This window comes from Chelonia mydas, chromosome 24 (assembly GCF_015237465.2).
Source record: "Chelonia mydas isolate rCheMyd1 chromosome 24, rCheMyd1.pri.v2, whole genome shotgun sequence".
In the NCBI taxonomy this organism is placed as follows: domain Eukaryota; kingdom Metazoa; phylum Chordata; order Testudines; family Cheloniidae; genus Chelonia; species Chelonia mydas.
Window position 1 is genome coordinate 3,741,269 of NC_051264.2, and position 53,394 is coordinate 3,794,662.

The 53,394-nt window shown below is 52.2% G+C and overlaps 2 protein-coding genes across 6 annotated transcripts; both read left to right on the forward strand.

Annotated features, from left to right (window-relative positions):
- Positions 1–4,346: 4,346 nt before the first annotated feature.
- Positions 4,347–22,462, forward strand: LOC102941278 (hepatocyte cell adhesion molecule). 5 transcript variants are annotated; one of them, XM_043535315.1, is made up of 7 exons: positions 4,347–4,672; positions 13,119–13,460; positions 14,621–14,914; positions 15,664–15,726; positions 16,331–16,419; positions 18,583–18,707; positions 20,147–22,462. In XM_043535315.1, exons 1-6 carry the CDS (start codon positions 4,606–4,608, stop codon positions 18,697–18,699), a joined length of 972 nt encoding a protein of 323 aa, XP_043391250.1. In that variant the 5' UTR covers positions 4,347–4,605; the 3' UTR covers positions 18,700–18,707; positions 20,147–22,462. The 5 variants fall into 5 exon arrangements, 4 of the variants coding, with proteins under 4 accessions (XP_043391250.1, XP_037739015.1, XP_043391251.1 ...); XR_006287371.1 differs by having other exon boundaries at positions 4,350–4,672; positions 15,607–15,726; positions 16,331–16,408; XM_037883087.2 differs by having other exon boundaries at positions 4,362–4,672; positions 15,607–15,726.
- Positions 22,463–23,637: 1,175 nt separating this feature from the next.
- LOC102941054 (T-lymphocyte surface antigen Ly-9) lies at positions 23,638–42,451 on the forward strand. Its single transcript, XM_037883088.2, has 8 exons — positions 23,638–23,793; positions 27,461–27,541; positions 33,059–33,400; positions 35,903–36,199; positions 37,087–37,206; positions 38,636–38,727; positions 39,862–39,959; positions 41,884–42,451. Exons 1-7 carry the CDS (start codon positions 23,679–23,681, stop codon positions 39,952–39,954), a joined length of 1,140 nt encoding a protein of 379 aa, XP_037739016.2. The 5' UTR covers positions 23,638–23,678; the 3' UTR covers positions 39,955–39,959; positions 41,884–42,451.
- Positions 42,452–53,394: the final 10,943 nt, after the last annotated feature.

Below are 53,394 nucleotides of genomic sequence, written 5' to 3' on the forward strand. Positions count from 1 at the left end.
CTTGTTGTTTGGAACATGTTTTTCATTTCCTCTGAGCCGAATCCTGCTCCCCTGGAACCTGATGGGATCGAGATCTGCTCCTCCACTTGCAAATGCAGAGTGAGGGGCACAGTGGCTGCCCCTCGGCCTCGAGAGGCTGGCAGAGGCAAAACCACTGAGCTTGGAGCAAGGCGGGAAGAGCACATTCCCGTACAAGGGCAGGGTTCGCACTGGATCTCATTCCCCTGCCCCTCCTCTCCACTGTTTGGGGCCCTCTAGGCCCTATTCACGCCTTACCCATTCGGTTTTGTTTTAACCCATTGTGTGCTGCAACTGTGGGTGAAATCAGGACCCCAGGCATATCAACGGTGAAACTCCCACAGGCTCGCTAGGGGTGGGATTTCACCCAGGGAGGGCTCAGGTCCTGTAGGACAAGCTGCCTTCTGCATGAGACTCACTGATGGCTATTGCAGCCGGTGGAGGAGCTGGAGAGCTCGGGGGGCTGGCAACGGGCCGCAGAGCTTTTCACGGGTAGGTTGCTGGTTCCAGACCAGGCAGCAGAGCCTCCCAACTGTTAGGATCTGAGGCACTCATGCCCAGATTGTAAAAGGTATTTCGGTGTCTACCTCCCATTGAAATCAATGGAAGTTAAGAACCTAAACACCCGAGACCTAACCGCCGATTCCTACTAGATACGCGTCTTTACAAGGGTAACTGACCCTTGGAACAATTTACTTAGAGATGTGGTGCTGTGTTTGAAGTCATTAAATTGAGACTGGCTGCATTTGTCCAAGACCCACTCTAGCTCACTCAAGTTGGTCTCAGTGCAGGAACTACTGGGTGAAACCCTCTGGTTTTGCTACGCCGGAAGTCAGATTAGATGGCCACAGTCGTCCCTTTTGGCTGTACTGTCTAGGGTTCTGGATAGCTAGGCAATGATGGACACCCATCTTATTGGTGCTGTGTTTGTTTGTTTGTCTGTAAATTATGTATCACTATGAACTACCCCAGCTGCCCTCCTCCTGGGTCCAGCTTACTTGTTGGCATCACTGTAGGGGCAGGTGTTAGGGAGTGACTGCACTGACATGGGAATAGAAGCCCCGTGGACCAGGTCAGGATGGGCGGTTTGGTCCAAACATGCACACGCCGAGATCTAACGACCCCAAAGAGAATTGTGTCCGCGTCAGCTGCCAGAAGGATGCCAGCCCTCCCTTGATTGGTTTCACTTCCTTCTAGAACAGTGCATTACCTTTCTGAAGAATCAGGGGACATTTACTAAATGCCATCCAGCCTCTCTATAAACTGCATTCCCCAGCTGTTTTGGAAGATGGTGGTTTCCACCCATTGGCTTCTAGCTTCATATCAGAAGCTTTCAGTTCCTCCTTCTCATAAGTGGGTAAGGGCAAACTCTGCACAATTTAGTCCCCAGATGTTCCATCCAGGAACCAGCCCCAGACAAATCAGAGTTTCTGTGAATTTGCTCAAGGTTCACGGCGGCCTCATGTGAAGCCACTGGGTTGTCCTGGATTCTTTGCTGTGAATATTTGGGCAGCTGCACAAGCTTATTTGGTGCCTAGATTTTATGCCAGCCCTCTGCTCCTGGGTGAATTTCACCCTAGGATTTGTAAGGTGCTTTGAGATTCTCCGGTGGAAGGTGCTCCAGCTGGGGAAGGGCTTAATTAGTCTTTTGGGAACAGGTGAATCATTTTCCTTGAATTTCCAGAACCGCTGAGAGCAGAACAGGAAACACCTGACATTTCCCCTCCCCCCACTTTGTCCTTCTGAAACAAAACAGCCTATTATGTCAACGCTCTTCCTTTGTTTTTTTGCCTTGAGCGATTTTTTTAAATCAAAAAATAATCTTTCCTTCTTGTTAGCAACACTTCCCTTCTTTCAGCCAGCTCTTTGCAACCGAGGGCCAGGATTATTATTAGCTGGTTTCTCCCCTCCTGGAAAATGTCATTGGAAAGGGGGCGGGAATCCTTTTCAGCAGAAAACGGAGACATTTTTTGTTGGAGCCTGAAATACGTGTGGTCCTGGACTGGGAAAATATTTGTTCTTTGAGTTTCTCGGGGCTCTGATGAAAAACGTTTCTAGGACGGCAGATGCTTTCTGCCAAAATTTACATGGAGTCGAAAACCCAAATTCCAGCAAAAAAAGAGGAGTAGAAGGAAACTTTCAACCAGCCCTGTTTAGTGTCCCCCTTTCATAGAGAGGGAAAATGAGGCAGAGCAACTGGCTCACAAATCATTGGCAGAATCAGGATTCAAACCCAGGAGCCCTGACTCAGGGTCAGATCCTCCAAGGTACGTAGGCACCTAACTCCTGTTGATTTTAAGGAGCTGGGTCTCATTGCCTACTGCCTTATCCATTGGACACTCTTCCCCCCCAACCTCTTGTTAATACTGATGGTTCTATCTAGTCCAGTGTTTGGTCGTGCTGTGACCCCCTCCTTTTCATTATCGTCCTATTTACTGGCAGCGTTGTTGGATCACATCAGACCAGTGGGCCCGTTCATCCAGTATGTTCCATAGGTCTGAATATCATCTGGGTGATGCCCGCATGTGGCCATCCTGTTTTTGGTGCTTGCCTCCCTCCATGGCTTCAGCAGCCAGCAACCTCCTTTGGTAAAAGCTGGGCCCGATGCTTTGTCTAAGCAGGAGAGTTGCTCCTTGCAGATACAAATTTGCAACGCTCCTAAGAGTTAATGGGAATGGCATCCTCCGTGTAGAGAAGACAAAGGGCTAGTCTGTGATGAATATAAAGGAGATTCTGACCCAGACAGAACCTGTGGTTCCCTCTGGCCCCCCAGCTCACAGTGTGTCCTGCCGATTGTGGCCCCACTGAGTCTTGGCCTGGACTGCACAGGGTTGCTGGCTGGACTACATGTCTGTAGGCAGAATTTGGCTCCCTGAACAAGTCTATAATAAAAGCGCTGGTTGCAAATACTTCTCTGTTCTCAAAGTAGCTCGTCTGCCCTCTACTTCCCCACAGACGAGGCGGTTGGAAACCTAGCGTTTCAGTTCCAGTCCGGTGCAGGCATCTCGAGCACATCCCACCGACCATAGCTTGGGAGAGGCGTTGGGCCGGATCCACAGCTCGTGTAAATCGGCCTGGGTGCACGGAGGTCAATGGAGACGCTGATCGTTCACATGAGACACCCGGCTCTCAGAGACGGCAGCTCCCAAGCACATCAGGGAACGGGGGTTTGGGGCCTGGCCACAGGTGCATGCATACCCTGGGATCGCTAGGAGCTGAAAACTGGCTAAGTTAAGTGCCTCAGCCCATGGAAAGACTCCCATTGATTGAAGGGAGCCGACTCTCAGGGAAAGACCCTCTACTGACTTCCCTGGGAGTCGAATAAGCCAGCCCAGATTGCCAGCCAGATGGCAAAGCAGCCAGATGGCTTCAGTGGAAGGGGCTGATCCAAACCCCAGTGACTCTCGCACCTGTCGTGGGGAGCATTTCCATCGGCTGCCCTGGGCCAGGCCCTACTTCCATTGTCTGTGGCTCAAGACCCCTTTTTGTTGCTGATGATGATACTTGGTAACAGGCGTCCCAGCCACCTCCCTCTCGAGGATTTCGGATGTCCCCATTCTGTGCCTCAGAACAGCAAGCCAGGTACATAGACGAGCCCAGCAGGGGGATATTTCCCTTCTCTGGCACGTGATTCTCTTCACAGGACCACCCTGTTCTCTCCCGCAGCTGCCCAGAGGGCTTTTTCAGCCCCCAGTGGAATTGATTTAGTCAGTCGCACTCAATCAGCGTGGAGATCTCTTGGCTCCCCTCAGGCTTGGAGGCTGCGGGGCCTCGGTGGGCCCGGTTCTCTGCCGCCCTGTGTCTTCTGCCCTTCTTTACGCCTCTGTAAAGTGGGTGTAAAGCGCCACCAGCTCAGAAGGGTGGTGAGACCATTGCGCTGCGGTAAATGACTTCACAGCGACAACGGCCCTGGAGCTTTGGCCTTTGTCTTCAGTCATCCCAGGATCCTGCAGGATTGTCCGTTCTTCCTACAAAGTCCTTTCGTCCAGCTCCTCCCAGGTCCCAGGGGAGATCGGGGGCGAGACCCCTTTCGGGATCAGAGTCTTTCGCTCCCATGACGTCAATGTGAGTTGAAGGTTCTCAGCACTGCCCAGGATCAAGCCCTGGGTTCCTTCATTCTTGGTGTTTCCCTGTGGATCCTTGTTTAGGGCTGATCGACACACAGACGTAGTTAAACCAGTGCACAGGCCAGACCTTAGATTTGGAGACAATGTCCTAAAAATGCCCCTAGCCCAAGGGGGATTTGAATCTGGGGAGGTGACGATTTAATTGTCCTGATGTAAGATTCCGTAACGAGCCAGGACATCAATACTTGGGTATAAGCAAGCACTCAACAGCCTGGCAGAAGGGCCATGTTGCAAATCCAGCCGTCAGAGAAGCAGTTATGATTTTTTGTACACACTGACCTGTGCCCTGCATACTCTCTCGTGTACCAATGGATAATCAGTTAATTAATGATGGTGCTAAGCTCCTGGATGCACAGAACCCTAGAGGGTGTGCCATGATGCACTGTTGCTCCTCCCCATCTCCCAGCATCTGCTTCTGCTATCAGGATCAGCGCAGAGACACACAGAGAGCGGTGAAGACATGGAGGTGTCCAGCAAAAAACCCTCTCTCCCTTTATTGCTAGTGACACTGATCAGCCTCTCTCCAGGTAGGTGAACCAGAACTGGTTTAAATTCTACCCACACAGGGCAGAGTCTGGCACGAGGACAAAGGAATACTGTAATGTCAGAATATATAGCAAAGAGCAGGAGACTGAAGGGAGAACCAGCTGGTATATTTTTCCCCATAGTAAATTGTTTTCAGTGCATTTATGGCAGCTTTCTATGTATTTTTTCAGATTGGATAGTTATTGCATGTTAAATTAATGTGAGTGGAATATCAAAGATATATTAATAGAGGTGTAACAGTTCTCTAGACCAATTTATTTTCACCCACTGCAGATTTGTTGCTAGATACTTTCCAGAGTGTTATCTAATCCAGTTGATTGTGTGGTGTTGGTTTTTTTAAAGAATTTATAACTGTATCACCGAAGAAATAAAAGATGCTGACAATCGGGATTTCTTCCTTAGGTTGTTCATTTTCAGGTGTCTGAAGAAAGGAGACTAGTCTCTGCAAATTTATCATCTGATTTTTATCAACAGCTCATGAACGTTACGGGCCAGGTGCCCAGCTGGTGTAAACTGCTGTAGACCCACTGAACCCAGTGCAGCTTTGCCATTTTATACCAGCTGAGAGCTTGGGCTCTTATGTAGAACAAGACAGAAGAACCTCCGTTAATTCTCACTTTGCTAATCCACAGATCTAATAATTCTCACCAAAGCCGCAGTTCTAGAGAAACCATTTAATAGCAGAGACAGAGCAGAAGAGATATCTTGTTCCTAAAACTTGCTGTTTTTACAAAATATGCTGTTGCAAAACATAATGTCACCATTTTTTTAAAGAAAGGACGCTTGTCTCAACCCCCAGGTTCATGATTCTGCCGTGCAGATGAGGAAGATGAAAGGACATTTCTGATGATGTAGCACTTTCCGATTGCTCTCTTTGTTCTCTTCTGTCTGCACAATTGTGTAGGACATAGGTCTGGTGTAACGGTGAGCTGCCACCAAAAATGGGTTAGCACTGAACAAACGCAGATCCAAAAAATCTCTCAACTGCACGTCTCTGCTGGGATTTCATTAGACCGAAATTAGACTGATCCACGTACAAAATACACCATGATCACTTGGTTCAAATCAGTGATAATTCTTAACTACATCTGTCATAAAGGGAAGGGTAAATCCCTTTAAAATCCCTCCTGGCCAGAGGAAAAACCCTTTCACCTGTAAAGGGTTAAGAAGCTAGGATAACCTCCCTGGCACCTGACCAAAATGACCAATGAGGAGACAAGATACTTTCAAAGCTGCGGGGGGGAACAATGATTCTTTCTGTCTGTGTGATGTTTTGCGGGGAACAGAACAGGAATAGAGTCTTAGAATTTAGTAAGTAATCTAGCTAGAGATGCGTTATATTCTGTTTTGTTTAAATGACTGTTTTGTTAAAATAAGCTGTGCTGAATGGAATGTAGATTCCTGGTTTTGTGTCTTTTTGTAACTTAAGGTTTTGCCTAGAGGGATTCTCTATGTTTTGAATCTAATTACCCCGTAAGGTATTTACCATCCTGATTTTACAGAGGTGATTCTTTTTACTTTTTCTTCTATTAAAATTCTTCTTTTAAGAAACTGAATGCTTTTTCATTGCTCTTAAGATCCAAGGGTTTGGGTCTGTGTTCACCTATGCAAATTGGTGAGGATTTTTATCAAGCCTTCCCTAGGAAAGGGGGTGTAGGGTTTGGGGAGGATTTTGTGGGGAAAGACGTCTCCAAGCGGGCTCTTTCCCTGTTATATATTTGTTAGATGCTTGGTGCTGGCAGCAATAAAGTCGAAGGGCAAAAGGTAAAATAGTTTGTACCTTGGGGAAGTTTTAACCTAAGCTGGGAAAAATAAGCTTAGGGGGTTTTTCATGCAGGTCGCCACATCTGTACCCTAGAGTTCAGAGTGGGGAAGGAACCTTGACAACATCCTACATCTATCTCTATCTCTCATCATTACTCAATGGTCTTTCCCATCTATTTATCTATCCTGCCATCTGATCTATCTATCTATCTTAAAGTTTCCTGCAGCACCATAGCATTTATGCTTCTCCTCTTCAACTCGTAGATCTTTCTGTTATGATCCACTCTTCCCCCACGAGCAGCCAGCTTTTCCCAGTTTGAGACCAGGGATTTACCAAGATTGATCTGTTCCAAACAACTTCTGGGTAAACAGGATAAAAATCGCACCACGCTGACAAACTCAGGAAATTATTTCATTGTAGCAAAGTCACCCAGCCACGGTGGCTTTCCAACCCATCATTTCCTTAAACTACCCTGAACAATGGTGCAGAAGCAGCAAACGGAAACAGAGCAGCTGAGACCAAATATGTGGCTATGGAACGGTTGCCTTTTCTAAAGCACAAGCCAGGATCATGGCAAGCCCCACGCATCAGCCGAGCTACTGGCCTCTGGTAAACTGGCCTGACAACGGATGAGGACAATGGGAAGAATTTTGGGTGGTTCTGCGCCAAGCTGCTGATGTATGTGGCTGTACTGGTTGCTAGTATGTGCAGTGTTTTGCAGAGATCTTGATGAACATCCCTAAAATTAAATACAGTTGGAAGCATTAATAAAGCCAAGTATTCCAGAGATGAGGAAGGATGGTCCAGTGGTTAGCACCCTAGCCTGAAACTTTCATTCATATATTTTAAGGCCAAAAAGGTGCATTTTGATCATCTAGTCTGGCCTCCTGTGTAACACAAGACAGAGGATTTCACCCAATTTTCCCCAGTCAAATTGTGTTTGACCTCGGAGAGCCAATTCCTTGCTCGGCCACAAACTTCCTGTGTGAGGCTTAGTCTATCCGTGCCTCAGTTTCCCCATATGTAAAACAGGGGTACCAACCCTCCCCTACCTCAGAGGGATGTTGTGAGAATAAATAAATTAAAAATTTGAGACACTCAGGTGCTACCGTCGCAGGGGCTGCTGCATCCAGGAATAGAGTAGTATCCTACTACATAGTTTGCAAGCCTTCGAGTAAAGCCACCAAGTAAAGCATGGTGTTTACTGAGCTCTGCGTTGTAGAAGCCAGCCAGAGAAGTAGCATGCATGTAGCTAGGCCTGGTGCGTTCATGTGTGTTGGCTAAACACGGTTAGTTGAGCCCCAGCTGGGCCTAGGTGGTTAATACATGTTTTTTTGTTTGTTTGTTGTGGAAACATCAAAGGAAACACACCTGGGGCCACAGAAGTACCTGATACAGGCAGGTGCAGGTCGGCTGTCAGAGCTTTCAAGTTGTGGAACTGTCCCAAGAGTCTGGAAATGCTGATGAGGCAAATTAACTTGATATAGGATTTTGGGGCCTCGTCTACCTTCCTGGGTGGGGGTTCATGGCAAATGGCCCCCAGCCAAAGCCAACTCGCTTTGTGCTGCCTGTTGACCACTGACAAAGGCCCCCGTTCCGGGAAGTGCCGTGAGTGAAACCCAGGTCCCCGTTCAAGTCAATGGGAGCTGTGTGTGGGACTTGGATTTTATCCAGAGACCAGGATTTTCAAAAGGGCTCAGCACCCACAAATCAAGCTAGATGGTCAGTTACGTACCTTGGCTCTCCAGGGCGCGCTGTGCCCTCCGGAGAGTCCAGCCCCAGTTGTAAGTGCTGAGTGCTGGGACATCTGGCCCTGAGCTCTGGAGAAAATCTGACCCTTTAACACGTGCTTAGCGACTTTCCTGAGTCAGGACCAGACATTACAGGTTAGCACCCTAACCACCAGGCGCTGTACAATTACTGTAAACCTGCTAGCCTGACACAGGTGACATGCAAGAGGAGCTAAATCACAGGAAAGCCACAAGAGTTTTAAAGCACAGATTTAAAAAAAAGAAAATCAAAGGACGCCTCAGACAAATAGGATCAGCATAACAAAAGCCCCACGGATGCTGAGCTCTTCTTATGCAGAGCTGTGTACAAAGCAATGCAAAGAGGCAGCTTGTAATGTGGGCTGCGGGAAGGTTTATACGAAGTAAACTCTCTGATGTTGGTATTTAATCTTCTTTAATACACAGGCACAGCTGTTTCTTCTCCACATCCACTCTGGCGACGGGAGAAGGGAAATCATGGCTTGTGGGACTAGGTTTAAATTCAATAACATGGCACCTTTCATCCCAAAGATTTAACACGTTAAAGCCAGAGAGCATTTCGCCCACCTCTGGGGTGGGGTAGGGCAGCTGTTTAACAGCACCCAGCAACATTATACAAGAGGATGTGAAACAAGACTAGCCAAGCTGGAATTTAGTCAGGGTACCAGGGTTAAAACTGTAAATCATAGGTACTTTCCTGGCCCCCCATCACCTTAATATCTGGGCACCTCAAAATCATTAATGGATTTGTCCTCACCAAACCCCTGTGAAGCAGGTCAGCGCTACTATCCTCATTTTACAGATGGGGAAACTGAGGCACAGAGCAATGAAGGCCCATGTTGTCAAAGGTATTTAGACACCTGTGATTTGAGTGAGAGTTAGGCACCTAAATACCTCTGAAGATCTGAGCCTAAATGTGAGCTGTAGCTTACGAAAGCTTCTGCTCAAATAAATTGGTTAGTCTCTAAGGTGCCACGAGTACTCCTTTTCTTTCTGCGAATACAGACTAACACGGCTGCTACTCTGAAACAGGAAGCCTGGCATCCCGTGTCATAGCTGCTTCCCTAACCACTGGGGCGACCCTTGCAATGAATGCCACATCCCATTGCACCCCCCTTCCCCTGGGTCTTCCCCCCTCCCTGTTTCCCCTTCCCCTTTTCCCTTGATTCTTGGTAACAGGCGTTGGGCCTGGGGGTCGGCATGATCGCCCCCAGCTGGGAAGGGGCCAGGTGACTACCTGATGTGCACCTGATGCCTATAAAGGCTGAAAGAGCAGAGGGCTCTGGTTCTGGTGGGAGCCTTTCCTGAGCTGGGGCGATAGGCCAACAGCCTACAGCACCTTCCCTTCCAGCCAGGACTGGATGAGAACAGACCTGGTCAGCTTTTAAAATCAGATTGGAGGTGTGGTATTAAACAGCTGCCCTCTTCTACCCCAGAGGTGGCTGCATTTTGGTGGTGGGTGAAATGATCCCTTTCTATAGATGGTTTTTGTTAACCCCATAAGGGACCATTCTGACATGGAGTCTGACCTGCAGAGCACAGCCTGGGAACCTCACCCAGTGCCTTCTGCCTCCATCTTATAACTCCTGGCTGAGCTAGAGTATAGCTTGGAGGAGCTAATCAATCCAGTTTGCAAACCCCTTTGGGATCCTAAAGGGTGAAAGGTGTCAGCTATTGTTTACCCAGGGCCAAATTCGCTGCTGTGGTAAATCAGACTATACCCATAGCAATCAATGGAGCAATGCTGATGGATATCCGCTGGGTATTGGGGGCTCCTATTCACTTCAATAAAGTGAAGCTAATCTACACCATGTGGACATATGCCCCAGCTGAGTCCAAGGAAGGCTTTGCCTCCACAAAGACATCTGAGCTGGCCCGCTATCATTCTTCACCCAGGGCGAAACTCCCCTGCACTGCACACACGTGCCTGCGTCAACACAGTTTGCAAATGCACCAGATGGTGTGCGGGGGGGGGGGATCCCATGGCCTAATCCCAAAGAAATATCAGATTTCTCAGCAGGCTTTAGTTGGCTTTTAATGAGGCTGGCATTTGTTGTTATAGAAACAAAATATAGAACATTCATTTCCCCTCCCTCCAAGGTGCTTTCAGGGCTAGGCTTTCGCAGAGGATCACGCAACCAGACCAGCATGAACTAAAATGTATCTGAATGGTGCATGATGGCCGTGTAGACACACTCCCTGAGCTATTATTCAGCAGGGGGTCTCAGTTTACCAGCTGCTTCGCTGCTGTCAATCTACTGGGAAAAGGAAGAAAGCGAGGTGACATGGCCATGTTTATGTGGAACCCTTCCCAAAATCTCAGGGGCTGTTGTTCTGATGAGATTCCTGCTTCAATTCTTGTCGACCAAAGTGGTTCTGATGAACGTGGGCTAAAGAGAAACAGCTGAGCTCAGAATCTTCGCCGGTTTCCTTGTCAACAGGAACGTCTTCCTGCAAACGGGAGGCTGGATCTGGGGAAATGCATTACCCTGACCAAATGGTCTCCACTTGCGGCTCTAGCCCTGCAAGCCCTTGACCTCAATGGGGCTGTAATTATTATCTGGCAGCTCCACTCCTGGACCAGGATTCTGCTGTGTTAGGGGCCGGACAAATGCAGAACGAAGACAGTCCGTGCCCCAAGGAGCTCACAGTCTAAGTTCTACGGTCTAGATCATAGAAGTCTAAATGCCATCAAACTTCTATAGGGCAGTCAGGAGCTTAAATATCTTTGTGGCCTATGTGTCTATTCACCTGAGTAACGATTTGCAGGCTCAGGCAAAACTCGTGAAGGGTGAATGTACCCCCATGCAAAGGGCCACTACAGAAGGCATAAGCGCCACTTAGCACCCTCTGAAACCCTATGCTGAGAACTCAAGTGGTGCAGCATGCCTTGTGCAAGCCCTCTGCACAGCGAGGCGTTTCCCTTCCTTCTCAGCGTGTGTCTACGCTGCCCTCAGGGTGTGTGATTGTGACAGGGGTCCTGTGGGGGGGCCAGCTGTGGTCCCTCAATTAGGGTGAACTGCAAAGAATGGGGCAGACAACCCCCCTAAAGCTGGTGGATAATCCAATACTTAGATTCACCAAGCCAGCATAAAACAGCTTCTTTATTACCTCACTGGTTACTCAGAAGTCCAAACAACACAGTTCCCTTCAAGTGATCCGGCCTCAGGCTGCCATCCAGGTACCCACATCAAATATGATGAAAAATTCTGACAATCTTATTTCATCATTTAAAAGAAAAGGTTCTCCCAATCCCGAAGGATCGGACACGTCACCTCCCAGGTTAACGAATGTTCCAGATCTTACCCAAATACACACTACAGCCAGTTCTTATTAACGAAACTAAAATTTATTAAAAAAAAGAGAGAGGATATGGTTAAAAGATCAATATTTACAAAGACATGAGTTCGATTCACTGAGGTTTAGATTCAGAGCAGAGCTGGTGAGCTCTGTAGTTGCAAAGAGTTCCTTCAGAAATAGGCCATAGGTCATCGTTCAATGTCCAAATCTCATATTCCGGGTGTACCAGCATAACTGGGACCTCACTCTTGCAACTCAGACTTTCCCTGAGGAGACGCCCAAGCAGATCTGAGATGACAGAATCAGGACCCAAAGATCTTTTATACAATTTCATGTCTTTTGACAAGTTGGAATTCCTCAGGGAACAAAAGGGAATTAGGATGACTTTGAAGGAGGTCTATCACCGGTACTTAGCTATACGAATTAACGTAAGGCCATTTGCTTGTTCATCCACCATTCACAGTACATTTCAAAGAGAGATGAACACTGAGATATCCCTTGTTTACAATTCATTTACATGACAGGATGATCTTTTGATCTCTGAATTATCAGAATACAGTGTAGACAGGAACTGCTGATTAAACCCTCCCCCCGCCCCCCCGCCCTTCAGACGTTCTTGTTAAACCCTGGATTTGTGCTGGAAATGGCCCACCTTGATTATCATACACGTTGTAAGGAGAGTGGTCACTTTAGATAAGCTATTAGCAGCAGGAGAGTGGGTTTGTGGGGGGGTGGGTGAGAAAACCTGGATTTGTGCTGGAAATGGCCCAACTTGATTATCATACACATTGTAAGGAGAGCGATCACTTCAGATGAGCTATTAGGAGCAGGAGAGTTGGGTGGGAGGAGGTATTTTTTCATGCTTTGTGTGTATATAAAAAGATCTTCTACACTTTCCACAGTATGCATCCGATGAAGTGAGCTGTAGCTCACGAAAGCTTATGCTCAAATAAATTGGTTAGTCTCTAAGGTGCCACAAGTCCTCCTTTTCTTTTTGCGAATACAGACTAACACGGCTGTTACTCTGAAACCTGATTAACGTTGTCCACCCTACTCGTACATATGTAAATACACAAAACCACTAACATTATCTCCCCACATATCTTATGACGGTTATTTATTTGGCCGGATGTTTAACCCTTTCTAGCCATGTGTCACAGAGGCGTTTCTCTTCCCTCTCAGCTTGTGTCTATGCTGCCCTCAGGGTGTGTGATTGTGGCAGGTGTAGACGGACCCGCTTTAATCTCGCTCGCTCACACACCAATAGCAGGGAAGCCGCAGCACCGTAGGCTGTGCAAGCCCCCCTGGGACACTGAGTACGCAGGTAGCTAGCCAGTACCTGAGCTAGCTAGATTAGAGCCAGGGTGGGCATGTCTGTCTGCTGCAAACGCGCCCCTGAGCTGCAGCCTAGACATAACCTGATGCGCTACCGAGAGCACACAGAGTGGGGGTATTTTTAAAAGAGATGCAGCCTGGAAGGGAAATTTAGCAAACTAAAAACCTTGCTTCGATTTGCCTCCTTTCTGCTGCTTTTCTGTTTATCTTGTGACACGCTAGAAGGCTGTAACGTTTCTGCCTTGCCCTCTTTCTTAGATATCCTGGTTGCCCAAGCACCGACTCCCCGCCACCTGGTGAATGGGACTCTGGGAGGATCGGTCGTGCTGTCTGTGGATCTATCCCCCGGGAAAAAGATGAAAAAAATCGAATGGAGCTTTAAGGCTGGGACAGGTGTGACGATCCAGCTGGCTGAGTTCAATGGGGAGAAGTTTGAGCGACCGGATCCCAGCGACAGATTTCAGCAGAGGCTAGAAATGTACAACGAGACCTCGCTGAGGATCAAGGCTCTGGAGCTGGGCGATAGCGGAGTTTATGAGGCCCGGGTTAAGATCCTACCAGCAACTGTGGAGGATCAGGCCTTTCTCCTCGCGGTCTATGGTAGGTGCCGACAAATCGCTATTTAACGGCGTTTCCAGGAGTACACAGTGCCTGAAGCTCTGATAGTAACAGTAATCCCTCACTCTTTTCATTTGTAGATCTCAAAGCAATTTACAATAGAGGTCAGTAGTATTACCCCCATTTTGCAGATGGGGAAACTGAGGCGCGGGGCAGGGACACACCTTAGGTCACCCAGCACGAGAGGGGCAGAGTCAGGAATAGACCCCAAGTCTTCTGAGCCCCAGTTCAGTGCTCGATCCACTAGGTCACACTGCCAAATGATTTTGTGCACGTGGGGTGAAATTCTCCCCTTTGCAGAGGGGCCAGCACAGGGTCTATGCACCTATTAAGGTTCAACAAAGGTTTTAAGCAGCATATAACCCCAGCCCTAGCTCCCTGCATGTGCCTTAATTTTATCCAGGATGCTCAAAGTCAAAGCTTCAGCCACACCCACCACTTCCAGCCTCTCCCCTCCCCCCGCAGCTACCATCCCCCTCCAACGACTCCCCCTCCCAACGTTGAGCACAGGAAAGCCAGTGCTGTCAAACAATGTTACCGCAACTCTCACCCTAGCTGGCATGGCTCTTAAAGCCCCAGCTGCTGGAATCAAGAGACTGCATGAGAATCTCAGCTTTCCTTTACAAAAAATATTTCTCATCCTGGTTGCAGAGAGGAGCTAGAAATGGTGACGGGAGTGACGCCAAAGGCAAGGAAAGTGTGTGGTTTGGCTTCAAAACCCTCTGGCTTAAAAATCATCTTTCTTGATTGGGGGCTTGACTCGTGATTTTTTTTTCAAGGTTGGGGGCTGGTAATACAGAGTCCTGCAGAGAGATTCAGCTCCAACATTATGGCGTGTGCCTGGTGGGGGTTTTGCTGTGTGGATAAAACAGGGTCAACCTCACCTTCTCCTGTAGACCAGCTCTAAGGTTGCCCGTCTCCTGGACCGTGCCGTTTAGCTACACTCAGAACTCCTGCTTTCCGAGGAATTTCTGCCTCACTAAGGGTGCGCTCAGTCACGTTCTTCCCTTCTGGAACTTCCAACCTGCCCTGGGTCGGGGTCGGGGTGAATGGGGTGTCGGGACTCCGAGCAGCAGGGACCAGCTGTCACGGTGACCGGAGCGGATCCGATTCCTCTGAGTGTCGCTTGTCTTTGAACACAGAGCCAGTGCCACAGCCCCGGATCCGGAGTCAGCTGCTCGCCAGCACGCTGGAAGGGTGCAACGTCACACTGCAATGCCAGGGCTCGGGGAAGGGAAATGTGAGCATCTCCTGGGGGAAAGGGAACCCGGTCCAAGAGCTGGATCCGGCTCGGCACCAGCTCTCCCCTGATGGCAGGACACTCCAGCTGTCTGTGCTGCCCAGCTCCTGGAATGCCACCTACACCTGCACGGTCAGCAACCCCGTGGATCAGAAGATCGTCTCCTTCGACCTGCAGAGCATCTGCCGCAGTGGAGGTGAGGGGCTTGTGGCCTGTCTCTGTGTTGATGGCAACACTTGATGCTTTGGTTCAGGGAGAGAGTGCGGTCTAGTGGTTAGGTCACCAGCTTGGGACTCGAGAGACCTCACTTTCATTCCCAGCTCGGCCACTAACCTGCTAGGTGGCCTTGGTCCAGCCACTTCCCCCCCATGCCTCAGTTTCCCTGTCTGTAGAAATGAGAGACGATCCCGTCGCTCTACCTCACTGCGGGGTCCCGATGCTACGTTCTCTCATGCTGCCCAGAGGCTATGGGGATGGGAGACGCAGATCTAATGAGGGGCATGAGGAGTTGCCTAAGAAACACTGCCCCGTTTGCTACATAGCGTAGAAAGGGACTGCGTTCCTCAGGGGATTTGGGTATCGAACGGGTCGTTGGTTTGCATCCAGCTCAGTCATCGCTGGGTCTGGTTACTCTTCAGAGGGGCCCCATGTGACCAAATGACACCCCATGACTGGGAGCAAATGGCCTTGCTGGGCGTAGAGTCTGAAGTCCCCTTCTCACCATGGGTCTGTCCCACAGCCACTGAAGGTTCCCCTTCAGCCCAGGCCCCATGAGCGGCGGCGTCTCTTTCAGCCGCGGCCTGATGGCTAGGGGACGTTAAGCCCTGGCTCTTCATTACCCACAAGCCCTGGCGGGATGCCGCTAACCTCCAGCCTCTGCCATTCCAGATGCAGACGCATCCTTCTCGAAGCCAGGGTACATTGTGCTGACTTTCTTCCTGTTAGTGCTAAGCCTTGGGACTGCGGTCTGGTGTTGGCGGATGAACAACGAGAAGTCAGCTGACCCGGGTGAGGAAAGCCCTTTCCAGCCCATCGCTTGCACCAGGGCTGGACTCTGCTGTGATGTCTGAACTAGAGCCCTGCAGCAGGACTGGGATCCCGCAGGATGCGCTGCCGTAATAGCGGGATTAAATAATAGTCCTGTGCAGGGCTCGGATCTGAACTCTCTTCTGTAAAGGAGGCTAGAATCTGGCTTTTTTTTTTTTTTTGAATGAGCGCAGAGACTCTCCCGTAATCACATGACTCCGGGAGCTGCGGCTTAAAGAAACATACCAACTACCATGAGGCTCATGATAAACTCATGAGAGTTGGCCACGGGGAGAATAGGCCCAATGCCCATCATATTCAAGGCCTTAACTCCTTTTTCATTATGATCCAAATGTACCCAGGATTCAGCATCTTAGCATCAAACATGCCTGATTGTGTCTTCTCTGGAGAAAGACTCGCATGATTCCCTGCCCGTGATTTTGTGGGGGTGGCTCTGTGGATTTGGATCTGTGCAGGGCTCAGCTCACGAGAGACGTGAGGCGCGAGTGGCAAAGATCCCGACGCTCCGGGCTGCTTGGAACTTGGTTTTTCTCGCTTCTCTCTTAACCTCATGCTCTTTCCTTAGCTGCCACCCCCACGGGCCCAGTGGAAGAAAGTCCGTCCGACCCACAGTACAGTGAGATCTTGAGGAGTCCCCCAGAAGGTAATGACCAGGTGAGTGCTCTGAGTTGAGGATATCCAGCAGCCTTCCCCGCCAAGCACTGCCTTGTGCAGGGGGATGGCCGGGACTCTTTCATTAGACATTAGCAATAAGTGATGCAGCAGGCAGGGCTGTAGGAAAGAGATCCTCCCTCTAGATGTCTCGCCCTTTCTGTGTTTGGACTGTGATCTCTCTAGGGGAAGGGATTCTGACGTCCTCTTTAAACATCCTTCTTGCGGCAGCTCCAGGAAGTTACATCCTCTTGCTACGGCCACCAGGTGCTGCTGTTTTGCCCAGCAGAAATGATCACTTCTGTCAATCACGAGCTGCCTGGCCCAAGGAGGAGAGGGAGTAGCGGGTGGGCTCTTTCTCTGTTTGGCGCGTGCATTGCTCCTTTCTGTCTATTGTGTCACTCTTCTGTCTGGGTGTGGCTGCTCTTTGCTGTGTGTGTGTGTGTGTGTGTGCGCGCGCGCGCACATCTCCTCTGGGGAACGTCAGGCTTTGCTCCGGGGGAGGCGTGCTTAAATGTCTGCATGACTTCTCTCTCGGCTGGGTTGTGTGTGTGCGTGATGTTCCTGTGTGCTGCACACCGTTCCCCTGTCTGGTTTGTGCATCTCCTCTGGGGCTGTAGCTGTCATGCGGGTGTGCGTAGAGCTTCTCTGTGTGTTGCTCCATTCTGGGGGCCGGGGCTGTCTTTCTAATGGGTGCACGTGTCCTTTTTGGAAGGGGGTTGCTCTCTCTGCGGTGTGTATGTCTCTTCTCTTCCCTTTGGAGGTGTGATCTCCCCTGGGTGTGTACGTTTGCACCTTTGTACCTCGCTGGGGGTACCCTTGTATGTCTCTTGTATGGCTCTTATCTGGGCTGCCCCTGTCTCCCTCCCGTCCACACACTTTCAAACCTGCACTGCTGGCTCTGCGGGGGGTGGGTTAGAGCCAAGGTGTTGTTTTCACTCAGGCCGGTCCCCCACCCGCTTTGCGGTGTGGCTGCAGGCTACGGCCCACCTAGCCCTCCAGTGTCTTCCCACAATCCCCTACATGCCCAGCAGGACGGACAAGTTCTCCCACAAACCACTGGGAAAGAATCAGAGCGGCTGGGCGCACGGCAGTGCTAAGAGCCGGGGGATCTGCCCCCAGAAGTCCTAGCGGCATCGGTGGGGGAGCGCAAACACCAGTGAGGACTCAGTAAGATGGGCAGGGCTTTGCGGGGTGGCTGCTCAGAGCCGGGCGAGGCTAACGCGGCTGTGCTGTGCGGTGAGGAGTGACCCTAGGAGCCTGCAGTGTGTCGTCCTACACCACATCCGCACTGGCCTGTTTATTGCTCCTTGCTTAGGTGTAAGGAGGGGAGCAGGCCAGCCGGCCATCTGTCTGTGTTTGCACATGGAGGAGCCCTTCAGGCAGGCACTGCACATGTGGGCAATGTGAAGAGCCCCCCCCCCATCTTTGTTTATACACTGATGGAGAGGCCGGGAGTCCCAAGAGTTCAGATGCATCCTGTCTCGCAAAGCAGGGTGGAAGCTACCCAGTGGTCTTTGCTGACAGCAGAAGTATAAGGCACTATGGGATCCGTGCCTCCAGGATCCCAGAATGCACTGGTGCAGCCCCGGGTTGGCATGCTGCACCAAGACAGTGTTGTGTGAACGGGAACCCCGCTGCCCAAGTGTGCCACGTCTCCCTCTAGTGACTGGTATGCAGAGGATAACAACCTACTACTGCTATTGGTTAACAGTGTCGCTCCTTTAGCCCAAGCTGATGTGGTTTGTGCTTCTTGAGGCTGAAGGTGCTGGGTTTATCCCTGCTGATGACCCATGGTGGGGTCTTCACAGACACATCAAACCATTGCAAGGACTGAGGACCAAACACTTCATACAAACAATGTTCCTACCAGGGTTTCCTCATTTAGCGTAGAGGTTTGGGTTTGGAGGGGTGAGATTAAGCCATGTCCACTGCTGCGAGGGTAACAGCACTGTGTGTCATGTCCCGCTCTAGTCTGCCTAGAGGATAACAACCTACAACTGTTACCAGGTAATGGAGTTGCTCTGCGAGTTCAGGTGGTAGAAGTCTGTGCTCTGGCATGTTCAACCCTTGCTGATTTTGGGGGAGAATTTTTACCAAATTCATCTGCAGAGAAAATGGCTTGCAAAGTCCTCCCCATAACAAACGTGTCTGCTTTTGTTTCAGGCCCTACGTCACCTGGAAAATAACACAGAGCGGAGCCCACAGAAAGAGCCTTTAATCACCACAATCTACGACCAGCTCCAAAGGACCCCCGAGAATACATCCGAGGAGGTCACATAGGCCCCCAGGTGAGGGGGACACTGCTTTCTGTCCATGTGTTTAAAGACGTGGCTAAGGGACAGCATGGGGGATGGGAGGATCTGGAAAGGTTTGGAGCGTAGGCTGGACTCAGATAAAGCATCCAGGAGTTGAGATGCTCTCCCACAGCTGCTGCTGTTTACCCAGAACTGGACATTTTGGGAATAATAACATAGTGCCGAGCTGTTCCAGAGCGTTTCTCGTCCATAGGTCTCAATGCACTTTACAAAGGAGGTCAGGATCCTTATGCCCATTTCACTGATGGGAAAACTGAGGCACAGAGCGAGGCAGTGACTTGCCAAGCAGGCCAGTGGCAGAGCCAGGGATAAAACCAAGATCTCCTGAGTCCCAGCCCAGTGCTCTATCCGCTAGGCCACACTGTCTCCTCCAAAGGGCCACATCTCAAGGGGCTGGCCTTGTCTGTAGCCAAAGTCACAGTGGCTTAATTTAAACTGCTTGAAAAACTGATTTAGTTAAACCAATGCAAGCCCCTGAGTGGATGCTCTTAATTCATTTTAAATCCAGTTTGTCGATTTAGCTGAAAGGGATGAGGAACTGATGAACGAACTCACTCACAAACCAGATTCAAATCAGATTATGAGCGTCCACACAGGGAGCTAGCACCCATTTAACTGAACTGGTTGCAAATCAGTCCTTTCCTCAAATCGCTGCAGCACTGAAGATGGACAAGGCCTTTGCTTTGACCCAAATTTCAGAAGCGGCCTCTGTCCTGGAATGGGGCAAGTGTTGGGTCCCAGCGGGAGGTGCTGGATTTTCAAGAGAGCTCAGCACTCGGCATCTCCTGTTGGGAAAATGGAGACATCTCCTCTCTTCTTGAGAATAATGGAGACTCCCCTCCTCGCTTGCTGAGGACAACGGGACTGGCTGAGTGTGGGGAGCTCTTGAAAACCTGGCCAGCAGAGCCTGGATTTCAGAGGTGCTGAGCCCCAGCACTTTCCACCGACTGCAGAGAGACGGATGGAGGGAGAGAAGAGTACAGACCCTCCCATCCCACCTGGCTGATCACCCCATCTCCTTCATAGGCAGGCTGGGATGGGGCCAGGGGGGCTGGAACAATTTGTATTGTTGGGGTGCTGAGAGCCATTGAACCAAACTGTAAACCATGTATATGATGGAAACCACTTCAAACCAGGGGGTGCGACAGTGGTTCCAGCACCTCTGGGTGGGGACGAGAAAGAGAACAATAAAAAGAGCCACTTCTGGGAGCAAAGGAATGGGCGTACTGCGAGGGGCGAGGTCATCAGCTGATGTACCTCAGCGTAGCTCTGGGGAGAGGTGCTGTTTTGCACCAGCTGAGAATCTGGGCCCGTCTGATCAGTCATTTCATGCCGATGCTTTAGGACACAGAGGCGGTGGGGTGGGGGAGGCATGCTGGCCAGGTGCTGAGCCCTTCTCTCTTTCCCCCCAGGAACCAGATGTGGTGGCGTATCAGAGCTTACCAAGGGCTTTGAAGTGCACCGTGTGCCCCACTCAAACTCTGTAGCTGAACGGTCTCAGTTCCACCCACAAACCCGAATGGAAAAAGACACCTTCTCCAGCTCCGGAGCCTGCCTTGCGACGCTTCCCCACCCCCGTGTTGTTTCAGAACCTCGTGTGTGAAGCCCTCAGCAACTGTTTTGGGAAGGAGGAACCCGAGTGAAGGCGGAGGAGCAGACTCTGGGAGGGAACAGGAGCCCGTGTTTCCATGGTTGGTGCACTGGCCTCCAGCAGGGGCAGAATCCCATCATCCACTGCGGAGCGGAGGGTGGTGAGAGGGAACGTGCCACGGTGCAGAATGGCCCGTGCCGAGAAGGAAACCGCTCACGTCTGAGCCTGGCCTGCTAGCTGCATGACTGTGGAGAAGCAACATCGGAAAATGGGCTCCCCCGGGATGCAGGCATCCTTCTGGCTGTGTGATGCTGCAGGGCTGTGGGCTGGGAGGGACTTGGATGCATCATGTATTTATTTATCTATTCCGTTTGATAATGCTAGCCCTGCAGGGTCGATGTACATGTGACTGAGACATTGGATCCGGGGGCCTGTTCTCTTTGTGATCCTTGGAGGAAGGGAAGTTTTCTAAAGTAGAAATAGGAACAGATGGTGCTGTGCCTTGCGGGGAGGGGAACTATAGGCGGGGGAGAGGAAGGTAGGAGGGTGTCTGAATTAGTGACTGACTGAGGGTACTGGGGATTGACTGAGTAAAGGGCAGTCAGATTGCAGTTTGCCGCAAAACATTCTGGATCCTGTGGGAGAAATAAAAGCAAAATCTCCCTGCGTGCCAAATACCGCAAGGCAGAAAGGCGCAGGGGCAAAGCCACACGTGGCCGGCAGAAGAGCAGCACAGAATGTCAAGCTCGCAGCAGGCTCTTCCCATGGCTATTCTGGCTGAGACCGGGGCGGGAAGGTGTTGAGGAAGATCCGGGGAGCTGAGGGTGACTTGGCAGAAGTGATATTAATGAGGGACAAACTGACCGGGTTAGAGAGTCAGGGCTAGATTCTGCCACTCTCGCCTTCGCCTGCTGGGATCGCTAGGATTGCTCGGAGCAAGGTGCCACTGAAGGTGAGCCAGGGCGGTAGAACCTGGCCGTGGGGAAGGCCCTGAAGCTCAAGCTGAGGGGCACAAGCTGCAGGGCAGAGCTGAGCCCCGCCACGAGCAACCTCAAGAAAGAATCGGAGTCGGGAGTCTGGTTCCAGCCCTTCCTGCCCCCCAGAGCAATTCAGTAAGTTACTGCAGTCACTGAAAGGGAGCATGTGTCCGCTTGCTTATAGGGGTAATGTCTAGGGAGGGGCGACCCGAGATCTGGAAGGTCTTTCTCTTCCCCCTTACACCCCTACTTGGCCAAGGAAGAGAAGGACACAGTCTAGCGGGAGGGACAATGAGCGTGTCTTGTATTGGCCTGAAGATGCTACACAGGATGGTGGTTCCCTGTAGAGGTGAATGGCAGAGGTGTGGGTGTTAATGAGGGGTAGCTAGCCCCACGGTGTTCTGTTACTGGGCGCCTGGCCTTGCTGTTACTACATCAGAGGGGTAATTGTGATTTGGCATCTGTACCACCCCCCTGCTGTTTACAGCCCTCACACCATGGAAACCCTCTCCGAGAGCTGCTAAGCAACCCTCAGACATTAAAGGACCTGGAAGACCAGCACAAAGTGGCCCTGTGTTCCAGGAAAGTTCCCCTTTAAGTTCCTAGAAGCTCTTCAGAGGGGAAATCATCAAAAGCCCAAAAATCTTTCAGGGGCCGGGGGGGAGGAAAAGAAAACCTGCTGCCGGATTTGGTTGGGCAGCTGGGATCAGGATTGTTCGGCTCTCTAGTGACACATGCAAGACGGGGAGAGTTGGGCAGCCCGCGGTGATCCCGGACCCACCTCCCACGCACTAACTGGGAAAAGCTGTGGCGGGGGAAGGCAGCGTGGGTCTAGTGCTTGGAGGATCGCCATGCTTCCTTTCTCCTGTCTGTCCTGTCTATTGACACTGGGGATTGACTGGCTAGTCGGGCAGAGCCTCGGCCCTCATCTCAGTGGGCGACTCCAGGCCTTCTTGTAATATAACTGAAAACAGAGCAGGAGCCTCTCTTGGGAAATCCAACGGTGGTTTGTGTGTGTGGAGAAGTAACCCCCTCCGCTGAAGTGTTTCCAAGTCTGCTTTTGCCCTGGCTTCAGTCCCCGGTTAGATTAGTCTGTCCAATAAAGCATCGGATGATTTGTGCTATTTTCATGCAAATATAAGGAAATGTATGCAAATTTACAACCAACCGCTGTGGGTTTTTTCTGATGGTGGGAGCGGGCGATGGGCCTTTGCATGATGGGTGGGACCCCAGTAGGGTTTGGAGCTCTTTGGGCCTGTTCTCCTGAAGCAGCGAGCACCCGCACCTGCGGTGGATGGCGACAGATGCTGCTTTCACCCCCTTGGCTGGAGAATAGTGGGGTGTTTGGAACAGGGGGCTGATCAGGGAGTGTCTCTTGACCCTGCTATTTCCTATGATGTGCGAACCAAAGTGCTCAGGGATTCCAGCGCTGAGAAAAGAGAACGTGGTCTCTCCTTGCTTCCCTCTTTCTTTTGTGCATCCCGCGCCAACCAGGGAAAGCTGGGTCCTTACCGGCTTTCGCAGGGGGAGGGGAGAAGCAGCAATGCCCAGACACCCCAGTGACAGTCACAGCCAGCGCCGTGCTAGCTTCAGAGTAGGAGCCGCCCGACGCCATTCCCGTTCACCAACGGGTGGCGAGTGGGGACGGGCTCTCCGGAGCTTGCCTCCTGTATTCGGTGGCTTGCCTCATTACACACAAGCCCAGCAGGGCAGAGCAGCGTCTCCCCCCAGTGATTTCCCCCTTTCAAGTCTCAAACCCAACCTCGATGGCCCCTGCTCCTGACCGTTCCCTTCCTGTATGCTACGCTAGCCCTGCCTACGCTCACCTGCCCAACCAACCCTTTGCCAGTCCTCTCGCTCCCGGAGGAGCGGGGGGGGTCATCTCTTGCTCTCCTGTTTGGTGTGGGGGTTTGTGCCTCTGAGGTGACCCCCTCTGTCTTGGAACATGGGGTACCCCCTGCAATCCTGACGGGGTGCCTGCCCCCACTCTGCTCCCCACCCTTGGGGTGCCCCAGGGACATGACCCAATGGCAGTTTTGAAATCCCCTCAGTTGGGTCCCACCATGGTCCCCCAATGGCTACAAGGGAAGTTTACTCCTAGGCCCTTGGTCTCACCTGGCAGCACCAGGTGGCCGTGCTGTGGGGCCCCTCTGGGTCCTCTGCCGGCCACCCTGCTGTGCCGTGGGTCCCCTGTGGGTGTCGGCACGTTGAACCTTCCCTGCCCAATGTCTTGGTGACAGAGGCAGCTCCCAGGCCACTCTCCGCTCCATCCTGGCTTGGCTGGTTTCAGCACCTCTCCCCTCCTTGCCTCCCAGCACACACCCTCCCGGGGATGAGACAGTAGCCCAGCACAGGGACCGATGGGCCGGAGAGCCCATGACGGGTCGTCTGCTGCAGCCCGGCCGAGGACACAGCCGCTGTGAGGAGATGCCAAGCGAAGCAGGCAGCTGCTACAACAAAGAAGCCGAAGACCTGAGGCCGCTACCCACAGGTGAGCAGGTCGGGTCCAACCATCGAACAGCCACAGGAAGCCAGGGCAAGTGAGAGCAGTGCACGCTGCAGGGGGCTGCAGACTCGGGGCACGCCTGGACTGCACGCCTGGACTGCAGGGCCACGGACAGGACCAGGACGGGGTAAAAGAGCCTCAGACAACAGCAAGTTTAGGCTTGAAATTAGGCAAAGGTTTCTAACCGTCAGAGGAGTGAGGGTCTGGAACAACCTCCCAAGGGGACCCGGGGGGGCAAAAAGTCTAACTGGCTTCAAGACTGAGTTTGAGAAGTTTATGGAGGGGGTGGTAGGATGGGACTGCCCACGATGGCATGTAGCCGCAAATATCTCCAATGTCCGGAGATGGGACACTAGACGGGGAGGCCCCTGAGTTACTGGAGAGAATTCTTTCCCAGGTGTCCGGCTGGTGGGTCTCGCCCACATGCTCAGGGTCCAACTGATCACCAGATTTGGGGTCAGGAAGGAATTTTCCTGAGGTCAGATTGACTGAGACCCTGTGGGTTTTACGCCTTCCTCTGCAGCCTGGGGCACGGGTCATTTGCAGGTTTAATCTAGTGTGGATGGCGGGGTCTCTGGAAGGTGAAGTTGTTAAGTCATGCTGTGAGGAGTTCAGTGACTCAGGCGGTGAGGGGTCTGTTACAGGAGAGGGTGGGGGAGGTTCTGTGGCCTGCGATGGGCAGGAGGTCAGACTAGGATCATAATGGTCCCTTCTGACTTTAGAGCAGGGGCACCAGAACAGGGGGCAGGGGGCCATGCCCCCCCCCCCACTTTTAAAGGTGCAAAGGCGATACCTGCCCACTTTTTACCAGCCATAAGGGTGAGTGATGGGTGGAGAGGAGTGAGCAGGGGGCGGGGGCCACGGTTTGGGCGACTGTGGCCCCTCCCACACACACACTTTTAGGGTGCTTCTGCCACTCCTGCCTTAAAGTTAGGGTGACCAGATGTCCCGATTTTATAGGGACAGTCCCGATATTTGGGGCTTTGTCTTATAGAGGTGCCTATTACCCCCCACCCCATCCCGATTTTTCACACTTGCTGTCTAGTCACCCTACTAAAAGTCTATGAGTGGGACTGATGTAGGAGGATCAACAGAATGATGGCAGCAAGAGTGGGGAAGCCAGTGCCCCACCAACCACAATAACATGGGCAAGCAGGAGAGGGGGACAAAGGCCAGCACACTTGAATGGCTAGGAGACCTAACAGATTACAATGGCCCAGCAGTACAGACCATGTCCTTGCAGTGGGCTATGTACTAATAAGCTCCAGCCCCAGCAAATCAGCAAACGCTGGCACAAAGGACACAACAGCAACAAAAATGGTTGCAAGGAAAGATGTAGCAACCGGCGAGGAACTTGGCGGGAGGAGCACAGGTTGCAGGGGGGAAGAGTTTGGAGGAGGCACTCGGAAGTCAGTCTGTGTGCACAGGGCTGGAATCTGGGCTGCAGCATGTCTGTAAATAGTTCTCTTAATCAAGAGCCGGTTTACCAGTAACGGCCTTTTGGAGATTAACGTTCTAATTAGGGCTGGTCAAAACTTTTTCCATGAAAAACAGTTTTTGCTGGGAAACCGGGATTTTGACTAAACCAGAATTTTTCAGGGAAAGTGGCTGCTTTGTGCAGAAGACTTTGATTTGTCATTGAAAAACTGAATGCCCCCAAACTGAATTGTTTGGATTTGGCAACGTTCCCATGGTGCTTCATGGGAACTGTAGGTCAATTACCTCCTGTCTCCATTCTCTATGGGTGAGGCTTCCTGACCTGCCCACATCTCCCATAATGCACCATGGCCAGGGACTCCTCTGATGAAGGGGGGATTTGTAGTCTGACCAGGGAGCCTGGAATTTAAGGCATCCAAACTACAACTCCCATCGGGCAAAGCCGCAGCATTTCCAAATTGCAATATTTCGGGGTTTGGCCAAAACTGTTTAGTTTCAAATTTCTATTGAAAACCGAAGTTTTGCACAGGGGAAAAAAATGATTTTTTTTTTTGATCAGCTGCCCTTCCAAATGCTATTGCCCATGTCCGTGTGCAGCTAACAAGTCATTATTGTGTGTTTGTGTTTGCATGAGACCTGCAAATTCACTGCAGCCTTCCTCAACCCCCTTGGTTTCCCCCCCTTCTAGGTTTTTCACTTTGTCAACTGAAGCTGATGAGAAAGCTCCTTTAGAAGCACTAGGGGGCGCTTTCCCCATTTCAGTCCCATCTCGGCCAGACTGCAAGAGGCCGGTCCCGTGGCCGAGTCATTGGCCTGGAACGTGGGAGATCTCAGTTTTGTCACCTTGAGCACATGACTTCATCTCAACTCCCACCTGAGCTAGGTGGGTGGTAGGTGAGACACTGGCAAAGTGTGTCATATTTTCCCCAGCTACAGCTGGCCCATAGAGCATAACTACCGGCTAACAGACTTAGACCATGTCTTCACTGCCCCGAAAAGGTGTAATTTGTCTCCCACACACCCACCCACACACCATGGATTTAGCTACTGTGCTATAAAACCCTATGGAGACAACGCTCTGTAGCTCGTCCTACAACATAGCTAGGTGAGATCACACAAGGGCAGCAGTGTTAACCTCACCTAGCTACAGTGTGGTAAAAGTGACAGAAACTGGTCTCCATTCAAATTTTACTGTGTAATAGCTAACCCATGTTAGGTTTCAGAGTAACAGCCGTGTTAGTCTGTATTCGCAAAAAGAAAAGGAGTACTTGTGGCACCTTAGAGACTAACCAATTTATTTGAGCATGAGCTTTCGTGAGCTACAGCTCACTTCATCGGATGCATCCGATGAAGTGAGCTGTAGCTCACGAAAGCTCATGCTCAAATAAATTGGTTAGTCTCGAAGGTGCCACAAGTACTCCTTTTCTTTTAACCCATGTTAGGTACCCAGCTGTGTGTGAGTGTATTTGACTGTGATGACTTACTAATACATAGCTCTTATCTAGCACTTCTCAGCAATAGATCTCAAAGCACTTTACCAAGGTCAGTATCAGTATCCCCAGGCCTTTAGCTCAGGAAACAGAGCCTGAAGATCTCAAGTTCAAACCTCACTAATGCCAAGGGAGTTGCATGTACAAAGGAGACAAAGCAGTCCCCGTCTGGTGGGGATAATTAATCTACGTGTGGGAGGTGCTCTAACGCTAGAGTGATAGGAGCCATGGCTATGCAATATTTTTGTTAGCTAGCAGAACTATACTGCCAATCAGTGTGTCTGCCAGCGTCCCCGTGGAAAGCAAACGCAGGCAAAGCTACTTTCGGGCCATTTTGTTTGGTCAGCCTGTTCACCTGGCCCGAAGAGAAAAGATGAAAATAGAGTCAACTAAGGCGGCGTTTACATGGAGTAGAAATGTCCAGATGTCGATGTTGAAATAACCCAATGCTCATTTCGGTCCCGTCTGCGTGAGACTGGTGATCACTTTACTTAAGACAGGGTACAGTAATGTGGCATGGCTCATAAGTGATGAGGTCCAATTCTGAATGGCTTGGTGGCTGGCAGTCTGATCTGCACACTTGGTTAACGACTTGCTAGCCATTTTATTTATTCATGCATATTCCAAGACCACCCCCAGTGTTTGTCTAATGGGCGAGAAGGGCAGGGTGTGTCCTGTGTGCTGCACTTCCCCCTGTATTCGCAGCTCAGATTGCATTGTTTCAGCTACAGGCAATGATGAGGACATGGAGGTGAGACGCCCCTCTGTCCCATTCCTGCTACTGCTACTGATCAGTTTCTTGGCAGGTAAGTGACTAATCACTGGCTTAAAATCTACCAGCAGAAGGGAAAGACCCACAGGTAGGCAGGGACGCAGGAGGTTTTCTTCAGTAGTAAAGTACTGGAGATTCAAGATGTCATTAACCATACGGTTGCAGGGAGTAAGTAGATTCTTTAGCAAATTATCCTATGTGCATGCACTCAGAGCAGCTACTGTGTGTATATGTGCAATAGTTTAAAATCAACGGGGAGAAGTGACTGGTCAGTGACTGTTGGTGAATATTATCGGAATAATTATTTAGAAAGTAATATCTGGGGAGTCACTAACCCTATTTAAAATGCTCACTAGTTTGTAACTCTTTTGTCACCAAATGAATTTTAGTTCTAGGGATTTAGAAAGCAGGCAGGGCAAGTGGCATGAAACATTGGAGAGGGAAGTTGGAATCTTATCAATCAAAAAATCTTCTGACAAGTGTCAAACAAAAGTAACCAAAGACCTTGGAAAACCTTGATTTCTGTGCACTGTTCATTTTTTCACTGGCTGTGAGGATGAAAGGGGGTTGATCTGTGCTGCTTTTTCATGCCTGTAACCCATTTGGATTTTCCTGTGGATTTATTCAATTCACTTATTTGTTTGCATTAATGTGCTCAAAAGCTCTAGGTACTTGATGGTTTTGAAAGCTGTCGTATATACAGTAGATCTAGAGAGGTTTACAAGCCCAGCCATAGTAAGCAGAGATCCAAAAATAAGCCAGAAGGTTCATATCAGGGTTGTATTTATTCTTTATTCTGTTCCACTGCTGCCCTTTAAAAAAAATAACTTCCCGTAGAATGCCAGAAGATGGGTACGTCTGGAAAGTGCGAGAGAAACAACAAGTTTAAAGGATCTGGGAGTTACAAATGTACAGACTGCTAGAGAATGCTGTCTGTCTCCGTCTAAGCACCTCACGTGCTATTCGTACACCTAGGTTTTGATGTACTTCGTCTTAAAACTGCTCCTAGGACAATTAAACCAAGTCCTGGGGCATCCAGATGTATATGGTACTGACTGGAAGGGAAACCTACAGAATAAATCATAAGGGCTTTAAAATAATCCTCTCACATTTTCTGAATATATTTTTGGATTAGTGTTGCTCACTGGTCTTGTAATTTGGTCATAGAAACGTTTAAGAAGCAAAGAAATTTTAACCGGTGTTTTCTTCATTTGATAAAAGATATTTTACCCCTGAGATTGGCAAATGTCTAGATCACAGGTTCGAAGCTTACAGGGTTTGCTCGTTCTGCTCTTTCCATGCTGCTACATGGGAAGAGGAGGCTAAGATGGAAAAGTTTATCTGGTCTGCTAGATTATGGAGTGATAGGACTCCGAAGGTTACAACTGAGTTTCCATTATAGAGTCTTTCTTTGTCTTTTTTTTTCTTCCATCCATCCATCCATCCATCCATCCATCAGGAAATTATAGCAAGAATAAAAACTGGTCAAAAACTATATTCAGAAAACTGTGATCATATCATTTCACACCCCCTGAAATGCAGAAAAAGTCCCCTCGGTCTCAAACCGGGTGAGTTAGCTCTAGGATTAAGGTAGGATTTTTCTTCTACATTGGAAGTAAATTGGACAAGCGGATCTTAAATGAGGACACCCTAATAACAGAGCTGGGAGTTAAAAAACCCAGCAGCTCCTAAATCGTATTTGACACTGTGTAGTACAAAAGGAGAAAGAGAGAGAAATCGAACGTCATTTGCTGGACTCCCCTGGCTGAGATCTGGCATCGGACACCCCATGTTTAGCTGGCACCAGTCTAATTTACATAATTATTTCAATCGTTATCTTATAATATTGCTACTTGTGACCAGCACGAGTGAGCTTCGTATAGCAGGTGATATGATTGCTGGAGAACTGCTCTTTCATTAAAAGAAAGTAAATTTTGGTTCACACTGGGGGATTTGCACTGACTCCAGCCAGCCGACTGCCCTGAATTCCCCCCAGATCACCGGGGTGACTTGAAACTGGCAAACCCTGCCCGTAGGCTGGGCCAACCGTTATATACCATTTACACCAATGCTGTTCACCCTAGTTCCAAGCAGGGCTAAATGATACCAGGGCAAGTAGTGGCTTTGCCTGCCTTTGCAGTGATGCATCTATGCCAGGGACTGGAGCTGGGGCAAATCCCCAGTGCAGACAAAGCATCAGCCTATATCTACACCACAGGTGGGCCCAGTTCTGCGGACACAGTTCTGTCAGTCGGGGTGGAAGGAGAGGTGATCCCTGACCTACAAAAGCCGCTGATGTAGACGCAGTTTTACCAGTATATCTGGTTTGGTTCAGGAACGGTGGAATAAGCGATACCTGCAAAAGCGCAGTTTTGCGGCTATCAGCTGTGTCCGCATTATTATGCACCAGCCAGTATCCCATGTAGATATGGCCTCTGGCTCCAGCTCTGTTCCTTGCAGACTTAAAGTTCATTGTGTAACCCGAGGGCAAGAGAAGCGTGTCTATAGGAAAAGGATCATGTATCCAGCCAAGGTTTGGCTGGCATGCACACTTCTTACTCCGCTGCATTCTTCCTCTTTAATATGCTGCCCATCACCACGGCCTCCAGCCAGGTGTAAAAACTGCCTCATTTTAGAGCTTATGTAAGATCATTGGTTATCCCTCTTATCAGCATGCCGGAGCACACTGTTACACCACAACCTCTCCTTTGTATCTAGGTGGACCCAGTTAGACATAGCGGGACCTGGAGTTTGAATGCCCCAGAGTGCCCAGGTCAGTTGCTCCAGGCTCTGAGACTTGCTCCTGCCGGGTTTTGTTTGCTGTGTAGACATGCCCGGGAGCTGGAGGCTCGGGTGGATGTACCTACGCTAGCTGTGATCAAGCTGATGCACTAAAAACAGCCGTGAAGCTGCCTGGGCGCGGCCCATGTGGGATCCCGTCTGAAATCCAAACTGTGAACCTGTGCGGTCAGCCACGCTGCTAGCTTGCTCTGAGCTAGTGCAGGTACGGCTGCTCGAGCTGGACTTTACATCTTCAGGTCCAGCGTAGACGCAACCTTGCCCCTTTACTCCGCTCTAGCCGCATCGAGAGACATTCAAATTAGTGTAGATTATATTTGTGCCAATCTGAAGGTCCCTTTCTACATCTAGAGCAGGGTCAAGTTGCTTCAGTGTAAGCGTATGGCTTCACTGCACAGGGCTGGCCCTAGACCAAATGGCACCCCAGGCGAGGATCGTCTTCGGCGCCCCCCGCCCCATGTGTTAAACTTTTGAATGCCTTGTTTTGTATGGCGTTTGCATTTCATGACTGCATGATTTGCATGCATGATTTATCCTTGTCATATAGGATGATAAATTTGCACACCAGGTTCTGTAAATCTGTATTTATTCATGCCATATATAAGCAAATTAAAAAATATTCATTTCCTCTAAGTTTATAGAAACTTCTTCATTTTAAGACTAACTGAAATGGCCTAACATGACAAATGAATCCACCTACAGAACACCCGAAACATTTTACTTCAAACGTTCTATTTTCCCCTTTTGTCGCTAATAACAAAAACAGCCCCCCGAGCCCAGCGCCCCCGAGCCCAGCACCCCAGATGGTCGCCTGCCCCTAAATCCGGCCCGAAAGGTGTGTACTGAACTCAGCTGATCTAACTCTGGTTAAAATAGCCGTGAACACACGGCAACTCTGCTTTTATCTGGGGTTAACGCAGCAGGGCAGCCTGGGGCTCAACACGCTGCTAACCGGAGTGAAAAGCCGAGGTCAGAACACATCTAGCTATCTATAGCTGTCTACCTATATCTGTACAGGTAGATAGCTATTTTGCAGTGAACGCCATGCCCTCTATGAGAGTCACGCCCCGGCCCTTTTCCAGACAGCTAAACGAATATTTTGGAGAGGGGGAAGCAAGTTTGCACTCTCTCAAGTAGTAAATCTATGCATCTCATGCAAGGACACGCATGCTGCATGTGCTTCTATCACGTACTGTGTGCGGTTTTTTTTGGTCGTGCATTTGGCTAGCCATTTCAGCTTGTGCTTTGCAAACCAAATCGCCCTCGGTCGGAGATCAAGATCAGTTTCCACGGGGTGGGGGTGGGGGAATTCAAATAACTGTGCTGAGGCTGAGAAGAAATTACCAGTGGCCAGCAAGGGGGAGAAAAACACAACCCAACCACCACAAACCCCCACCTCTCCTGACTCTGAGCGCAGAAATGTCTCTGCAATACAGGAAACAAGCAGCTTATAATTTTGGCCACTGGAAGAGTTAATGCAGAATAAACGCTGTGATGTGGTCACCTGATCTTCCTTTTAATACACAATCGCATCTGTCGCTTCTCCCTCAAAGGGCAGCATGGCAAACAAAGAACGCTGGCTCAGATGAGACTGAAATTCACAAAGACCTGACTTTTCATACAGCCAGTTTCATCCCAATGCTCTTTATAAAATACGGGCCAAGTCCTGCAGTTCTTACTCAGGCAAAACTCCTCTTAAGAGTCAAGTTAATGGCAGCTTTGCCTGCGTAAGGGTGAGGTGATTTGGGCCTATAGGTAGAAGTTGGTCCTTTGTGGGAGGAAGAAGAGGCATGTGGGGAAGGCTCTAGATTCAGGACCTACGGGACTGGATTTTTCACAAGAGCTCTGCTCCCAACATACAGAGCTTGTCTGAAAATCTGCCCTCCCCAGTCTCCAAATTCTTTGCGGCAGGGACTGTCTGTCACTACATACAGCACTTAGCACAATAGGGCCCTGGTCTCAACTGGGGCTGCTAGGTGCTGCTGAAATAGAAATAATAACAACGAAGAACCCATCACTGTAATGCGACCACTTCTGGGGTGGAGCGGGGCAGCTGTTCAGCAGCGCACAGCAACACAGCAGTAGTTTAGGGGAGGAAGCCAGTGAAGAAGGAGCCTCCTTCCCATTGGAATCGCAGTAGTTAATTAGAGAGACGACGGAAGGACACCACCAAGAACAAATGTGTGTAGCAAGATAATATGCCCAGGGCCTTTTACACTGGTGGGGAGACGAGGTGTGTTTAACACCAGCAGAATTACCTTAGATATCAAATTATAAGGGAAACAAAAATGACACTACAGACTACAAGGGAAAAAAGTGGATATTGGTTACCGACCATTCGTGGGATGGCTGCAATAGATTAAACCCTTTGTTGGCATATAAAAAGGATAGGTTCTGTTGCAGAGAACAAACTATTCCTGGTTACCAAATACCATTTAAAAACCTGAGGAGAGCCTAAGTTATATTTAAGGATGAATGTGAAATTATGTGGGTGGGTGTGAATGAAATGTTCTCACCACTCACAACCTGTCGGTGCCTTTATCCGTAAGAAATACCTGGTGAAGGGATATAATATCCTGTTAACTCCTTCGTTCTTGTCCTCCACGTGCCTGTCAGCCCTGTGTTTTATTCCAAAGCGTTATAAAAGAAAGTGACAGCTTTAGCTGTTCATCTTCAGCATCATCCTGATAAAATATCACAATCCTTTTTGGTGGAGGCTTGGTTGTTTCTGGTTGGTTTTGCATTTTTTTAGGCATCGTAATTGGCCAAGAACTGACTCCCAACCGGCAGGTGAATGGGACTCTGGGAGGATCGGTCGTGCTGTCTGTGGATCTATCCCCCGGGAAAAAGGTGAAAAAAATCGAATGGAGCTTTAAGGCTGGGACAGGTGTGACGATCCAGCTGGCTGAGTTCAATGGGGAGAAGTTTGAGCGACCGGATCCCAGCGACAGATTTCAGCAGAGGCTAGAAATGTACAACGAGACCTCGCTGAGGATCAAGGCTCTGGAGCTGGGCGATAGCGGAGTTTATGAGGCCCGGGTTAAGATCCTACCAGCAACTCTGGAGGAACAGGCCTTTCTCCTCACTGTCTATGGTAAGTGACGACAAATCGGTTTCTTAGCTGTAACCCAGTTTCCAGAAATGCTAGGGTACGGCTGAAGCTCTGATTTTGTGCACGTCGGTGCAATTCACCCCTGTGCAGTGGGACCAGCACGAGCCCTCTGCACCGTTTACGCCTTCAAAATAGGGCTTAAGGGGAACCGCAGTGTTTGTCCGGGTGCAGCAGCATCTCTAAAATATCCCCTTCATACCTCTCACCACCCAGTCCTGTCTCCTCTGCACCACAAGAGGTGCCATAGATTCCAGGCCACGTCAGGATGGGCCGCTCAGCTGAGCCGTTCTCACGTTTCAGGCCAGCGTGGATGAAATCCAGTGAGATAAGACGTTCAGAGAGATTTCTGCCATCTTGGGCCAAAATCTCACGGGACTGGCTGTTCCTGATGGATTTTGATTGTGTCAAAAATCAGGATTGGGAAATAGGCCCTTTTTCCTTATAGGGTTCAACCTAGAACCAAAATCAGAGAGACGAGGATGAATCCAGCGATTCACACTGAGTCTCCGAAACTCAAAGGGGTTCAGACTCCAGGATCAGGTTTTGGCCCATGTCTGTTGAACTTCTTTGTAATCTTCCTGTATGTTTGTAATGCAAATAAGCTTATCAGTTTCCATAAAACCCACATTTAGAAACACAGAACAACACCTGCCATCTGTGAATTGAGACAAATTATGGCTCTTGATGGGCAATAAAACTTTAGTGCAGTGAGGAAAAGGCGAAAAGAAAAGTCTATTTACCTAGGTATCATCTGTCTATTTACCCATCATTAACTCAGCCAGAGGTTAGGGGTCTGTTCCAGGAGAGGTTGTGTGGCCTGCGATGGGCAGGAGGTCCCACTAGATGATCTTGATAGACTCATAGACACCAAGGTCAGAAGGGACCATGTGCAGGGGTTTGACTATCCATCGCTCTGTCTCTGTATCTAGCATTACTCTATGATCCTCCCTATTCATCCACCCATCCTGAGCTTACGCCCAGGTCATCTGAGCCGCTGCCCTTGGTGTGGGGCAGTATCCTGTGAGCAGAGCCCTGCCTGGCCTTGGCAGCTGGGAGAGTGGCTGCGGGTACATCTGGGTTATGAATCTGACCCCAATTGTCTGCGTTAGCCGCAATCACCCTTCCCCTCCGTCCTAGCCAAACGCCCAGCACTCACGGGGTCCCAAGATGGGCTACCAACACCCCACAAGGACAATTTGGCCAGTTACTTTGGGACACACGTATGTGGCTTCTGGGACGAGTCAGCTCCCCTCCCTTCTCCACTGACCCCTCGGCCAAGTGATACCCCGGGGACTCCATTGCTTTGGGGCTGGTCAGACTCTGCCTTCCCCGGGCCCACTGGGAGCTCGCTGGGCTCCTGCCCGTGGAACGACGGGGAGCTAGAGCTGTTGTCGATTCCATTCCCCCCAGTGGAGGGTACGTTAACCAAGCTGGCACAGAGCGGGTGCCAGGGCCCCAGAGAGAGAAATTTTACCAGGGGGAAGGTTGCAGCAATGGGAAGGTGCAATAGGCTGTTACCCACTCCAGGGTGGGGATCGTAGGTGGCCAGTAGCACCCAGTACGGGGCAACATGCTAGGGAGAGCCAGGGAAGCATGGATGTAGCCTCTCCCTGAGGGGGTCTCAGTGGAGCCACTGGTGGGGCTTACAGCTCCCTCTACTTGGGGGGAGTCCCTGGGGGCAGAGGACGATGGAAGCTCTGCCTGCCCTCCTGCAGGGGTTAATCCTGCTCGGGGAGTATCCGGCTCTGATAAGCACAGCTCAGCCCAGCTGGTGTGAATCGAGCCCTGCCGGTTCATCCTGCCATTGCTTGGACATGGAGGGTGACCTGCCCGCTGGCACTCGGGCAGCTCTGTCACCTGCAGGGCCTGCCTTCACGTAGGAAGGGAAAAGCCGCTGCAGAACGGGGACTCACTGGCTGGGTGGCAGAACTGCTGAGCTGGGCTTAGAGTGGATCACAAACTGAATATGGGTCAATGGTGTAATGCAGTTGTGAGAAGGGCTGACATCCCTCTGGGGTGTATGAACAGGAGTGTCGTAGGTCAGACCCGGGACGTCACTGTCCCGCTCTACCGAGCACTGGCAAAGCCTCAGCTGGAGTCCCGTGTCCAGGTCTGGGCGCCGCACTTTAGGAAAGACGCGGACCAATTGGAGAGAGTCCAGAGGAGAATATCTAAAATGACAAAAGGTTCAGAAAGGTTCAGAAAAGGTTCAGAAAGTGAGGAAAGGTTAAAACACTGGGCATGTCTAGTCCTGGGAAAGGAAGACGGAGGTTTGGGGGAACCTGATAGTCTTCAAACATGTGAAGGGCTGTGATAAAGAGGCAGGGGTCAATTGTTCTTGTGTCCACTGGAGGTAGGAGACGAATAATGGGCTCAATCTGGCCTGGTCTAGGCTGACGTGGCCCTGCCATAGCGCCGGGATTGGACTAGACGACCTCTCGAGCATTGCTGGGATTCTGGGTTTTCTTTGTGATTTAAACACAGAGCCAGTGCCAGAGCCGGAGATAAAGAGTCACTCAGTCTCCAGCACGGCCGATGGGTGCAATGTCACTCTGCAGTGTCAGGCGTCTGGCAGGGAAGAGGTTAACCTCTCCTGGACGAGAGGGAACCCACCCCGAGGCCTGGGCGATTCTGAGCGGTACCAGCTCTCCCCTGATGGCAGGACCCTCCGCCTGTCTCTGCAGCCCAACCCCCCGAACTCTACCTTCACCTGCACGGCCAGCAACCCTGTCGACCAGAAGAGCGTCTCACTTGACCTGCAGAGCATCTGCCAAAGCGGAGGTGAGGGATTTACAGCCTGTCCCAACCTTGCCTTTTATTACTTACTATAGCGTCGCCCCTCTGCCAAGCAGCAGCAGAATTCAGGGTCTGGCAGGACAGCTTCTTGTGAGAAATCAGTGAGGCGGAGCCTGGGTATTTTCCAGGGTCATTTCTTTATTTAAAGACTGCACACGAATCCTGTTTCCTCCAGCAGAGGAGGTCACAACAATGCACGCAGCCAATCCCCCTCTGCAGAAACCTCAGCTAAGGCGCGGCTGCCCTGGCACTTTGGGTGTGTATACACTGCAGCTAGAAACCCAAGCTGGCCCGGGCCAGCTGACTCGGACTCCCGGGCTCGGGCTCGGGGCCTGTTTTATTGCAGAGGAGACTTTCTGTCTTAGGCTATGGGACTCTCCCACCTCGCAGGGTCCCAGAGCCCGGACTCTACCCCAAGCCCGGATGTCTATGCTGCAGTTAAACAGTCCCAAAGCCCGAGCCCTGCGAGCTGAGTCAGCTGGCACGGGCCAGCCGCGGGTTTTGAATTGCGGTGTAGACGTACGATAAGAAGCCTGAGTTTTAGGTCACGGGTCAGGAAGTCGGCCTATGTGATCCTATTGGTCCGTTCTGGCCTTAAAACGTACCGCTCTGGCATGTATTCAGATTGCCAGCGCTCTAGGGCAAGGACCTTGGTGTCTTATTTATAAAGCACCTGGCCAGATGGTTTGGATCCCAAGTCCGCTGGAGCCAATAGAATGGGTACGACAGGCGTGGGATCAAACGCTAGACAAAGAGCCATCGACCCTTCTTCCCACACGCAGCCATGTTCTGGGAACGCTGCCTTGTCCTGTATTTTCCTGGTCGGCATCGAGCTGGGCACCACGTCACGTGTTTCTGATCTGTCGTCGCAGACACAGGCACAGACACAGCCATGTGGATGGGGCCTCTTTGCGTTGGGCTGATCGTCGTCACAGCAGCCTGTGTTGGGATGTGGCTGTGGAAGAAAAGGAGGAAAAAGCCAGTCAGCCGAAGTAGGTAACTTCCTTCTTACAGAAACACTAATGGCCCCAGTCAGCTGATGGGTCACAAATAAATAATTGCTGATTATTAACTTATTCATGAGTAATTCTGCCAGCCACTTTCCCCTCCCACACTTTCCTGTATTTTATGGTTACACTGTTGGTTCTCTTTTCTTGAATGTTATATAGTCAAGGTCCAATCTGGCACATGTAACATACATGTAAAGTGTGTGTTGCCTCCTTCTCTAATGGATGGTTGATTAAAAACCTTCTACTGCTATCAGCTACTGGAGTAACTCCTTTAGCTCAAGTGGGAGACTATTGTGTTTTGGAGGTGAAAATCGTAGGTTCTAAACTGCTGGACAATCCATGATGGGGGGTCAATCTACAAATGCTTATTGCTCGGTGTAATGCTGACTGGTGAGAGGAGTTATGCCATAGCCAATGGGGCTACTAAAGGGTTACAGCTGGTAGTCACAGCAGGCATTGTGTTAACATTTCCATTCAAGATTTGTTTAAATTAATAACACTTTGTATCATGTGTTTCACGGAGCGTTTTGCATGTGTAACCCACAGGGGGGAGTGTGGGGCCGGGCCCTCTCTGTGCATCTACAGACTCTGTTACGGCTCCTCCTGGAGAACTTTAGCTCAAGCTAATGCCAGAAGCGGGGACTGGACGACAGGGGCTGGGTCACTCCACAGTTCTCCCGTTCTGTTCATTCCCTCTCAAGCGTCTGGCATCGGCCACTGTCAGAGACAGGATGCTGGGCTAGCTGGGCCATTGGTCTGACCCAGTACGGCCGCTCTGATGAACCTGTAACAACGCTGGCTTTTAGCTCTGTAGGTCCTCGGTTCAATCCCTGGTGTGACAGCCAAGTTGGCAGCTGCCACACAACCATCCGTGGCATATATTGCTACAGCAGTCCCTGTGAGACGGGCCAGTAGCAGTATCGTCCTTGCTCAGAAGGGAAAACTCCCCCATGCAGCTGGCCTGGGTCTAGCATGCCCAAGACTGGGCAGGATCCCAGGGGAGACGGACACAAAGAGGCAAGCTCTGATCTCAGCTACGCTGGGGCAAATCTGCGGTAGTTGCATGGCTGCCCTTGAAAGGGTCAATTCATCAGAGTTGCTGGACTGACTTCAGAGTTAGGCCAGGGTAAGTGAGAGCAGAATCCGGGAGGCAGTGTGGCCTTATGGATAGCGCACTCGACTGGGATTCAGGAGGCCTGTGCTTCTATTCCCTGACCTGCTGGGTGACCTCGTGCAAGTCACTGCCCTCCTCTGTGCCTCAGTTTCCCCATCTGTAAAAGAAGATAATTATTATCTGGCCCTCAGTGGGGATTATTAGTGCGGGGACGTGGTCACCGCATCCCCAGACCCGGCAGGGTCCCCCACAGCCTCTCAGTGTAGGATAATGATCTGTCCCACGTTCTCCCCTAAGCTGCTGTCCCCACGGTCCCAGAGGAGGAATGTCCTTCAGAGCCCCACTATGCTGAGATCAAGAGGAGGAGCCCTCCGGAGGGGAACGACCAGGTGAGTTCCCTTCGGGGGGGAGTTCTCCTGCAGCCTTCAGTTCTCCCTTAGGGCCCCAGCACCTCTAGTGGAAAGCAAAGCCAGGGCTGGGCTTAATGAGAGAACAGCTTGTGGACTTGCATCACACTGGCCCCATGGCACCCCACAGCAGCACATGGTCTCCTGGTCTCGGGCTGACCCGGCTAGCCCACCTGGGCAATCTGCAGCACCTCTGACTCTGAGCACCTCCGCTCTGGCCTTCAGGCCTTTCTACTTTGCTTGCAATTTTTGTTTCAAATTACCTGACACCTTGGTAACCGCAGGAAATTGCACCGACAGGGCTGTGACCCTGCACGATATTACTCAGCCTTGTTTGCTGGAGAGTGAAGCAGCATCCTGAGCTGCAGCAAGATGCTATCGAAGTTGCCAGCTGTTGTTTCCCTGCAGAGATAGCGGCTTCTGGTAAATGACGCACACCAGGAAGGGTGTCAGTCTCGCTCCTATCTCCAGTCTGTTATTTATGTATCTCTGTATTTGAGTAACTCCCTTCTGCCTCCGAAACTCTCCCTGCTGTTTCAGAGATAGGGGTGTCTTCTTCACTTCCCGTCCTAAACTACTGAGCAGTTTTGCTGTGTGGTTGTTAAACAGCTGCCACACCCCACCCCAGAGGTGGCTGCATTTCAGAGCTGAGCAAGCGATCCCTGTACTGTGTTGCTGTGTGATATGAAACAGCTGCCACACCCCACTGCAGAGGTGGCTGCATTTCAGTAGTGGGCAAAACTGGAATTTCTACATAAGCTACAATTTTTACCTAGGGAAAACTCCCACTGACAGCAAAAGGAGTTGCAGTGAGTGAGGACAGAGCAAACTCTGAGTAAAGACCTAGCCCAGTATGACTGAGGGTATTTCCCATTGCCCACGATTCCCCTTAGACACAAGATCATTGTTCCTCGAAGACAAAAATGGTCTTATTTATTGTGTATCTGGCAAGGGGATAAATGACTGTGACTCATTGTGGAATTCCCTCTTCATTGATCTATGCAGCTACTGAACTCAGGGACACACACCCAGCTCCTAAGGGCCATTTCCAGTTCAGGATAACTAACCAACAAAGACAGGACAACAAATTAGTTTTTTTTTTTCTTGTTCTCTTAGGATCCTGGCTGCCCGAGCGAGAGACCACTGGTCACCACCATCTATGATCAGATCCGAGTGGTCCCAGCTGGCCCCTCTGAGCAGCTCACCTAGGCCAGGTGAGCATTGTGGTTAGGATGGATCTCAGGCTGCGTCTACACGGCAGAACTGTTCCTAATGGAACTAGTTGAGTGGAACTGGTTTCCGAGCAAAGAGCTTCAGAAATGTGTTCAGACTGCTGACCTGGCCAGCGGTGGGTTTGTCCACGCTAGCGCTGGTCCAGCTGCGATGCCCTCTGGGTATCTATCCCGCAGGGCATTCTGGGAGACTAAAGGCATCTCCGTGCATTGTGGGATGGCTGTGGGCTGGGGCGGACCTGGGGCAGTCTGTAATGGCGCTTAGACCTGCCAGCAGCCAGGCTAAATGAAAGGGGATTTGGCCTCTGTCTGGACCCTCAGGAGAGCTTTTGGGTGTGGGGGGAAGGTATGCTACACATCGGCCTGGCTGAAAAATTTCCAAACAACCTTGTTTTTGGACAGAAATGAATGTAGGGCAGGCGGGGGCATTGATAGTAGGTTTCGTGTGGAAATTTTCAACTTTTTGGTCAAAAAACCCTAACACCCGAAAATAAAAATATGTCCGCCGCAAACTGGAAAAAAAATTGAATGGGAAATGCTACCGCGTTGCCTCATGGGGTTTACAGTTTGGCTGCCTCATGGCCCCATTCTGCTGTATGGGCTGGACTCCCCAGCCAGACTACGTTTCCCATGATGCACCGGGGCCATGGGACGGGTACAGCCGGCGATCAGCCAGCGAGGTGACCGTGGTGCATTGTGGGAGATGTTGTCCCACCAGGGGGGCTGATCCACACAGGAGAATGAGGGCACGAGGCCCCCCACACTACAACTCCCATGAGGCACGGCGGTGGCATTTCTAAATCAAAGCGCCCTGTGGGGAATATACCAGGATCCCGACAGACTGTGGGGAATATACAGTTCTCAGCATAATGGGTCTGTTTCTCATGGACACTACGCCCCCTTTGCACCACCGTGGCTGCATAAAGAGTCCTTAAAGTGGGCATAAATTGTAGTTAAACCCATTTTAAGACTCTGGAACACTGCCAGGGCCTTAGTGTAGAAATTAGGACTTCTCCACATGGGGAAATTAACTGGAATAGCTACTGCAGAATAGTTCCCCATGTGGACTTTCCAGTTCCAGAGTAAGAGTGCTTTGGAAGTGGATTAAGCTCATTTTGGATAAGACTCTCTCGTGTCCATACAGGGAGATACATAGGAATATCTATAGTGCCTCCCTGCTTTAATCTGGAATAACTTCCCCTTGTGTAGACAAGCCCTTAGGTCATGTGGCAGGGACACTCAGGAGAAACAGGGAAATAGCACCCCCCAAAATGTAGGAGCTTCCCTGAATTCTCTGGCTCTCTCGCACTGGAAACATTGTGAGAACAGAGCTCGGTGTATTGCCACAAACATCCCTTGTTTACTTCCCTCTCCATAAATCACATGGGGTGCTAAATTCATCCATCAGGCTGATGGCCTGGGAACAGCGCAGCAACGTCTGCCTTGTGACTGGGAGTGGAACTTTTGACGATGGTACCGGTCAGCAGAAGCAACTAGTGATCTGGGGTCAAGGCCATCTGGCTGGGCGATAACAAATGGATGACACGCACACTTTCAGAGAACCACAAATCTGCTCCTTGGCAGGAGGTGGGAGGAAGTGAGGCAGAGTTTTGTCTTAGAATTAGAGCAGTTAAGAGGGAAGAGTGTTTTCTAATGGTTAGAGCAGGAGGAGTGCGGAAACCAGGACTCCCTATTCCCCCTGACTCACTCCTCATCTGTGCTTCCTGTTAATGAGATTTCCCTGCCTCCAGGAGAGGGGTTTTGTGTAAAACTCAGCTGAAGTGCTTGGAGATTCCTGAGCAAAAGACATACACGCTCCCCCTCCCCCACCCCCACCCCCACCCCGCGCACACACAGAGCGACCTTGCAAAATATGATTGTGTCTCTCTGCTTTGTTTCAAAATAGGAGCACCAAGAAAAGTGCGTCGCTGAGACGGCAAACTCCTGCAACATCCTGGGAGGAGGTAGAGAGTGGGTGTGTTATTGTGGGTCGGGATCGTATGTCACCTCTCGAGGCAGCTGTGAGACCTTGGAGTTCACAAGACTCTGCTGAAAATGTGCCAGACACGCAGGGCCTTTTGGGACGAGAAGTGGGATGTGGATTTCCCTGGGGGAATCCCAAGGGAGAGGTTCGTGCAAGTTCCCCCGACTCTGGTCCTGCAAAGCCCCCAGCCTTTCGAAGCTGCGCCCTGCAGAGCGGCTCATTGCCTGCTGCAAACATGTGATGTGAGGCCAAGAAAGAAAAAGCTGATCCGCCCAATCTCTGCTCTGGTTCCGGATCTAAGGCAGACGAACTTGCAACCGTGGGGGGAACCCCGGTCGTGGGCTTTCAAGGACTGAACCTACCAGAGCCCGATCTTGGGCCTGGAGCTGAGCTCTGGGAAGCTTTTGAGCTTGTGTCTAGGTTATTCTGTTGACTTCATCTGTTTGCTCTGTAATGCTTTTACCTGAAGAATAAAGGTGCTTGCCCAGCAGCAGCGGTGTGGTGACTTGTATCTGCAGGTGACACACTGGTCATAGTCCTTGGAGAGCAAGCAGAGCGCGACCGTGATCCAGGGAGCTCTGCAGCCTGAAAACCTCCGGGCAGGAGGGAGCGAGATGTGGGTCTCCGCTCAGGAGAGGTGACAACCGGGAGTTGGAAACCTTGAAGTGGGTGCCCTCAAGGGAACACAGGTGCAGTTACCCCAAAACTGGGAAACACAGCATCCTCTGGCTGGGACTGGCTGTGCCTGGTTCTGCTGCAGTGACCTTGCAAGGGCTGGACACAGGCAGGCAGTAGCAGCTGGCTGGAATTTGCTCTGGGGTTGGCTTGGCCTTAGACTGATGGATGATTATTTTTGTCCCTTTGCTCCTGTCGCCCTTGGGGGTACTGGGGGGTGTTGGCTGCTGCTTTCAGGTTGCTGCCTCGAAAAGCAGAACTGCTGCAGCCCTGGCCTGGGCCAGAAAGGGAGGCAGGGGCCTGATCCTTTCTGCTGGCGAGATGGATCCACCTTCCCCTCCCCACTCAGGGTGGCATGCAGCATGCCAGCAGCCCCATGCCCTCTCTCTGAGCGGGGACTTTGGCCCCCATCAGGGCTGGCTTTGTGTCTGGTGAGCAGACAGGTTGCAGAACAGGAGCCGGACGGTGTTACCGGAGGTGGGGTGAGGGGTTCATGTGTTGGGCATGTGGTTGGGGGAACAAGGGGTATGGCAGGTGGTGGGGACAGTGTTGTCTTCGTGGGTGATCTACGGCTGGATGGTTGGCCAGGGATCTGCAGGGCTGCAGCATGGGGGCTTTGGGGGAGGCATGGCTGGGGGTGGAGGGGTAGCTGGGGTGGGGAGCAGAGTGGGATGTATAAGGAGCTTGCTAGGAAGTTCACCAGCTGTGCAGGGGAGCTGGCAACCCCCGCGGCGCTGGGAGAGGGCATCACAGGTGAATCCGTATGGGCACAGGGTACGGCCAAACCCGACCTGGCCAGACCCCTGGCACAGACGCATTGAATCCTCTGGTGCAAAGCAATGGGTCGATTTACACCCTTAGACCAGAGACAGGAGAAACACAGGCCCTTAACCCGCAGCAGCCTCTCATTTACCTCGGTGCTGTCCGGCTCCGCTCTGGCTCATCCCAGAGCCACACCGAGCTGGGGGAGCAGCCTGTACATTTTCTCTGGAGCAGCTTCCCAAGCTGATGCTACCCGGGTACCTGCCTAGTGCTTGGCTGCTAGGCCAGGGATTGAACCAGGGACCCCCGCAGCTAAAAGCATGAGCGGCTACATCTTGAGCTAAGGAATCACATCTCTATAGCCGGGCATTGAAACAGACCCATAGCCTCTGTGGATCAGCCCGAAAGGGGCATTCCTAATTCACCCTCCCCAGTGGGTTACATACAGTTACACGGGTCCCTTTTCACCCACACAGCAGGAATGTGACCAGCCTCAAGCCACATGGTGAGGGAGTAACTGAGCCAGGAATAGAACCCAGGAGTCCGGTGCTCTAACCACTAGGCCCTGCTGTCTCTGCCCGCCCGCTGCGAGAGTCTGTTTTGTGCAGTCTGTGCCTGTGAGCCGCAGTGCGTTCGTGGTTTGGCGGAGCGAGCGAGCAATGCTGTGAAACGTTCCCTGCGGGGAGATTGCACTCAGCCACGTGGGGAAGAAAGTTAATCGTGGAGGAGAGAAAAAAGAAATGAAGCCGAGTTCCTGGTTTTGCTGCCCCGGTCCAGTTCTGCGGCTGCACCAGCCCGGCCCTCGCCCTTCCCAGCCAACGCCTGGTGGAATAAAGTCCTAGATAATACGGTCTCTTCCATGACTGCTGAACTCCAGGGCAGGATTTAGGCAGCCCAGGCCAGAGAGAACCACAGTCGGTCTGTCTCCAGCATCCTCAGCATCGAATAGCCGGGGAAAGGCGGCACGGCCGGGGCCGGCATGCGTTAGAGGCAGTTCTAGGCATGTCAGCAGGAGACTCTAGACTTGGTAACAAGCAACCTGGTGACCTGCTGGACTCTGTTCCAGTTGATTAGCACCTTTATTAACGTACCAAGTGTGAGCAAATCCCCATTAGGAGCCGGATTTGCAGACAGAAAACCTGGATCCTGTTATCAAAACAGCCCAGTCCTGGGTCTCCTTGGATGACGGGCTATTGGCCTGTTCTGGATTGTTCTGTCCAGGAGGCCAGGCACCAGTCTGACCTAAGGAAGGAATTAACTCCCCCATGCATGGGTCTGTCTAGCTACGGCACCTCTGTGGTCCCCAGCCCATCTGAGCACCTCCAAATCTTTAACATATTTATCCCCACAACACCCCTGGGAGGTTGGGTGGGGCTCTTAATCCTCATTTCATAGATGGGGAAACTGAGGCACAGAACCCATTGGTGTCAAGGGGAGTTAGGCGCCTAAATACCTTTGCAGAACTGGTCCTTGATGAGTTTGCCCAAGGTCACATAGCGTCCACAGCAGTGATCCCGGGTCTGTCAAGTCCCAGGCTAGCCCCAACCACTGGGCTGTCCTTCCTTGCTAGCAGGGCTGCTGCATTGCAGCTGTTACGCTGGGAACCAAGAGTTCGCTGGTGCTGGGCAGCCTCCTGAGCCCGACTTCTGCATTTTTCAAAAGAGGATTAACTGAGTGACGTGAAAAGCCCCAGCGCTGGGATCTGAGCAGCAGCCCCCAGCCCCCTGGGGCCAGGGGATCCCATGCAAGCAGCATGAAACCCCAGGGCTTCTGCTGCAGCAAGAGCTGTGGGTGTCTGGGGGGGACAGAGAGAGAGTGTAGCCTGTGGGGCAGGCAAGGAGAGGGGGTGATGGGAGAGGATTCAGAGGAACCTCTGCCTGCAGCTTCCCACCTCCCCTCTGATTAGAGGAGGATGCTGCTAAGGTGGGGTGAGCGGGGAGGGGGGCGAGGCCGACCCTAATAGTGACTGCAAAGGCTGGATTCTGCGCGGGATGGGGATGACGGCAGGCGGGGGAAGCGGGGTGGGGAGGGGGCTGGAGGCCGCGGGGCTGGTGCACGAGCATGTGTGGCCAGGCCAATATGTGTGTGAGTGTGCGAGAGAGAGAGAGAGAGAGAGCGCTGCCATGATCCAGCAGGAAGGTGTGAGCTACTGAGGTCCAGGTGGGAGGGAAGCTCATGACCAGCTCCTGCCCACTGCACTGCTGCCAGGGGGCAATTAATTGAGCTGGGTAACTTTGGGGGCTGAGGGCCCAATCTTTGAAGGGAGCAAGAGTACCAGAATTTGGGACAGCTCCCTTCTTTCCATCCCAACCTTCCCCACCACCCCTTATTCTGCAGGGATTGTGGAGTCCTCAAGGGAATCTCCGCACGCTGGTTGCAGTATAGTGCCTATGACACACAGGTGAGCAATCCTGGTTCCAGCCAGCAGAGGGCAGCGGTGCACACAGCCCTGTTCAGTACAGCCTGGTGATGGGTGTGGTGACAGAGTTTGCTTTGGGGTTCCCGGTGACCCTGACTCTCTCATTGCTAGGGTCACCACGTATCAGACAGCAACCCGGGCATGGGTCTGCCCCGGGGACTGGAGTTACTCTGGGCACCTCTGTCCTTGAGTCGTTGCATGAGCACAGGGTGATTCTGCTAAGGCCCCGGCCTGATTCTCAGTTACACTCCCGCTCCTTCAGGCTGCTCTGACCCCTGAGAACTCCCCCTGCCCAAGGGGTCCACCTAGCCAGCATGAAGCGGGCGTCAGGGCACCACACCCACCCTGCTTCCAGCCCCGGGGTAAGGGGGCAGATCGCAGGTGGGGCCAGGGCACAGTGTGTTGTGGCTACTCTCGGCTCCCCTGGACCACTATGGGGTGAGCAGGGACGTGGCCGGAGGGCGCTTGCTCTCTGGCTATTCTCTGCCCTCGTGGGGACCCTGGGGGGCACAGTATAATGGCCTCCGCACTCCGAGAGGAAGCATGGAAGTGACTCAGAGACACTTTAACTGCCCTCCCCCCTGCTTCACCCCTGCCCGGAGCACAGAACTGAAGCCCCCGGCTTGTGCCCATGCCGATTGCTCCTGCAGAATGGTTCCGTGGGTCTCTATTCACCGGGATGATACTGAGCAGAGACCAGCTGTCGCTCTGCCCGCCGGCTGCACCTCCTCCGTATGAGCATCTCTCCGGGCCTCTGCCATCTGGAATCTGCAGCTTCCGGCGAGACGACCCCAGCAAAAAGCGTCCCCGCAGCGCATGTCGGAACCAGATAAATTGGGCAGGACTGGTACGGCATGAGGGGGCAGGATGGAGGGCCACCAGCATCTAAGCCCCGCGGTTGGGGGGTGAATCCTGCCGTCCGGGCAAAATCCCAGCTCGGGCCCTTATGTTCTGCCTCCCCGTGTCCGGCCTGCGCTTGCAGCTGGGATGCCTCTTCGTTGCTAACTGCACCCCAGAGGTATCTGCATTTTAGTGGGCGAGTGAAGCCACCGCTCTGGGCCCAGCACTGTGCTAGGGCACTGGGGTCAGCCCTGCCTCAGAGGGGAGAGCACCCCCTACGGAGCCACCTGCCCCACTCCCTGCAGCACAGCGCCCCGCTGGGCTCCTCGCTGAGTCAGAAGGGAACGCACACCCCCCCCGCGCCCCCCGGACCAGGCTCACCCCTAGCACTCCATGCAGAGAGGCCTCCCATCCAGGTACCAACCCAGCGCAGCCCTGCGGAGAGGCCTGTGGGTGCAGCGTGATGCCACAAAGCTGCAGGGGGGAGCGGAGCCGTTTGCCTGGGGGTGGGGGGGGCTGGGTTGCACCTGGCGTTTACGCAGGCAGCTTCCAGCTGAGCATTCATTAGCAAAGCGAGAGGCCAAGCTCGCCTGAGCTCCGAGCAGCGCAAACCACAGCCAGCTGGCCTAGAATAGTTCCGCGAAGCTGGCCCAGCCCGAGGTACGTATGTCATGGCGCCCCGGGGACGGCCCACCTTGCACTTCCCGCCTGGTGCTGCAGGGCCGAGGTTGCCTCGTACCTGCTCCGCCAGCTGGGGCTCGCACACGTGGGCGGGGAGGCTGCGTGTGGTTGCTTGCACCTGAACAAATACAGCTCTGCTCACGCTGCCTGCCCCCAGCTCTGCTGCAGACCTGCCCGGGGGAGGGACGCCAGGCTGGACAGATGTGGCAGGGACCCAGGGCAGGGGGGGTTCAGGGGTTGGAGCACGCGGGGGGCGTGGGGGGGTAACACATCCTGCATCGTGCACAAATTCCGCTGGTTGCGGGGGCCCCGGAGACAGGCATCCGCAGCTGGGCCACATAGCAGCCCCCTGCCCCAAAAGGAGCCACCCCCTAGGAGCTCAGTCTTGTGGCCTGTCTGTTGGGGGGCAGGGAAGGGCTGTGGTCAGCCAGCAGGAGGCGCCCCAAAAAGGAGCGAGGCTCCCATTTCAACCAGGCTGAGTCTCCCAACACCCATCAGAGCTGCCGCCTGGCCCAGGGTCCTGTCTCCGGCAGGCCATTCCTAGCCTGTAATTTTGCAGTGTTACATATTTGTATTCCTGTAAGGCTTGGGAGCCTCAGCCATGGATCAGGGCCCCGTGGCGCTAGGTGCAGTACAAACACAGAATGAAAAGACAGTCCCTGCTCCAAGGCGCTTGCCATCCGAGAGACGACAGATGGACATGTTGGCAGTGGTACCAGGTCACCAGCAGCCTAACTCTTGTTGAGATTTTTGTGGGCACCTCCCCAAAGCGTGGGCAGAGGGAAGCCCGCAGTGGACAGGGCCTACGCTGCCAAGTCACGCTTCCTTTTTCGGTGAGCGTGGTTGGCTGTGTTTAGGCTCATGAGTCACTTCACCAGCTCTTGCGGGGATCAGGTCAGCTGTGTCATCAAAGGAACTGGCAGACGCGCTCCTTTGTAGGGGAAGTTTTGACTTCAGGGATGGGTCCGCTGTTGCTTTTATTATTATTTACTCCCTGCGTTGCGGTAGCGCTCCACAGCCCCCATCCTGGCCTAGGGCCCATGGTGCTAGGCGCTGTACAAACCCAGGGCAAAGAGACCATCCCTGCCCCACAGACCTTACAGCTGCACTTTCTTTTTTGTTGTTTCAGGCCGAGATTGTCCAACATGACTCGTGAGCTGAGATGCCTTCATGGGGCCTGGTTTTCAGTGAGTACCAAATCCCCTGCCCGCTGACAATCAATCAGTCCCCTGGAAAAGGGTTGTAAGTTGGGTGCCCAAAATCAGAGGCCCTCCCACAAATCACTAGCAGTTTCGCCAACTCCAGGCATTGCAAAATCAGGATTCCTGAATCCATCCGGCTCCTGAGGTTTTTGCTCATGGGAGCTGGCAATGCCGGAAAGCGCCTTTCATGGCTGCCGGGCAAAGACAGATTCCCGGCTGGTGGGAATGGTGAGACTTTGGGGATGGCCCTGGGGAACAAGGGGGTGTTGGTTATTATGGCCTGGCGCTGCCGCCTGGCACTCTCCTGACTGAGCTATGCAGGTTCGTGTTAGCAGCCTGGAGTTCATCAATAAGCAACGCTCCGCTGAGGGGGCCTTGTGTCCGGAGGGGGCTGAGAGTATCGAGGGTTGGTGGGACTAAAGGGAAGGGAATCGTGGTTCAGGAGAATGGTAGGGGGGAGTGTGGGGGTGGGGGTGAAATTGTGGGATTGCATACTCAGGGAAGCCATGTCTCTGCCGCTTCACATGTCACTCGCATCTCGGGCAGAGCCGTCAGCCGGCCCGTGTCTCCGCCGGAGTCCCACGCCCGGGGCTGAGCTGGGCGGGAGGGAGCAGTTCTGGATCTGAGCAGGGAAACGGTAACCTGTGTCTAGGGAGAAGCAGCAGCAGTGAGGGGGCCTGAGTATTAATACCAGTTTCCCCCAGAGTGACCCTACTAAACCCCTTGCCCCCACCCCCAGAGACCCCTGCCCCCAAAGTGACTCATGCCAGCCTCCAGAAAAGCCTCAGCCAGGCCCCCAAAAGACCTCTGCTCTAGAAAGATCCCAGACAGACCACAGGCCTCTGTCCCTCCAAAAAACCACAGCCAGTTCCCCCTGAGAGCCCCCTGTCCCCACAGATCTCCTCCCAGACAACCACCAACCCCAGCATCCCCCCACCCCAGTAACCACCCCCTGGCCCCTCCCCAGTTACTTGACACCGCAGCATCCACGACACCCTCCAGCACCCACCAAGCCATCCCCCATTTACCCCCCCTTCACCCTGCCCTGCCCCATAGCTGCCAAGTTTTGGGCACCTCCATGCCCCTTGCATAGCAACCAAGGCCAGCAGGGACCAGCGTGATGATCTAATCTGACCCCCGCCCCACCCCGCTCCCCATATAGCACCACCCAGAGACCGGCCCCAGAGCAATTCCTAGAGCAGAGCTTTGGAAAAACCCCATCTGGATGTTAAAACGGTCCGTGGTGGAGAATCCCCTACGCCCCCAGATCAGTTGTCCCAGTGGTTAATTGCTCTTCCTGTTTAAAATGTCTGCCTTCTTTGCAGGCGGAATTTGTGTGGGTGATCTGCAAATTAATCTGAATATATGCAAATGACTCCATTAAATAATTTGCATAGAACGTCACAGGTGGAGCTCCACAAATCCAGGGGAGTGAGGCCTAGCCCCTGGGGGGCTCTTTCGTGGTACAGCCGCGCCACCATGTGGTCTGAGTGATAACTACAGGAACACAGTGGGCCCCTAGCACAATGCCATGCCTACCCGCCGACTGTTCCCCACCTGTAGGATGGGGAGAATAACCCTTCCTTCATATCAGAGAGGCAGCCGTGTTAGTCTGTATTCACAAAAACAATGAGGAGTCTGGTGGCACCTTAAAGACTAGCAGATTTATTTGGGCATAAGCTTTCGTGCGTAAAAAACCCCCTTCGCCATGTGCCTTGTCTATTCAAGCCGTGAGCTCTGCGGGGCAGGGACTGCCTCTCGGGGCTTGTCCACACACGGAGTTATTCCCTGAGTAGCTGCCTGCGTGGACGAGCCTGGAACCGGGTGTTTGTGTGGCCCCTAGCACCTAGGGGCCCTGATCTCAGGTGGGGCCTGCAGGCACTGCACTAAATACACCTCGTGACAATCAGAGCCAGTGTTGTAAATAAGGCTCTCGATGCAGAGAAGGAAGACGGTGTCATTTCTCCCCTCCCTGGAGCTTGCAGGATGCCCTGAGAGCTGGGGAGGGGGTGCTCTGGGTGAGCAGGTTTAAATCAACAAACCCAATTTCTCACACACACACACTGGGGCCGCTCTCCTGGCTGGCAGAGGCTTTGTCCTTTTGCTGCTGTGGTGCCCATTTACACCAGCTGGGGATCTGGCCCATCGACTCCAGTGGGGGGTGATGAGGATTTGTGCCACCTGCGGATCTGACCCATATCTTATAAATTAAGTTAGCTTTGCTCACAGTCTGGGAGGCACAGTGCCGGCGGTAAAGCAAGCTACGCTGTTGCACTGCCCTCCTGCCCTGGAGAATTGTCATCCAGAGAGGAGCTCCGTCTCCATGGCCCGGTCAGTCCTTGGCCTCGAACGAGGCTGCCAGCAAGGGACAACTGTGGTGCTGATACTTGTCCCGCAGCCACAGAGAACACGATGCAGACGTCACCAGCAAGGGGGGGACTGAGCGACAGCTGCAGTGGTGGGTGGCTACTTCTCTGCGCAGAAGCAGCCTGAGACCCAGCAGCTCATGTCACCCAACGCCCCCCACATTCAGGTGGCTTTCCCTTTGCTAGTGCCCCAGGCTTGGCTTTGAGCTGGTGACCTAGAGGTGAAAATCCCACATCCCATCCCCCTGGCCAAGAGCTGGGCTTGCGCGTGTGTGTCGCTTCGCAGCTATGGCTTAACTCGGTGTGAGCTGTAGGATGCTAGGGCATGGCGGGGGCTCTATGTAATGCAGCCGTTCGTACCCCTAGGTGCAGACTGGATGGGTGAGGAACCTGTCCCTGACAGGACCTTTGATCTTCATCACTGCAGGTCATAGCACCCGAGCTCAGCCACTGAGCGGCGCTCAGGCCCCACAGGGATGGGCGTATAATTGACAGGCTGGTGCCTAAACAGAGAAAGTTCCTGTCGGCTGAGAAGTGAGTCAATACACACTCCCCGGACCGCTCACCTCAAGGCAGCTGAAGGCAGCTAGGGCAAACCTGTCCACTTTGTACCTCCAGTTTGAACTGGTCGATTGTGCACGCAGCACAGGCCTGGAAAGCAGGGCGGGAGAGAGAAACCTATTCAGGCTGCCAGTCAATACTCAGGATTTCCCCATGCCCGTGACCTAGTGACTCGCGCAAACTAAGCAGGGTTGAGTTGGGTCAATGTTTGGATGGGAGACTTTCAGAGAAAGGCCTACGTGGTGGTCATTGTTCTCCATAGCGCAGTGGAACCTCTGAACCCCATTGCACAAAGAGCAAAGAGCCAGCCCCGGCTCCAGAGAATTCACAAAGCAGGACATTGCAACAGGTGACTAAACGGGAGGGGAGAGGGTAGTAGGACCAGATTATAGTAGCAACAGGGAGCACGTATCAGTTACACCACTCCATTATTAAGACCTGTCAGGCCATGAAAACAGTGGTCTGGCTCAGGGTGCTAAGTTTCTTAAAGGGATCATTAAAAACGAATTAACTCATAAACGAATGAGCGGATTTACGTGCCAGTTCTCAGCTGACTTACGTGCCAGTTCTACACTCAGAGAGGAAGGGCTGGAATTTGGGGGCCACGCTACAGTCTTGGAGTATTCAGTACCACGCCTGGGGCTTCGATACCAAAGGTATTTTCCCCAGTGCGCTCCTTCCTGGCCCGTCTATTTCAGCCTGGCACGAGCACTGCCCGAGCAAGGTGCAGGCACAGCCTGACTCAGTGGCTTGGCATTGGTTCGCTGGGGTGCTGGATGCCAGCCCAGCTGCAAACAGCCCAGGGTGCGCCGCTGCCGCTTACCCGAGCGTGGGAGACACGCACGCAGCTTGTTCCCTGGCATGCATGCCCTGGGACTATCCCAGGCGCCCTGGAGTAGCGGAAGTCGTGGCGCCTCGTACCTGCCCTGGCTCTGGGTGCATTTCATCCGCCCTCTGGACAGCGAAAGGCCTCCTGGGGATTGTGGAAAGGACGTGCGCTTGGATCCTTTAAGGGAAAGGCTCCCTGAGCCCAGTGAATGAGGGTCCCCCACGCTGGGTCCCTGCTGCCCCCCAAGGCCCTCGTGTGCAGTGCATGGACAGAGCCCCCTGAAAGCATCGGACAGATGCCTCCCCCATAAAAAATAGCATGGTTCATGGAGGGTGACTTAGCAGGCTCTCATCCCTGTTCCCCCCCCTCGCCCCCGACCAGGGAATGCTGGGGAAGGAGACCCCAGCCTCCCCCTAGCATTGACCCCCATAACCTTGTTGCTAACATGAGGCTCTTGCCCTGTGCAACATCTTCCGCACGTCCTCTCCAGCTGGGCCTTCACCTGAGCCCTCCATTGCTGTTATTTGTGTGGCAGTAGCACTGAGAGGGTCCAGCTGAGATCCGCAGACACAGAGCGAGGGCTCCAAAGTGCCCCAGTCAGATAAAAGCCAGGAGGGAAGACAGCGGGGAAGGGTCTTCTCCAAGGTCACACAGCAGGGCTGGGAATAGCACCTAGGTCACCTGGGTCCCAGGGCGGTTCCCTAGCCACTAGACCCTGCTGCCCCTCCAGGAGTCATAGTCCCAGTGCATTGCTGGAATTAGAGCCCGCAGAACAGACATGAGGTTCTGTTACATGCCGGGATTACTTTCAGGGCCAGCACAACATCCCTTTGGCTCAACACCGGCCTCTATGCTGCGACGGGAAACTGGTGCCGACTTTGGCCCAGAGGGGAGAGTTTGAAAAGTGGCCATTGGAATAACGTGAGCGGAAAGGTCTCTCTGCATTTTCCACTGCTGGGCAAATCAGTTTGGAGAAAAACAGCTCCGAACCTTCTTCTGTCAGAGTGACGCGGCCAGGCTGGGACTGGGGGCGCCAGCACAGGGGGAATTCATGAAAAAAAACCCCCAAAACGTATACTAAATTAAAGCTCTTCTGCA

Excerpts from the sequence above, each read along its gene's own strand:
- LOC102941278 (XM_037883087.2), top strand. The coding sequence starts at position 4,606 with ATGGAGGTGTCCAGCAAAAAACCCTCTCTCCCTTTATTGCTAGTGACA. Across the intron at positions 4,673-13,118 it reads ACTGATCAGCCTCTCTCCAG|ATATCCTGGTTGCCCAAGCA; the intron begins GTAGGTGAACCA and ends CCTCTTTCTTAG. Across the intron at positions 13,461-14,620 it reads CTTTCTCCTCGCGGTCTATG|AGCCAGTGCCACAGCCCCGG; the intron begins GTAGGTGCCGAC and ends CTTTGAACACAG.
- LOC102941054 (XM_037883088.2), top strand. The coding sequence starts at position 23,679 with ATGACGGGTCGTCTGCTGCAGCCCGGCCGAGGACACAGCCGCTGTGAG. Across the intron at positions 23,794-27,460 it reads CCTGAGGCCGCTACCCACAG|CTACAGGCAATGATGAGGAC; the intron begins GTGAGCAGGTCG and ends GCATTGTTTCAG. Across the intron at positions 36,200-37,086 it reads GAGCATCTGCCAAAGCGGAG|ACACAGGCACAGACACAGCC; the intron begins GTGAGGGATTTA and ends CTGTCGTCGCAG.